This window comes from Dromiciops gliroides, chromosome 6 (assembly GCF_019393635.1).
Source record: "Dromiciops gliroides isolate mDroGli1 chromosome 6, mDroGli1.pri, whole genome shotgun sequence".
NCBI lineage: Eukaryota > Metazoa > Chordata > Mammalia > Microbiotheria > Microbiotheriidae > Dromiciops > Dromiciops gliroides.
The window spans coordinates 57,759,914-57,832,002 of record NC_057866.1 but is presented as its reverse complement, the minus strand read 5'-3'; the positions used below and the strand labels follow the sequence as shown (position 1 = coordinate 57,832,002).

Here is a 72,089-nt window from a genome sequence, read left to right as displayed (position 1 = left end):
TGAGAGCAGGGAATGGCTCCACTTTTCTATGTCTATCCTCATTGCTTAATGAATGCTTTTTCATTGATTCCTTCACTAATTTATGTGAAAAATTCACACTAAATATCCATTAAAAGTCTGACATCTAAAATTAACACAGATCTGTAAGGTTAAGAACTACTTTCCAATCTGGAACTATGCCTAAGGAGCTATAGAACTGTGTATACCCTTTGATCCAGCAATACCACTGCCAGGTTTATGTCCCAAAGTCATCCCAAAAAAAGAGAAAAAGACCTATTCTTATGAAAATATTTCCAGCAGCTCTTTTTGTGGTGACTAAGAATTGGAAATGAAAGGAATATACATCAATTGGGGAATGGCTAAACAAGCTGTGGTATATGATGGTGATGGAATATTATTGTTCTATAAGAAATGACAAGCAGGATGATTTCAGAAAGGCCTGGAAAGACTTGTATGAACTGATGTATAATGAAGTGAGCAGAAACAAGAGAACATTGTGTTCAGTGACAGCAATATTGTTTGATAAAGAACTGTGAATGATTTAACTATTCTCAGCAATACAATGATCCAAGACAATCCCAAAGGACTAATGATGAAGCTTTCTATCCACCTCCAAAGAAAGAACTGATATTGATTGATCACAGACTGAAGCATTTTATTTATCACTTTCATTTTTTTCTTTTATTCATTTTCTTATAGAAAATGACTAAAATGGTAATGTTTTACATAATTGCACATTATAACACATCTGATTGCTTATCACATCAGGGAGAGGTAAGAGAGGGAGGGAAGGAGGGATAACATTTGAAACTCAAAACTTTAAATAAATTTTTTTTTGTTTTAAAAGAACTTCTTTCCAGAGGCAGCTAGGTTGCACAGTGGATGGAGCACTGGCCCTGGAGTCAGGAGGACCTGAATTTAAATCCGGCCTCAGACACTTGACACTTACTGGCTGTGTAACCTTGGGCAAGTCACTTAATCCCAACTGCCTCACCAAAAAAACAAAAAACAAAAACAAACAAAAAAGCACTGTTTTCCAACTGATCATAGAATTTGAATAAATAGCTTTCAAAAAAAGAAATATAAATCATAAACATCTTTTAAAAGGGCTCAAAATTTCTAAAAACCAGAGAAATGCAAATTAAAGCAGTTCTGAGATCTAATTTAACATCCATCAAATTATTAAAAATGGAAAAGATGGACAAATTCACCTTCGGCATGGCTGAGGTCACTAGTAAATGTTATGGAGTTATGAATTGGCCTAACCACACTATAAACAATTTGCAATTACGCAACAAATATTACAAAATGATTGTTACCATTTGACCAAGTGACCCTAATATTGGATTCATGTCTTAAAGTTATAATTGATGATAAGAAAATACCGGATTGAAAATATTCATAGACTCATTTGTAATAGCAAAAGAATAGAAACAATCCACATGTCCAGGGAATGAGTAAGTACTGCTATGTCAATATAAAGGAATATTAAAGAATTATAAGAAAGAAGAAATATCAAGAATTTAAAGAGACACACGAAGATTTTATAGTAAACAAAGTCAGAACTGAAAAAAGAAAACAATCTATCAAACTATTCAATAGTGAAGTTTAAACATAAACAAGTATGAATCAAAAATACTGCCCAATATAAATACCAGCCTATAATGTATACATAATCTTTTGTATTGTGCAAATGAAATTTATCAAATAGAATTTTAGTCAGAAATATTCTCAGTAGTCATATAATCCAACATATACCTTGAAAAATGATCTTCAATATATCCAACAATATTTCCAAGTGGTCATACAACCGTTGGTTAAAAATTATTTTTTGATGCAGAACTCATTGATCCCTCAGAGATCCCTCCTTCTGTCTTTTGGAACATTCAAATTATCAGGAGAATGCTGTCTCTTCTATCTCCTCTCCCTCCATATCAAGCCTACATTTGTCTCCTTCCAACTTTCATCCATTTTCCCTAGTTCTGCCTTCACGAACCAAGTAAAATAATCACTCTTCTTCCAATCCCTTGTCAACATGACAGAGCTTCAAATGCTTGAAGATAGTTTGAAAGTTATTCAAGTGTAAGGTCCCACATACTATCAGTCATAATTCCATTTTAAAAGCTATTTTACCAGGTTTCAGAATTGTACATTGGAGATTCCATTGTGATTATGCTGCAGTTTTACATGACTTGCCAAAATTAAATGTATAAATTTTTAAAAGTCTGAGAAGGCTGAGAAGGCATTGTGGAAAGCTTCTGGGATTATTGTCATGAATACCTAAGTTCTAGTACCAACCCTGATACTGGCTGCATCACCATGGGCCAAGAAATTTGCATGCCATGACTCAGGCATCTCCCTAGGTCTTATCCAAGGAGTCAAGATCCACACAGGTTACACATTATTTTTCCTCACATTGAATCACAAATCCTTCATGTATTTGTTTATTAAAGTATCTGAATCCATTGAATGGGTAGGAGTGGGGCACATGTTCTGCAGAAAAGGTCTGTCATATTAAAAATAAAATGCCCAAATACAAGGAGATAATTGCTGCCATTGACACCCTTGGGAGAACTTGAATGGACTTTCCCTTTCCTTCCATATTGCTTTTCCTTGAACATGTACAATGTTTTAGATGAACTCATAGTACACAGCCCTATTGGGCATGATTAACTAAATAAAGCTTAAAGCAGAAGGAACAATTTGCCAAAACAACTGCTTAAAAGCTATTCTCTGGACTAAATGGAGAATAGTCCCCTAGCTCTTTGTCTTGACAGGATGACAAATTTACTGAACAGAATGCCATTTTTAAGCCTGCAATGTTTTCTCTCCCCCCTTAGAATCCCAGAGGTATACATACAGACTTGCTATTAATTTGCAAAAAAGACAGTAGAATTCCTGTATTCCTTTATACATTTGTTGAGCGTTGAACTCGCATGCTGTGCACTGATTGATCCCACGGCCTAGGAAACAAATGCTTCTCCAGAGAAAAGTCTAAGTCGAGCTTCTTCTTTCAATTTCATAAAAAAAGAAAGATACTATTCAACATTAGATTTTTATCTTGAGCCCTGGTAATAGAATACGATTCATATTCCTTAAGTTCATAGGGCTAGTGACCCTCACTCTCCTGTGACTGAGTGTTATGTCTCCTTAGGGGAAATGGAATAGCAATTGTCATGACCATTAAAATTTGTTCTCCTGACTACAGTGAACAATCTCAGGTGCTGAGAACTGATAAGGAAACATCTGTGTCCTTACGATGGAGAGGTGGCAACTTCAGATGTAAAATGAAGTCACACTGTCAGACAGAGTTGCTAGATCACTTGGCATTGCTTAAATGTTTCCTTCCTTCCATCTTTTTTCTTTCTTTCTTCCTTCCTTCCTTCCTTCCTTCCTTCCTTCCTTCCTTCCTTCCTTCCTTCCTTCCTTCCTTCCTTCCTTCCTTTCTTTCTTCCTTCCTTCCTTCCTTTCTTCCTTCCTTTCTTTCTTCCTTTCTTTCTTCCTTCCTTTCTTTCTTCCTTTCTTTCTCTTTCTTCCTTTATTCCTTTCTTTCTTTCTTTCTCTTTCTTCCCAAAGAAGGATTTAACATTGAGGGGGAAGGAATAAAGTGAAAATAAGGGTGTCAAAATAAAACTACAGAACTGGCAGGAAAAAGTTCTATAGTTCTAAGAAAATCTGTTTGTTGGTCATTTCTGAAACCTTATTCACTGCCATCATACCAAATTGCAAAATAATAGAAATATTAAAGGGAAAAGGTAGAGGAAACAACTAGTATTTGTGCTTCTATTTGTATGTATGAACCACTTGTCATAGGTTAAGTTTGAATATATTCTATTGTTTGCAGTAGGAATAAAATTAGCAAATTTCTAGATCAGACTAATAGCCACATTTCTCTTGAACCTAAGAAAACAAGGGAAAATAAATCATGTGATTTCAGGAAAGACTCCCTAGACAAAAGTTATAATTCCCATATGTTCACTTAAACTTCTTTTAACTCAAAAAAAGCCTTTCATTCCAAGATGAGATAAAAGTGATAGATCCAAATAGCCTGGAAGAGGTAACAGTGACAAATTCACATCGAAGATTTGGATGACAGATACCATCAAGATTACTGAAGAGGGTGCCTCAGAACAGGGGAAGCCTGTGGCAGTCAAATCTGAATTTCACCTACAGTTCTGCCTCTGGTTCTCTATGTACCTGACTATATTTAAAGAAAGGATAATTCTTTTCAAGCTTCAGGAAGATGCCATACCTTGATCAAAGATATAGTCACATAAAAATGCTTACTGTTAATATGTTTAAGGATTGAATGAATTTCTAACAACTAATCTTAACCAATTCACCAACAGAAACCTTGGCAAAGTCCCAACTCAGATGAAATCCCCTACTGCCAATGTTTTTCTATTCAGTGTCTCTTGCAAGGAATTCAAACTAGAGTAGGGGAAATGGGATGCAGAAGTCATTCCCAGCAAGAACAGTCAGCTGACATTCCACCTTTGAGTCTTTCTCTTTGAGACTGTCAGTTCCTATTTACAAAAGTCAATTACATGCCCTTATGCTGTCAGTTTTAGGGTATTATGGATAGGATTGACTAGAGGCACAAAGCTATGGTCCTAAGTTGGGATATAATCATTTAGTCACAGTGACATATGTAATATATGAAAATATATAAAATATAGAGACAGACTCCAAAATTTTAAAGGCCCGTGATCACTAAGAACTATGATGTAGATGATACTCCTTAAAACAAAGAAATGGTTAAACATGAAATTAAAAACAGTGACAGCACCATGTTTAATATATTCACCCATTATTCTACCTTACTGTGGCTATTAGCAAGTTTTATTAACATAAAACATGAGAGGTATGTGTAGTGGCACACATATTATTCTTCCTTTACTGATTTTCACATAACAGTAGCAGCAAATATAGATGATTAACAAGTTCAAGGACTAGATTTCTGTCCATCTTTCTACTGTTCAGGATAATTATTTAGTTTAACTAAGATAATCCACCTTTATTATAAAAGTAATAAAGTCATTGAGTTCCACAACACATTTTCTTTCATACAACTTACATTTAACCTGTGAAGGTTCAGTTCTAGTTAAGATTCTAATGTGCTGAAGCTTATAGTTACAACACAAGATCTGAAGGTTGTGATTAATTATCTTTGTCAATGGAAGTGATCCTGACTTATGTGTAATGGGTGTGCCTGAGCACATAATCCATACTCTCTTTGGAACTTTAGTTCTCAGAAATTTATACATGAGTTTGTAGTGTGATTAGCATTCAAGCATAGGAGACTTGGAAAATCACTAGAGGAAAACTCTGAGATTGGAAAAGCATGAGGACTATCTAAGGGACAAGAAGAAAACGGTAGCTGGTTGTTAAGTACTGGCTCCCAGTTCAAACCTTGATGATCATTCTAAGAACCGTAGGCCAGGATTTAATTGACTGTGAATTCCCTACAATGAGAAATCAACATTCTCAAGTGTCAAGGAATTTCTTCGATCATTTGGATCCTATGCATAGAAGTCTAGTGTTCCCTAGGCTGTGGTTCCTATTCTAAGAAATCTAGCATTCTCTATAACTGTGGTAGATTTCCCTAGTGCCTTTCTGGGAATGACTGTTCTATCTTTCTCTTGCTGAATTGGAGAGACAGAGTAGTTAATTGGAAACCAACATAGCATTTCCAAGATATACATTGGGGTTTGGTAGCTATTTGAGAACTGGTGCTTAGTGTATTAATGACTTGTTCAATTCCCTGTTACTGCTTTTTGTTATTTTCTTTCACTAGTTGTCTTAGCTTGAATTTATGGCTATCTGATTTGGTACTGTAAAAGATGCTTTGGTAGGGACTCAACAGTTATAGACATTAATAGGCAAATACCCTAATAGCACCATTGGCCTGGATTTAAGTCAAAAGTGAGGACACACTATGGAGACCCATGTGCCCTCCATAATTTACCATCCACACGATTTAGCATTTTGTGTTTATCAATGTGGGCTTCAGACAGATATACAAAGATATAGATGAACATGCATATAAGACTGGATGATTACTAGGATTCTTTCTATTTTAATTCTAGGATAGTACTTATATATAGCTGTTAGGGTTGTATTAGTTGCATCTAATCTGAGTATTAAAATGTTTTTGTGTAGACATCTATATAGTAAATGAGGAAATAGGTTTGCATTACAAGAAAAGAACATTTTTCATCTGAAATCAGTTTTGTTAGAAGAATCTCTGTGAGATTATCAAGTGAAACTATTATGGAAGACCTAGAGAAATGAACATAAGAAAACTTAAACCAGTACATGAAGAGGGTAAGAAGATAAGTGATGTTTTGAGATTTTAGTGATAAATGGTACCTAAAGAAACATAGGTAAGAATTAGGAAGAGGGAGTAAAAAAGAATTTGTTCTAGGGTAGTATGTGATTGTATCAGAGGTTTGGTCTTGATTTATTTGTTTTTTGTCTGTTTCTCTCTCTCTCTCTCTCACACACACACACATTTGTGCATGTGTGTTTTCCTGGAAGAAATAATGATCCATTGACATTTACTAAATAGAAGAATAACATGGTCAGACACAGCTTAAGAAGATCAATTTGACAGCTAAATAGAGGATGTACTACAATAGAGAAAGAGATAGTTGGAAGCATATATGTGAATTCAAAATCACTTATAAGTGGTCATATAAATGTCTCTCCACTTTAAAAAAAACTTCAGTTTTCCATTTTGCTTAGATATACCTGTGGTCTTGTTGATGTGGTTGCTCTCCACCAGTACATATCACAATCCATCCATGCCTTGTAATATTCTTGCCAGTGGAGGGGAAAGGGGGAAGAAAGGAATAGTAGGGGAGATAGACACTTGTGATTTCATTTCTACATTGAAGACCCAGTGAGAAAACTCCATCTACTTATGCAGGTCACTCATTTTCTGCAACTCACTGTCTTAGAAAGTTTCTTGAGATACTGGACGTTAGATGACTTATCCCTTTCACTTGGGAGGTTTATGCCAGAAGTGAGTCTTGACATCCAGTCTTCCTTTTCTCTTATATTGTCTCTCCATCCACTGTGTCACATAGTCTCTCATGTCCGTGTCTTCCCATGAGTTCTCCAAAGGGGTTTGACTAAATTTCTCTAGATCCCTTGTCTTTATATGGAAAACAGTGAAACACAAAGACTATTCACTGGTTGTCTCTTGCTCTCACTACATAGTTGGTTCTGTTCCTACATTTTCCTGATAACATCCTTTACACTTGGTAGTATCAAACTCAAACAGTAACATATATCTGATGACCACATACGGACTTAGAAAACCACAAATTAACATTATCTATGTTGTGTTGTATTTTAATTTATCTTATTAAACATTTCCCAAATTAAATTTTAATCTTTCTGGGATTCTGTGAGCTGTTTGTGACATGTGACCCAGAGTGTGACACCTCTAATTTACACTATTTCTCCCTTACAATTCCACATTCCTGGTATATTTTAGAATATCAAGGCCAGTATTACTTTTAGAGGATATCTAAATTTGTAACTTTTATTTTGGTGAGGCAATTGGGGTTAAGTGACTTGCCCAGGGTTACACAGCATAAGTGTCTGAGGCAGATTTGAACTCAGGTCCTCTTGAATCCAGGGCCAGTGCTCTATCCACTGTGCCACCTAGCTGCCCCCTGTAAATGTGTTTTTAAGCCAAAAAGTTCTTTTTTTTACAAGTTAATTTTCCTTCATTAAGTGGCAGGCGTAAGGGGAAGTCAAATTTCATTCAGATAGTTGGTTGTGCTAAATTCCTCTGTGCTTTCCTTTTATTTCTAGTGTTTATATGACATTTAAAGCACCTTTGCTTTGTTGATAGATATTGAACATCAGTAATTGCTCTACCTAAGCTAATTAGGCAACTACAGTGTGTTTACCATGCCTATCAATTTTCTGTCTAGCAGAATCTCTTAAAACCAGTTCCAGGGAAAAGCAATGTGAAATGCTTGGTTAATTGTTCATCCAATATACTTAAAAGCTCACCAGTGACACCAATTAATATATTCAGTTTAGCAATGTTCATCCCCGTGTAAGTTACCATTGTTTAGAAGTCAGTTTCCAAAAACCAATTTTTAATTACCTCAAAATGGGATACACACACACAAGCTGAAAAAGGATTGAACAAATTATTTTGGAATTACGCCAATATGAACTTAAATTATACCTAACTATGACCATGTGGACAAAAACATTTTTTACAAGGTTATTATTCTGTCCAAAGGGCTATAAGAACAGTTAACAGGGGAATTAAGGCCAATAGAGGGTGCTAAGAATCATAAAATTTGTAGACTATCTGTCATGAATTGTTTATACATTGCTCAAAGACTGACTTGGTATATTCCTGGAGGAACCAAATCATATAAGTATTGTCTTTTTCACTAAAAATGAATCTAGGTGGGGCAGCTAGGTGGCGCAGTGGATGGACCTCAGATACTTGACAGTTAACTAGCTGTGTGACCCTAGGCAAGTCACTTAACCCCAATTGCCTCACCAAAAAAAAAAAAAAAGAATCTAGGAGACATGAGAAACATAGGACCAAAAGAAAGTATGGTGCATAAGTTCTCCTAGAAAGGAAAATAATTAAAATGGGAAATATTATTTTACTATTTGTCTAAAAACAATAAGAAAAATCAATTGATGTGTTTAGTTCACCTCATGTAACCATGCTAATGACAGTATAAGGAAAAGTCAATCTATAATGATAATAATTCCTTGAATTCCAACAATTATTGCATGGAAGAAAAGTTCAGGAAATTCTATGAAGAATTTTACATGATATTTGGAAAAAATATTTTGGTAGTTGCATACATCGAGTAATTCTAAACTTGACATATACATGAAAGACAGTTTACTGGAGACTTTATTGTCAAATGCTTCTTTGCTGATCAGAAATAAATGCAAAAACATTGTGTTCATTAAAACAATAACTTATTTTCTTTTCCAAAATGATCATTTTTGGTCACCTGCATAACTATCAAGTTATAATGAATAAAGGTGCTACAATTATCAAAATCACATAAACTTTGTTCTTGTTGCATACCACAAAAAAAAGAGACTATACATTCCTACTAAGACTTCCTAAACTGTTTTGTGTGAATAAACTTTGGCTTGGTAACCTGGTAAAATCCTTGATTGTGCTAGCAAGGTTAGGGAGTATTTCCTTTTTGTTTTATATTCTAATGCCAAGCATATATTGGGTGCTAAATAAATGCTTGTTGAGTTGCTAAATCGAATTCAGCTCCTTCTGTGTTCTCTTTCTACTGACATTCTTTGCCAAAGGCCTCTAGCTTTGAAGCAGATTTTGACCTTGGTAGTATCCAGCTGACAGCTACTGGGCTGATAGCTATAGTAGGTGGTAGCTACTGCAGCAAGCTGGAGCCTGGGCTGGAGTTCTGAAACCAATTTTATACATGATGTACAACTTAAAATAATTTGACTATGACTTTAGAATTTCTCTTGGTCTGGCCTATTGTCTGGAAGAGAAAAGGACACTGTCATCCCATGGCCTGGGTAGAATTTTATTTAATTGCAAAGAAGCTATTTCTCTTACTGTATTTCTTTATCACCTCATTCAGAAGACTAAACAAAGATGGAGCATAGCATTAAAATAAGCGTGGATAAAAATGGCTACCTCTAGCCAACCACATCAAGTAAGTTATGGGAAAATATAGAAAACATATACAACTTAATCAGTCTTTCTTATTCACTGGAGTGTATGGTGTATCCTTCTTACAAAAAAAATTTTAGAAACCCATACAGGGTATTCAACCATCATTTACTAAATAAACTTCCTAGCTCCAGTTATAATGAGGAGAAATAGCCATGCCACATATGCACTCTAGAGAGAGACTAAAATATTCTACTAATGTCATTATCATATCTGAAGAAACCCAATTTCATTTTTATTACCACTTTCAACATGCCAAAAAGGCTACAAAAATAACGCAGTGTAATTAAATGATGGCAAAACCCTTTCACTTATTTACAGAGACCAAAATAAGACATCTCCACAGAAGATTTAACCATGAGAAAAGATAAGAAAAACAGAAAAAGTCCTAATTTCTTCTTTGTCTCAGTGATAGCAGGGAAAGGGGGAGGGGGCTAGAGAAGGAATGATTGTCAGAAGTCAGAAAGCTGTTCTAAAACAATTCTACTTATATGCCCAAGTTATTATTTTGTTTTTGCTTTTTCCTTGCAATGAGACTGTACTTCCACACAGGAGAGATGCAAAGACAGTTCCTTTCTATTAATCCAGTATAAGAATTTTTTTTTCTTTTAATTCAGCCAGAACTCATGCAGCCTCAATATGTCCTGAACTATTTCTTTTGGTGGTTCTATGAAATGCTTGTATGAAAGATGAAGGATCTACTTCAGTCTATTGTAGAAAACTACTTCTGTTCATACCTTTAGATCTGGCTATTTTTTTCTTACTAAGTAGTGATGAGACAAATCTAAAATATTCAGAATAGCTTATTATAGTACAAGGATTCTGGGATATGCCACCTTGTTATGCAGCTGAATATAGCAGAATTAAATGAGATAGCAAAAAGTGCTCTGAAAATCACTTCCCTATTTTATGGTATGTATTTTTAATCTTAATACCTTAACAGTATTGATCCTGGATTCAGGAGTACCTGAGTTCAAATCCAGCCTCAGACACTTGACACTTACTAGCTGTGTGACCCTGGGCAAGTCACTTAACCCCCATTGCCCTGCCAAAAAACAAAAAAACAAAAACAAAAACTAAATGCACTCCATTAAGAGTCAGAGTGTCCAGAAATAATGAGATGATAGACTCTGCTCAGAACATAATCTGAAGTAATGTTTTCATTTATGGGCACACATTTTAATATTCAAGGACACCTAACCAAGATGGTGAAGAGCCTTGAATTGATTCTATCTCAGGATTACAACAGACCTTTCCTACCAACCTTCTAAGTTGTCTTTGGAAAATTATTTCACCCTGTCTTTTTGTGGGTTCTGCTGCTAAAGAAATTGTCTTATGGCATTATTTAAAGGTATTTGGAGGAGTCTCAGGGAGAACTCAGGCAAGTCACTGCCTTTCCCATTTGGGTCCACTCCCCCCCAAGATTAGTTGAAAGAAATGTAAATGTCTAACCTCATAAAGAGTAGATTGCAGAGAAAGGACATTTTAAGTATTTTATAGTGTGTCATTTGGAAGACTAATAGCAGGTGGCAGCTAGGTGGAGCATTGGATAGAGCACTGGCCCTGGATTCAGGAGGACCTGAGTTCAAATTTGACCTCAGACACTTGACACTTACTAGCTGTGTGACCCTGGGCGAGTCACTTGACCCTCATTGCCCTGCAAAAAAAAAAAAAAAAAAGAGAAGACTAGTTACACTTGTTCCTTTTTACCAGAGAGGGCAGGAGTAGAAACAAGAGAATGAAGTAAAAAAAAAAAAAGTTAATTTGGGGCTTGTTGAGAAAAATGTCTTAAGAGTTACTTTCATCCTATACATGAATAGACTATTATATATATATATATATATATATATATATATATATATATATATTTTTTGGTGGGGTGATGAGAGTTAAGTAACTTGCCCAGGGTCACATAGCTAGTAAGTGTCCTGTCTGAGGCTGGATTTGAACTCAGGTCCTCCTGAATCTAGAGCCAGTGCTCTATCCGATGCACCACCTAGCTGCCTTATACATGAATACACTATGAATGGAGATGATAATGCAGACCATAATGCTGGATAAAACTGTAGTGGAGCTGACAATTAGTTTATGTATTCTGGAAAGCAATTTGGAACTGCCTCTCACAAGTCATTAAATTATATTTACCCTTTGGACATTTGATAACTCTACTAGGCTTATTCCCCAAAAGAGATCAAAGAAAAAGGAAAAGGGAAACAAAAATATTTATATCAACTCTTTCTGTAGTGGCAAAGAACTGAAAACTTAAGGGATTGTCCATCAGTTGCAGAATGGGTGAACAACTTACTGTATATGAAAGAATAGAATATTATTGTACTGCAAGAAATAACTAAAGTGAAAGTTTCAGAGAAATCTGGAAAGACTTGTATGAACTGATGGAGATGAGTAAACAGGAGCAAGAGAACAACTTATACAATAACATACAAAAATTAACAATTTAAAAATTTAGAGAATACTAATCAATGCAATGACCAATTCCTATTCCAGAAGATTGATAATAAAGTATCCTACTTACATCCTGACAGAGAGGTAATGGACTCAAAATATAGAATGAGACATACATTTCTAGACATTGCCATTTGGGGGATTTATTTTCCTTGATTTTTTTTTTCTACTGGGGCAGAGGAAAGTCAAGGGAAAATCAATGTAGAAAGAAGGAAGGAAGGAAGGAAGGAAAGAATTGTCCATTCAAAATTAACTAGTGGGGGGGGGGCAGCTAGGTGGCACAGTGAATAAATCACCAGCCCTGGATTCAGTAAGACCTGAGTTCAAATCTAGCCTCAGACACTTGACACTTAACTAGCTCTGTGACCCTGGGCAAATCGCTGAACCCCCATTGGCCCATAAAAAAACAAAAACAAAAGCAAAAAACTAATTATTGCCATCCCAAAGAGGAATAGCCTACCTTAGAAAGTACTGGTTTCTGGGAGCAGCTAGGTGGTGCAGTAGACAAAGCACCAGCCCTGGATTCAGGAGTACCTGAGTTCAAATCCAGCCTCAGACACTTGACACTTACTAGCTGTGTGACCATGGGCAAGTCACTTAACCCCCATTGCCCCACAAAAAAAAAATACTGGTTTCTCCCTCAATCCAAGTATTCAAGCAAACCTAAAGGACCACTTACAGAACAGGTGATAGTGGGGATTCTTTTTTTTAATGTAGGAATTGACATGTATAGGTGTTGAGGTCTTCTTTACTCTGTGGTTCTGATAGGGAAAGACTGTGCTTCTTTCAGTTCACAAACTATTTCCAAAAAAATAAAGCTTTTATTCAAACCACCAGAGTTCCATTTTAGTATACTCAGTTCTTTGGTCAGAAAAGGGAGAGATTCTGGTGCATTATAAATATTTTGTATGACTTTCCTCGTAGTTTACATTGACTTCTGTGTGTACACATGGTTTCCCCAGTAAAATTCAGGATCCTTAAACCTACCTGGAATAAAGAAATCATTTAATAAAAGCTTGATGAATTGATAATAAATATTAATCTCTTCTTGAAAGACTTCATATTAGAATCCAATGATAAAGAAAATCAAAACAAAATAATCCTGATTCTTTGGGTTACTAGATGTGAAAATTCCATCACTCTCCTTGAAAAACAAGTGCTATTTTGACAAAAAGTCCATTTCCTTTAGAAGTTTTTATTTCCTACTGATTTGCCCAATTGGTTATTTTTCCCTATCCCTCACCCACTTGAGGAACAAAACTCACTTCTGAAATATCACCCAGTTGAACAATTAGACACTAATATTAATAAAATATTTTCCTTCTAATGTTATTCATTGCTGAATGAATTCCTTGAGAACCATTCCATTCATCACTGAAAGAGTTGTTGATAGTGTGTTTCATAACTTTCAAATTAAATTTCAATTTCACATTTTCATGGAGGGAATCTGATGAATGGGTACTTTCCAGTCCAGGGTTTCTTTTGGATGGAAACTAGAGGGAAATATTGATGAGACTATGTTTACAGTAAATCTAGTCATGAATTAAAGACATTTGTCTTCATTTAAAGAATAATGATGAAAGTAAAGCAACAATTGTCAGTTATCAGGATTACTTCAAGTTCTCCCTTGGAGATCCATACCTCTGTCAAATATCCTATGCTAAGTATGAGGATGAAAAACTAAAGACAAATCTTTTAAAAGACAGTTAAGAAGAATTTGAAAAAATACATCAAACAGAACTCTCTGATATATAGGTTTGTTTTAATCATTAAAAGCCTTTTGCAAACTAACCTTTGAAAAGCTGCAACCATCTCAAACAGGCAATTCACATATACTTCTAGAAGAAAAAAGATGTGTTCTTGATAAAAATCCTTTCATCCAACGACTTAAATTAGCCTAGGAATTTGTTCAGCAAAGTTGACTCCCAAGGTCTCTGAATCAGAAGTTGTGTAGAGGTGATGAAGAAAAAATGCCATTACTAAGTTGCTCACCTACTCTGATTTGTGATTCCTGTTTGTCAAAACAGGAAATTAAAAATTGGGAACTTATGAGTTTTTCCCATGATAAAAACCCTAGATGGCAGTGTATTCTGACAGGAAAGCATGAGTTGCATGTTAAGGAGTTTCCCATTTCTGCCAAAAGGAGTCTATTTTTTTTTTTATAAAAATGTGCTACCTCCCCCAGAACCTACCTCAATGTACCACACACAATAGGTAATTAGAAAAGAACCAGTCAGCAAAAACAGGAGTTACTTCTTCAGAGCCCATGGTAAAAGATAAGGGTGTGATTAAACATGTGGCATGGTTTTCAGGTATAGCATAAAGATGATGAGAGTGCAACACATGCCTTCAATATTCTTAGTATATTAGAACTTGAAAACCCCTGGTGATGGAGAGGGCTTTGGGAGCTTGAGAGAGAAAAAGGTTTGGAATGAGTGCTGTTGGGATGATGGTAGACAGTCAGTCATGAAGGGCGAGAAGGATTACTGTACAACAGTGAGGACTCAGTAAAGATTAATTAGCAAATCTGTAATGCCCCCAATTGTCATGGTTGCATGACCTCCACAAGCAATGTTCAGCAGCTTGGGCTGAAGAGCAAAGAAGTCCAATTATGGGAAAGGGATAAAGTTGAATCTGAATAAGGAGAGAACAGGGGATGGACCAAAAGGTTTCAAGGTTGGATGACTATGCATATAGAACTAGATAAGCATCAAATCAAGATTGTGAAGGAAGGAAACTAATACCAGAAGAGAAGTGATGAAATGAGAGAACAAGGAAGGATAGAAACAACTTCAGAGACAAAGACCAGGTTTAGGAGAATTGAAGTAGAAGGTTGTTGTTGTTGTTGCTGCTGCTGCTGTTGTTATTGCTGCTGTTGCTATTGTTGCTGTTGTTGGTCCTTTGTTCTGGAAGAGGATTATGGCATTGGGGTGATGTCATGACTTGCTCTTAAGTGGATTTAAGTAAGGGAGGGCTATGTAAGGTCACCAACCTCAATCTCACCTCTGGAGCCATAGAGATGGGATAGGATGGAAGTTGCCAAATCATATGGATTCTATCTCCACAACATACTTCCTGTCTTTTTGCTTTCTATTCATGTGACCACCACTTTAGTGCAGACCCTCCTTACCTTTTTTTCACTAGACTATTTCAATAGCCTTATAATTATTCTCCCTGCCTCAAGTCTCTCCCCTTCTTTATCCATTCTCAATTGACTTGTCAAAGTGTTCTTTCTAATCGATAGATCAGACTATGTCAGACACCTGTTCAGGAAATTGGAGTCATTTTGTATTGCCTCTAGAACCAAAAAGAAACTTCTCATTTTGGTATTTAAAACTTTTCACAATTTTATCCTACCTTTCCAGTCTTCAATGATACTGCCCTTCACTCACTCTGCAGTTCAGTTAAAATGACCTTTTGTTGTTCCACTTGAATAGCACTTCCTTCCAGCAACATGTCTTTGCTCTAATTGTCCCCAGCCTCACCATGGCTGGGAATACACTGTCTCAATCATTTTTCCTTTTCAAATCTTTAGTCTCCTTCAAAGCACATTCAAGTGTCTCTCATTACATGGAATCTTTCCTGATTCCCCAACCCACCTACTAATACCTCCCCTAAGAATCACCATTTTTTAAAACATATTTTACATGTGCTTACATACTTAATTAATATACATTCTATAATTTATATACATTACTTTCATTTGAAATATTTCTTCTCCCATCTGATAGCTATTACTGAAATCTGGCTTCCCTCTGATGACATAGCCTCCCTGGTCATCTTTTCTAGCATTGGGTGCTCCTTCATTCATTTCCCTTGGCTCAGTGGCAAGGGAGTTGAAATATTCTTTGTTTCCCACTGCCTCTTCCAGGTTCTCCCCTACTTATATCACTCAGTAACCTTTTCTCCTTGAGGTATATATTATTCATATCTCCCACCCAGTCAAAGTCATGATAACTCTTGTCTATAGAGGGCAACTAGGTGGTACAGTGGATAGAACACTGGCCCTGTATTCAGGAGGGCCTGAGTTCAAATCCAGCCTCAAACATTTGACACTTACTACCTGTGTGACCCTGGGCAAGTCAGTTAACACACATTGCCACCCCCCCCACACACACACACACAAAAAGATAGCTCTTGTCTATAGACCTTCAGGTCATTCCTTCCTCTATGAGTTCAATACATAACTCATAATTTTTCTCTCCTCTCCATCTCCTATCCTCATACTATGGGTCTTCCACTTATATATTCTCATTCTTTAATATTCTCTCTCTCTCTCTCTCTCTCTCTCTCTCTCTCTCTCCCTCCCTCCCCCCCTCTCTCTCTCTCTCTGAAAGACCCTATTCACTCAGTTCCTCAACCTACTCACTTCTCATGATCAACTCCTCAAACGTACCTCAGTCATGCAAAAAATTGATCATATATTTGATCTTCCCAGCACCAATAAATATTCTACCTCCTTGTATAAGAATTGCTACATCTCCTTATTCCACCATAAGCTATTACTTTTTCACCTCTCTCTTTGCCTTCTATTACAAAAACCTACTCTTTGTCCACATTAGAACCCCCAATATATTGACTCCTCAATTCTCTTCCAGGCCATCTTTCTGTCATTATCCACTCTCTCCTCTTTCTCCCAGCTTGGCTCTTTGGTAAAGCAATTAATCTCTACACTGTCCTCAATTCTTGAATCCCTAACCCATTTACCATTTTGCCAGTTACACCCTGACAATCCTTGGCCTTGGATCCCTCTCACCATTCAACACTTTTGTTTCTACATATATGCTGTTAACAAAGGTAAAATAAATCATGCAACTGTTCTAACTGGGTCTATTACAAATTTATGTTACATAAGCTCAACTGGGATCTTACTGCTACTGGGCAATCCATATATACCTGCCTTATCAACTCACTGCTGAACTCTCCACTTCATCTCTTCCAAACCTTTTCACATACACCCTGAATTTCTGGTAGCTTCCCCTCCCTCCCACCCCTTTGGCTAAGAATTATTCCTCATGTTTTACAGAAAAAAATGAGGCCATTCACTATGTGCTCCGTCTCCTCCCTCTTCCTTTTCTCATATTCATATACCTCCTGCTATTACCTCCTTCTTCAACCCCATCTCAGATGATGAGATGACCTTATCCCTAAATAAATCAAATCCCTCTACATGCTAAGTAACCCCACTCATTCCTATCTTTTCCAACGGATTTTCCCTTCTGTCACCCCCATCACTTATTTTCAAACTCTCCTTGTCTATTGCCTCATTTCGTACTGCTTTTAAACATGCTTGTTTTTCCCACATTGAAAAAAAAAATCTTCACTTTATCCTTCCATCCCTACTATTGTTCAAAAACTTTTATGTCCCTAGTCCTTAGCACAGTGCTTGGAATATATTAGGTGATTAATAAATGTTTGTTTATTAATTGATCGATTATACATATGCACATTGTCTCCCCTGATTGAATATAAATGTTTTGAGAGAAAACACTTTAGTATTCATCTTTTTTTTTTCTAGTACCTATGACAGTGCCTAGTATATAATACGAGATTAATAAATTATTCTTGTTTGGTTGATTCAATGATTGATTATGATCAGAGAGAGAGAGAGAGAGAGAGAGAGAGAGAGAGAGAGAGAGAGAGAGAGAGAGACAGAGAGAGAGACCGTCTATATTTTGTTGTTCAGTTACTTCCATAATAATTTCCAACTTTTTGTGACACCATTAGGTATTTTCTTGGCAAAGACACCAGAGTAGTTTGTCATTTCCTTCTCCAACTGATTTTACAGATGAGGAAACTAAGGCTAACAGGGTTAAGTGACTTGCCCAAGGTCACACAGTTAATAAGTATAATAAGTACCTGAAGCTAGACTTGAACTCAAGTCCCCCTTACTCCAAGATTGGGATGCTATATCCACTGTGCCACTTAGTTCCCCCATCATCTATATACATATATGTATACAGACACTATCTATGGCCAAGTCATTTAACACTGTTAGCCTTAGTTTCTTCATCTATAAAATGAACTAGAGAAGGAAATAGCAAACTACTCTAAGTATCTTTGCCAAGAAAACCCCAAATAGAGTCACAAAGCATCAGACACAACTGGAAAATGACTGAACTGAAATATATAATCAATACATACTGATTTGTATGTATTGATTATATAGTATATTATTTTATACACACAAATATATATATATGATCATATATTATATATTATGATGTATATACATGTATATATATAAATATATACATATGTATATTTACTTAAATAAAAGCCTGACCTCAGGGGATTACAGTATGAGTACAGAAAAGGAACTGCATACTAGATATGAGGAGGAAGAATTGAGAGTTGATTAGATGTGTATGGGTTGAATGAGCAGGGAAAAGCCAAGATGAGTCAGAAGGTACAAGCCTAGGGGACTGAAAGAATATTGGTACCACTAATGGAAATGGGAAAATTATAAGAAGTTCAATTTTAGCCATATTAAGTGTGAAGGTGCTAGCAGGGCGTACTGATAGAAATCATCAAATGAAAATATCCCTCAGAATTACAGGAGCTCTGAGTAAGATTTCATATTGAAATAAACATATGGGTTCAATTTTAGACATCTTTATGTATTATGTGTTAGGCTAAGGGGAGCCTCTGAAGCTAACAGGTGGTAGGAGTGGAGTGATCATAATGGTCCATTAGGGAACTGAATGGTAACAGTGTGAAGAGTGGAAAGGAGAATATTTATATCAACACTTTTTGTAAGAGCAAAGACTAGAAACAAAGTAGATGTCTATACATTGGTATATGATGAAACAAATTGTGCTGCATGAGTATAATGAAACATTATTGAGCTGTAAGTATTGATGGATATGAAGAATACAAATAGATCAATACAAATGAGAAAACATCTGAACTATTGCAAAGTGAAATAAAGGAAACTGGGAAAACACTATACCTAATGTTACAATGATTTAAGTGGAAATAACAATACCTCTGTCTTCCCGACACCCATACCCACCCCCAAATGAAACTGAATGCTGTACACTTATAGGATGGCTAAACTTAGACTTAAACCTAACAAGGCAGAAATAAATCCTCCCTCTCTTTTTCACAAAGGTGAGGAAATATGAACATGTAATACCATACATACTGTTGCATTTGATCAAAATGTTAGTTTTGCTGGATTGTTGCTTTGATTTTTATTTTGCTTTATTTTTGTTTTTGTTGTAAGAAATGTTTTTTAAATATGGAAGAAGGAAGTGATATATTAGGAAATGAATGTGATATAAAAACAATATGTATATAAAAATTAAATAAAAAGAATAGAAAAATATCATAAGTTCATACATTTGGAACTGAAAAAGAAAGTTAGTAATTTTCCCTCTCTGCTGCTTACACTTTGCCTGTCCTTTTCATCCCTCTCCCACTGGTACTTAGGACTATGCCCCTGGAATGCTGGGCTTTGATAGATGAGCTTTTGCCTTATCTGATCTAGTACCAGACCTCCATAACACTTCCAGGCCACTTCTTTACCATGCCACCAGGTGCTACCCCTTTGTGGTCTTCCCATTATAAGCTCCTTGAGATTGGACACCAACTTGCTTGTTTGAGTGTACACCCCTAGTGCCTAGCACATTGTAAGCACTTAAATTCCTTATCATGATCACAAGCAACATTACATCACCATCACTATCATTCATCTAGTCCAAATTTCTCACTTAACACATGAGGAAAATCAAGGCCAGAGAATATGAGACTTTTCTAAATCGACCAATTAATCAATAAGTCCAGTCATTCAATAAACTTGTATTAATCCCCTGCTATGTGCCAGGAACTATGCCAAGCCCTGGGGAAACAAATGACAAAAAGATAGTCCATGCTCTCTAAGAACTCACAGTCTAATGGGGAAAACAAGATACAATCAAATTCACAAACTATATATAGGATAAATTGGGGATGCAATAAAATAATGGAATTTGGCAGATGCCCAGGGGTCCCACCTGACTGATCTAGCATTGTTTGAGAAACCAACTATGTACCTACTTGAGATGATATTCAACAGAGCAAAGGCATTAGAATCAAGGGGGCTTGCAAAAGACTGCTTGTAGAAGATGGGATTTTAGCTGAAACTTGAAGGATGCTAGAAAGTACAGATGAGGAGAAACAGAGTTCCAGACATGGGGGACAGCCAGAGGAAGTGATAGAATCAGATGAACATCTTATTTGAAGAATAGCAAGAGAGCTACTGCTGTTGGATCACAGAGTATGTGGGAGCAGGAGTGGATAAGGTATAAGACAACTAGAAAGGTAGGAAGGAAGGAAGGAAGGAAGGAAGGAAGGAAGGAAGGAAGGAAGGAAGGAAGGAAGGAAGGAAGGAAGGAAGGAAGGAAGGAAGGAAGGAAGGAAGGAAGGAAGGAAGGAAGAAAGGAAGGAAAGAAGGAAGGAAAGAAGAGCTAACAGCAGGTTGAAATCAGGCAAAACAATTCTGGGAGAAAGCAGAACACACCTTTCCCATACACTCCCCACACACATACACACACTGAATAATAGGGAAACACTCCATATAGACTTATTTGCACTGGTAGTGCCTTAGGCTCTGTGGGCACTTACTAAATATTTACTACTCCCATTATTCATTTGATTATAGTAATAAAATTCTATAATAGGATTCAAATATGTAATAATAGTAAATTGAAGAGCATTGATCTTTAAAGGGAAAAGAGTATATGACACATATCTTGCTCTATTTATTTTGCATGAAGAATATTTACTGTAATTACAAGGCTGTACAACTGAGTTCAGCTTGCCCATATTTTCAGGAGTGCATAAGTTTGGACACAGAGGAAGAAGGGGTGAAGTATCATAAACCACAGTGTCATCCATGATAATTTTTGCACCCTCCACAAAAGTCCTACTCTGATTCCTCATCCTGTTGCCAAGGGAACTCTTGGTTCTCAAAGGATGTGCCAGTAGGGTCTAAGCTTTGGCAGAGTGTATCAAGGTGAGATGCTTTATGTCCAAGAAGACATCAACAATCCATATGTCTACCTTCTTATCTTCATAAATTCTTTATGAAAATGCTCTGTGTTTGGCAGGGATAGGATTCTTTCTCCCCCTGTTCTACTCGCTTAGCCAAGAGAATTGCTCAGCTGGACTTCCCCTAACTGAAAAGCTGTCAGAAAGCAGCCTCAGGTAATTAAAATAATATTCATTCAATTGGGCTCAAAATAGTTTAGTAAGCTTATAAGACAAGTAGGGAGAAACAACAGTGCTGTATCAAACTTTTAGGCTTATAAGAAGTGCTAATGAGGGTAGGAAACCCACTGGAGGAAAGAGAAAAATAGACTATGAAACTGTTCTGTCCTAACAGGGAATGTTTATCAAATTTATAGATGATCCAATACCATGGGGAATAACTTATAAGGTTATATGAAAGGATCAAGATCTCAATCAATCTCAGGAGGCTAGATAGAACTAAGATGAAATTTACTTACGGTGAACATAAAGTCTTATAACTGCTTTCAAAAAAACAACTTCATAAGTAAAAAAAAATGAGAGGCATGATTAGGTATAAGTTTATCCCCAAAAAAAGATGGGGGGGCAGTGTCTTAGTGGACTATAATGTCAGTAGGAGTCGGAGGAGGAGAAAAAGGAGGAGGTAGAGGAGCAAAAGGAAAAGGAGAAGATGATCTTAGGTTTCATTAAAAGAAGCATAGAGCTCAGGACGAGAGATATGATAGTTCTACTTTGCTCTTCCCAGAGCATCTTTCAATGTAGCACTTGGGGCGCGCACACACACACACACACACACACACACACACACACACACACACACACACACGGAGAGTTTAGGGAGGTTCAAGGCACTCTGTTGATTCATAATGATCCCTCATGGGTCCCCACTAACATGTTTCATTTTCTCTAGTCAGTCAGAGAGCACAATTATTTCAACACAAAGGCATTTAATCCAATAGCATGGTAAGAAGATTTACAATGGAATATTAGCTCCCATAAACTTAGAGCACTCTTTCACTGCCCACCCTATCAGGAGGGAGAAGGAGAACACAAAGGAATCATTCACAAGGGACCTGCACACACATGGGCAGTATATGTGTAGCAAAAACTCACACCTTCAGTGCTTCAAGACTGCTGATGTCTTTTAGTATTGTTTTCACTCTCCTTGTCACAGTGTTTCTGCTGAACACATTGGTCCATTGGACTCTGTTGGTCCATGTTAACCTTCTTGACACTGATGTGTAGTCTCCCTCTGCTCTTATAGCATCCGCTATGAACCTAGTTTTCACTGATGCATTGCTGCTCTTCCCTGCTCTTTTCTGCTGATTGGTCCTCTGGTAGCAGCTAGGTACATGGACTTTGCTGGGCACTATTCTCTGCTATTACTTTCTGAACTTTGTTCTTCAGAATCGGCCAACCTGACTCTGTTTCACCCTTCTAGGGCATAGGCTGGCAAACTATAAACCAAATCCAGCCTACCTCCTGTTTTTGCATGGCCCATGAACTAAGAATGGTTTTTTAAATAATTTAACATTATTTGAGGGAGCCAAGATGGCAGAGAAAAGCCAGGAAGTTGCCAGAGCTCTCCTGCATTTTCCCTCAAAATGAGCATTAAATCAAGCCTCTAAACAGATTCTGAAACTACAGAACCTACAAAAAGACAGAGAGACACCATCTTCCAACTTGAGATATTTTAGAAGACTTCAGGAAATGTCGGTCTCACTCAGACAAAAGGGGAGAGCAGCACAGCTCAGCATAATGCAGTGCACCACAGAGGGGTTCTGGGCAAGTCAGCAGGAGTCTAATTGCCACAGCAGAGCAACTGAGGCCCCTTGATCCTGGCTTAGCAAGCTGGTGGCATGGTGGGTCAGTTGTGAGATCCACTAGAACCAGCTGAGAGGACAAGCTGCCAGCTGAAGGGCCACCCAGGTGACAGGCACAACTGGGCCAGGCCAGGCCAGCACCAGGAGCAAGCTCAGGGAGCAAGCCCCGGGCAGTATGGAATCCATAAGCCACAGAAGCCTCAGAGAAGAAAGCCAGTGACACAACCCCTATCCTCCAGCCCAAGAAGCTTGAAACAGTGACCCTTGTACCCCAGGAGCAGACCTCAACTTAAAAAAATAAACACACTATGAGTAAGAAACAGAAAAGGCGGGCAGCTAGGTGGCGCAGTGGATAGAGCCCTGGTATCAGAAGTACCTCAGTTCAAATCTTGGCCTCAGAAACTTAACACTTACTAGCTGTGTGACCCTGGGCAAGTCACTTAACCCCAATTGCCTCTCTAAAAAAAAAAAAAAGAAAGAAACAGAAAAGGACTTTTCCCATTGAGAGCTTCTGTGTCAACACAAACACAAACTCAGATGAGGACAATACTCTCAAATTGCCTACATGTGAAGCCACAAGAGGGAAGATGAATTGGTCTCAAGAAAAACTAGAACACTAATGCATTATTGGTAGAGCTGTGAACTGATCCAACCATTCTGGAGAGCAGTTTGGAACTATGCCCAAAGGGCTATAAAAATGCGCATACCCTTTAACCCAGCAATACCACTATTAAGTCTTTTTCCCAGAGATCATAAAAAAGGGAAAAGGACCCACATTTACAAAAATATTTATAGCTACTCTTTTTTTGTGGTGGCAAAGAATTGGAGATTGGGAGGATTCCCATCAACTGGGGAATAGCTGAATGGATTGTGGTGTATGAATGTAATGGAATACTATTGTGCTGTAAGAAGCAATGGGCAGGCAAATTTCATAGAAACCTGGAAGGACTTACATGAACTGATGCTGAGTGAGATGAGCAGAACTAAGAGAACATTGCACACAATATCAACAACATTGTGTTTTAATCAACTGTGATAGACTTGACTTTTTTCAACAACACAATGGTCCATGATAGTTCCAGGGCGCTCATGATGGAAAATGCTCTCCAAAGCCAGAGGAAGGAACTGTGGAATCTGGATGTGGATTGAACTACTTTTTTGTTTTTCTTTTATCAGATTTTTCCTTTTTGTTCTGATTCTTCTTTCACAGCATAATTCAGAAATATGTTTAATGTGATTGTACATATGTAACCTATATCAGATTGCTTGCTGTCTTGGGAAGGGAAGAGGAAGGGGAGGAAGGGAGAATAATTTGGAACTGGAAATATTATAAAAACAAATGTCAAAAACTATCTTTACATGTAACTAGAAAATTTAAAAAATACTTTTATGATTTAAAAAATTATTCTAACATTTAAAGTTTTAGCAATTAAATGTTAAAAATGTAAAAAAAACATTCTAAACTCCCAGCCTACAAAACAGGCTTGGCTGTATAGTCCTAGAATCTGTGGACCACTGGTCTAAGGCATAGTGGCTAAAACATCATCCTGCTAAAGTCAGGATAGCAGAAAGTCAATAAACATTTATTAAGTGCTTCCTATTTGCCTGACATTGCTAAATACTATAGATACAAAGAAAGATAAAGGCAAGGTCCCTGCTCCAAAAGAGCTTGAATTGTGATGGACAATACAATAGCCAAATAACCGAACATACATGATATCTGCAGAGTAAAAGCGAATCACTGATGGGGCAGCTAGGTGGCACAGTGGACAGTTACTAGCTGTGTGAACCTGGACAAGTCACTTAACCGTCATTGCCCCTCCAAAAAAAAAAATAAGTGAATCACTGAGGTAAGGCCTTAGTATTGGAAGGAACCAGGAAGGGCTTCTTAGTAAAAAAAGGTCAGATTTGAACTGTCTTAAAGGAGGCCAGGGAAGTTCTTCAGTCACAGCCCTGACAGCCAAGAAAAAAAGGCAAGCAGAGTGCTAGACAGCATAGATTAGGGTGTGTCTTTTTCTGAAATCAATGTGTTCTCTCAGAGGTAACCATCTAATTTGGGTTTCCATGCTCTTAGATACTTCCAAGATATTCTGCTTCAACTACAAATGAGTTAGAGGCAGACCTAAGGTTTTTGGTGTTTTATGATCATCTAGCCCACCCTGGAGCCTTTATTTTGCATATCTATCAACAGCAAAGTCAGATTGGTTGGATGCTATGTCTTGGCAAGATTAAAACATCTGTCTCTCTAAATGACAAGGGACATGAGATGACTGGAGAGATTCCAGAAGAGGCTAAGGGATGATAAAGGGTTTTGAGATTGAACCATGCACAGAATGACTAGAAGAAATATTTGAAAATGGAGAAAGAAGACTGGGAAAAGGTACAAATGTGATAGCTATCCTCAAGGATTTGAAAGTCTGCCATTTAGAAAAGAAATTAGATTTGTTCTACTTGACTCCCAGAGGGCAGAATTAGGGCTTGTTGATTTTTAGGCTTGACTTCCTAACAAAGAAAACTATGCAAGAACTGAATTGGGCTGCTTTGATAATAACAGTTTCTCCTTCAATGGAAGTCTTCAAAAGAAAAAAAGGTTAGATGAACATGTAAATGAATTGCACATTTAGGTAGAGATGTGGTTACATGGCCTTGGGAGTCTATTCCAACTCAGATTCAGTGCCTTTTGTAGGAAGACTTCCAGGTGAAGACACCCTTGTCTGGCACCACTCGACCTATATATGGAGACAACCAGTTTCCTGGCATAACAGGCAAACTCTGAAATATTATTCAATGCATTGCAGAGACAGTTCAGATAGTAAGGCTTTCCTTAGAGACAAAAAGGCAGGGTGGTGGTCTCTCAGAGACTAGTACATCATCTAATAGATACCTAGGTGCTGTAGTAGATGGAACACTGGGTCTGAAATAAGGAAAACAAGTTTAAATCTAACCTCTGATAATTAACTGGTTGCATGTTCCTGGACAAATAACTTAACCTTTGTCTGTCTCAGTTTCCCGACCTGTAAAATAATGATAATTATAGAAACTATCTCCCAAGGTTGCTATGAGAATCAGATGAAATAATAGAAAGTATTTAAAAAACTTTAAAGCACTACAAAAATGGTATTATTATTTTAGTATTAATATTTATTATAGTAGTATTATTATTTGGGCAATATTATTATTATTACTAAAAAGGTCAAGATTAGGAAGAAAGGAGAGGATATAAAAGATGGGGTAATGGCCTGGTAATGGACTGAGGGGTAGAGTGATTGGAGGTCATACAGAGGATAAGATACAAAATAGGTTTAGGAATACTGAGGCATAGGAAAAGAAAGAATGATAGATTATGATCAGGTAAAGAAATTTCAGAGTCCTTGAAAATGAAATTGGAATAGGGGTATGATGGCAACCTCAAGGATATGACCATCTTTCTGTCTTAAATAGAATAGTGGAATAGATGATAGAAATTGAGTAGATTGATCAACTGGGAAGTCAGGACATTTAAGGAAACATTAACATGCATGCTAAAATCCTCTAATATTCAATCAAGAGTTGGAATAGAGAGAACTGAAACAAGGAGAAAAAATGTCCTTGGAGCTTATAGAAAATAAACACCAGGATCCAGATTAGGTGACAACTTTGAATGATGGGAACTTTAAGTGAGTGATGTCGGTAGGAGAGTCTAGAAGTAACAATGGGGAGGAAGGAGTATTATGGCTCCCCAATCCCTCCATTGTGTAAGACAAGATACAACCAGTATTAGAAAGGACAGTCAGGGATACAATGCCATCCAGAAAGAACCAGAATTTAATAACAGAAAATGGAAGGAACATGAAAAGAAGTCTAAAATGAAAAGACATTTGTTGATTACAGCATGGAATTTCCAGAAGGTAAAATAGAAGAAATAATCAGATATAGAGTTAGACAATGGGATGGGAGGACTAAGGTTGAAGTGGATAGGAAAGAGAGAACAGATAGTAAATGTTAGGAGGGGAGGGATTCATTCTTCACTGGTCATGGTTCATTGCACTAAAATGAAGAAAGTAAGAGGTAGTAGGTGTGTGCTTAGCAGGAGGGGAATGAGAACAGGGAGAGTATCAGTGGATGAGACAGAACATCTATCACATGAACAAGGCAAGGATAGGTTCAATAACCATCAATGTACAGAGTGTTTGCCCTGATGAGATCATGGATTCATCATATTACCTACTGAATAAATTACAAATAGAGATTAAATGATCTTAAAAATACAAAGGTAAATTGAACTCCAAAAGTTATCATTTATATAGTATAGTTTGCCATAAATTATATCCATTGAATGACTTTTTATTATTATTTCTAATATTCATGTTAATTACCTTGTAGTTCTCAAAGTAGTTTAAAAACATTTAATAATTAAACTTCAGGATACCCCTTTGACACAGTATGTTGAACCTTAATTTTTTTATATTCACCTTTATTTTCATGAGTATTGATAGCTTTAGCTAAATTAATTCTCTGATTATTTATTCTATAAAACACTTGCTCGACACATACTCTAATCTAAACTTGTTATCAAGCACACCTAGAAAAGTAGTTTAAAAACAAGATCAAGCAGAAAAGAATTGCTAACTAAATAATAAAGAGGTAATGTAAGTCTCTTTTGTCAATTTAATAGAAATGTAGAAGTAAGAGTATTTTTTCACAACTGCAGAAGAGGTGAGTTGTTAATTTAATCCCAATACACTAATTCCTCTTTCTTGACTCATTCATCACTTCTATGGGAAAGTGTTCCTCATTCTTCCTCCCACCCTCCACCTCACACAGAGAAGAAACCCTCTAGCCATTATATGTGAACACTATATGAGCAATATAGTCCCAGACAAAGTTAATAGGCATTGATGAAGCAACTATAATGTTTTAGCAATGTTTTAAGTACTATGAGAGTAACAAAAGCCATTGAGGACATGCTCCCTATTCTTAAGGGATTTATAGTTTTCTTAGGAATTTAAGACCTCATATCAAAATAGAGGCAGTATGACATAAAAGAAGGGGAACTGAATTGGTACACAAGAAACCTGAATGTCAGTGTCATTTACTTTCTCTGGCAGCTAGAAAGGCAGTGAGGTATAGTAGATAGAGAGCTGTCCTTGAAGCCAAGAGAATTTGGATTCCAGTATTTCCTCTGATACACAATGGTTATGTAACTGGGGCAAGTCATAACTTTGTTAATGTGCTCAGTTGTAGAGAAGGTACTGACCTGACTTTGTAGAGGCAATCTCCTCATCCTGGGGTTCCCTATAACAATGAAATTAAAGGGCCAGCCCTTATCCCGTCTACTTTACTTGCTGTTTGACAACAGAAATGTCAATAACTAATCACAGAACTGGCCAGGGAAGTCAATCACTTCCTTTATTCTGGAAACTAAGCCTCTGGCAATGGAGACAACAATCAAACTACTTTTTTTTCTGCCATGTAACTTTGTTTAATCATTTTGAGGCTGCAGACCACCAAAAACCTTAGATGTTTTTCACACAAACTTTCTTTGTCTCCCCCTTCAGGTACTTATATAACTTAAAATTCGAAGCTTTAAACTTATTCACATTAAATTCTGTCTTATTAGATTCAGTATAGCATTCCAGCCTATCTAGATCAAGAAAATGGATGCAGGATATTTGTTAGTCATTTAGTTTTCTGTCATCTGTCCATTTTATAAGTGTGTCATTTATGCCTTCATCTGAGTCAATGATAGAAAATATAAAGCAAGACAGTATCAAAGATAGGTCCCATAGAAACCTCCCTCCAAGCTGATAATATTACTCTTAGGTTGTCATTCAACCACTTTTGATTCTTCCAAGATTACAAGTGCAGTCTTATAAACGTTGTCTTTGGAAATCAGTGGCTAGAAATGATTCCAAATAGCAAATGTATGTTATAAAGAAAAGTGTTAAGAGAAAATTGGACAAAATTTGCTAGAAATATTAGAATAGCTCTTCATTAATATCATTCCTCATTCTGCAAATCAATCAGATATCAGAAGAAGAGGGCATAAAGAAAATGTTATGTACCTACTACTCTCTCCTCCAGTCCTACTTAAATCCTACTTCAAGATCCTGCTCAAATTCTAATTCCTCCATGAAGATTTCAGAATATCCCCTTAATCTTTGTAGACCTGGGAGGCTGAGAAAGATAATCTTAAAGCTTTCCTACAGCTCTTTGTTTCTATGATTTTCAAGAGAGTTTGACAAATATATTGTAATTACTTGTGGAATAGTAAAAATTAGGGCAGCTAGGTAGCACAGTGTATAGAGAGGTGGACCTGAAGTAAGGAAAACTCAACTTCATGAGTTCAAATCTGACCTCAGATACTAGCTGTGTCACTTGGCAAGTCACTTAATCCTGTTTACTTCAGTTTCCTCATTTGCAAAGTGAGTTGGAGAAGGAAATAAATGGCAACCTACTTTAATATTTTTGCCAAGAAAATTCCAAATGGGGTTATAGAGTGTCAGACACATCTGAAATGACCGAACAATTTAAAATTAGTGGAGAAGCATGAAGAGATCATTTTAGGCAGGAAAAAAATATCCTGAGCAAAAGTATAAGGCAAAAAAGGATCATATGATACACAAGAGAATATGGTTCATTGATAAGAACAGAAAACATGTAATAGAATGTTATTGTGCACTTCTCTGGTTCTCTTAAAGTTTGAAGCAGTCTAGGGAATTTCCTTCATTATTCACAAGAAGAATTCAGGTCAGGGTTAAAGAAGGGTTTTCCTTTTTCCTATATTTATCTACAAGAGCTTATGGATAACTATGATATACTCTACATTCGTCCTCCACCTCTTTCTTCCATTCTCTTGCAGGTTCTTTCTCTACCTCCAAATGAATGGGGAAGAAAAAAAAATAATACCATTTTCATTGTTTTTCTACTGAAAAGTACTCTTGGTATGCAACTATAAAAACATGAGAGAACTAAAAATGCCAGTCAGATCTCTCTCTTTGGGGTCCAATTCCAATAAAAATGACTTATTCACAGCTGTTCATTTATAGACATGGACCTTAATAGCTTTGCTGCTGTACTCCCATAATTCAGTAGTCCATTCTGATGTTTAAAGTTGGCATGCCATAGCTATAGTATGATTATATGTGGCATCAATTCCTCCTTTTCCTATACTCCCTTTTTACAAGCTGTAAGACTCATAAACTTGGAGAATTTTATTACAAAGTCAAGGTGGCAGAGTTTTGAAAATGACTTAGAAATGAGGCTTTCCTGCCCGCAACAATGTTGATTTACTCTTGATTCAAAACACACTCCACTGAGTCATACTATGCCCCTGGGAGAAGGGTAACTAATTAGCTCAATGAGTTATCCGCCCACATGATATGCTAATCTTGACCCATTAAAACATTTTATTAGTACTGCAAGGTCAGAAAAGTTTTTAGTGTGTGTGTGTGTGTGTGTGTGTGTGTGTGTGTGTGTGTGTGTGTGTGTGTTATTTCCAAATCCTTAATAGCAAAAGCCTGATATGAGTTCATGTGTCTCTTGGGAGAAGGGTTTTAAGATGAATAAACCTATTTCTTGGCATTCTTTATATAGAGATGTTACAGCTCAAAACAAAAGTGAGGCTGGCTTACATAAGACATATCTATTGACAAATTAACAAATTAGGGTCATTAATTATGGCTCTACTGACAATTAAAATAATATGTTTAGAATGCACTCACTATAGTGAGTAAATAATAATAACATTGTATATATTGCAATGATTACTGTCATTTATAACACTGTATGAATTTCATGGGGTTTTGTTGTTCTTGTTTTTACATTTCCTAGCAGGGGCTTCCCTTCCATCAATATTTTCACAGGATAACATTTCCCAAGAAGTTACTGTGTCTTATTTAAACTAATGTTATTATCTTTCACAATAGAATTACAAGTAGGTCTCCAATTAATGAATCGGTTAATAGCATCCCATTTATAGATAATGTTGGCCCAAATTGAGTCTTTACCCATATACTATAATTAAGGGCTTCTTCTCTTCCGAAATTTTCTTTGTCAAAACCAAAACCAAATGTTTATTAGGCTTTTTCCTGTGCTGCAGGGAAAGTTTTCCTGGTTACACATTGTTGCTTTAGCCTTGTATGTCCCAAGGTAACTTCAGTGTCATCTTTGAATATAAAGGCTAACAATATTGATTGCTTTGCAGTTAACTACCTCCCTGCTAATCACTTTAAAACACCTCATAAATTTGATTAGCTTTTATGTGGTAAAAGGTAATAAAGCAATGTTGTTGTAGCAAAAATTCAACAAGGTAGAGAATGAACCCAAATACCACTCATCAAGAAAGAGCACAGAGAATGGTCAGTAGAAATAGGCTAATTTCAAATACAGCACAAAGGCTTTAATTTATCTATAACAAAAGAGATTTAGCAACAGTGTTGGTCCTCCAGTGTGAGGAGAACAAACATGGATGCCTCAGGAGTAGTATGTCCTGAGCAGGGAAGGAAGGTAACCTCAAAAGTGAAGGTATGTTGGAAGAGATGCAACAGAATGTCAGGGAGTATGAGATACATGCCTTAAAATGGTATACCACAGGGAAGGTCTCATAGCAGCCCAAGGAGTATGACAGAAAGTATAACCTCACCTGGTATTGCATTGAGGGGAGGAACTTTGGTAGTTGCTGCAAGTCAGGTCATAGTAAGGTCATCGCAGAGCTAAAAATGATTACCAAGAGACAACAGAGAAGCGTTTGATGGGTGTGGGTAAGCTGTAATATTTTAAATAAAAAAATTTTAAGGAAAAAATTAAGAAAAGGATATAATCAAATAAATATGCAAATAATTGAAGATGGGATGGTGACATTCTGAGAGTGAGGAATAACTGAACATCAGCCCAAATGCTCCATTGGCATCCTCTTGATGTAAAAGAAAAAGTGAGTAAAGTCCCAAGAATATTGGGTGGACTCTGTATGGCAAAATTTAGAGATAACATGGATAGGAATCATATAGGATGGGAAAACATGAATGGTTCACAATTCACATCCTTGGAGGGAATACACACATTGATGAGATCACAGATCCTTTTGGATTTTAAGTGTGATTCATGAGAAGCTTTGTCTGCTTCCATCTGGACCAGGTACCATTCCTCTGTTCAGGTCTGGTTAAAATATCTACTAGACAATCTAGCCAGCAATCGATTTAAATAACCAGTACTTCAGCTTGAATTTTAAATATGTGAGACTAAAATCTTCAGCAATGCCAATGTCAATAATTGTATATTTCAAATTTTAGGGTTTTTGTCTTATTTTGGTTTTAGTACAGGCTATCCTATTCACTGGTTTGTTGTGTTTATTTTTTAAAACATAGGGGGATTGGGAAAGACTTGTTATAGAAGGTAGAATTTTAGCCAAAACTTGAATGAAGCCAAGGGGTGGAGATGAGGAGGGAATCCAACAATCTATTCAAATAACTGACTGCAACATGAATTCCAATGCCAATGACAACATCTATATCTTTTGAATTTTAGTAATAGGGGAGGGGAAGTGAGAGTATAAAGGGAATCTGTCCAGTTGTTTGTTGTGGTCATTTAAAATGAGCAAGACAAGTAATAGTTATTTTTTAGTTTCTATTTCATACACTATACTTTTTAATGAAAGTGTCTCTTTTTTACATAAATCTATTGAAATAAGGAAAAACTTACAAGAGCAGAAATTTATTATACTGCAAATAATTATATCATTCATTTGACTGAATTACAGGTCAAAGCCTGCTTGTAACCAACATTATGGAACAATGCAAGAGTAAAGGCATAGTGTGACTTTAGCATATTTTAGCCCATGTCACCCAATGTCATCATTTTAAAGATTATTCCAATAAATTTCTTTACTTTAGGGCTGTGGCTAAAAATCACATCTTTGAAATGGTTTATAAATTAATAAAAGAAAAATGGTGGAATTTTGGTGGTTAAAAAGGTCATCTAAGTACACAAAGAGATAGTCTTAATGGATTTTTTGTTTTGTTTTGTTTTTTACATGCAAATTTAACATAACCTAATTCTATAACCATTCTAAACCATTGTCTAGAATTGCATGTTGCAAGAGAATTCAAAATTCAGAAGGGAGGGAGAAAGGGAGGGAGGGAGGAAAAGAAGGGAGAGGAGCAATGGAGGAAACATGGTAAAAATTATGGGTAGCCTCCAAGTCGAGTTCTGAGGCTAATCAACCCTACCTATGAACTTACAATATTTGGTTTCAAGATGACCACTGTTAGGGAAGTAGGATAGATGGTTTCAGGACAGCGGACAGGGGAGGAGGATACTTCAATTCTGATTATAGTCACTCTGGGGGGAAATTCACATCATCCCCTTTTCCTCTGACAGTTTGTACTCACCTTTCACGGAAACCCATTTTCCTCTTCTAAATGGGATTCGGAACACTGGAGGACCCTGGGTCATCATGGTGAGGAATTTCATCCTCCTGGATATTGACACCTAAGAAAAAAAGCTTGATTATCCCACCACAATCATGTTTTTATGGTTCTAGATGAAGCATAGCTATATAAAATTCTGGTTATTTCCTGGGAGTTTGGGGGGGGGTCATTTCCCCCCTTAAAAGGTACTACACTGCAATTGAAGACATTGTAGGAAAGGGAAAATGGTGTGTTCCACTTGGAGTAACAATTCTACTACATCTCTATTAAGCCTGCAGTGTCTTGTTAGTCTCAATTCTCTTCTTGCTCATTTTACTTATTGAACTAAAGTTGTACAGCACATAGACACTGTTAATATCAATTGTACCCCTGGAATTTACTGTGTTTCTTGGGCCATTATGAGGAGTTATTTTTTCAGCAAATATGAAGAAAAATGTAAGACTTCTTTCTATTCAGTTATATTACAAAGATTGAGGAAGACATTACATTTTGCAATCCCAATATGACTTAAAACAAAGTAAGACCAGGATATGATCTATGATCAAATTCACTTTCATACCATACTTTGTCCTGAAATAGCACCTCAGTTTTCAAGAGGCTTTACAGGTAGGAGAAATAATAAAATAAAAGGGAAAAGAGGGACTTTTAGGTAAGGAATAATCTGACTAGGAGATGTAGGCTCCTAATAGAATGAAAAACAACAAAGTAGTAAGTTGAAGCCCTGATCCCCAAGTCTGTCCAGGATGTCTTCTTTATATCAGTCAATGATAGAGAGGGAAACAGTGCTACACTACTTTCCCAAACAGTACTTCTATGGTAGAGAGTTGTTTTGTTTTTTTTCCAACTTGGAAAACATCAGACTTCTTTACACCTAGAGTAGCATTTTTGAGGAACATGAAAAGACCATGAAGCTGTTATTCTTTTTTTTCCTTTGTTGGATTTAATTTTATTGCATTATTGTCCACAAAGTATGCATTTAATATTTTAGCTTTTCAGCATTTATTTGTTTTTGTTTTAAACAGAATTTTATTTTCCAAAATATATGTAAAAACAAAATTTTAACATCAATTTTTAAAAAACTTTGTGTTCGAACTTCTCTTCCCCACCCTCCATTCACACCCCCCACACACACATACACAAGAACTCAAGCAATTCAAAATAAGTTATACATGAGTAGTCATGGAAAAATTCCCATATTAGTTAGTTGTGAGAGTAAGCAGTCAAAAAAAGCCAAAACTTCAGATTAAGAAATTGTCAAAGAGGAAAAGAAAAAAAAATTAAAATGTGTTTCCATCTGTTTTCAGATACTACCAGTTCTTTCTCTGCAGATGGGCTGCAATCTTCATAAGTCCTTCAGGGTTATATTGGATCATTGCCTTGCTGAAAATAACCACATGCTTCCCAGCAGATCATCCCCCACTATTGCTGTTATTTTGTATACAGTACATTTCACTCTGCTTCAGTTCATGTAGGTCTTTCCAGGTTTTTCTGATAGTATCCTGTTCATCATAACCTGTACATAGTACCTTAAGCTTGACAGAGAATTTTCTTCATAAAAGCCCAGCAAAGTAGGTACCATATATTTTGCTATTATAATCAATCATCATAACTATTTCCCTCCATCCCAATCCCTTCCCATGACATTTACTCTCTCTTCTTTTTACCTATTCCTCCTCAGAAGTGTTTTACTTCTCCCTCACTCTGTACTCCCTTTTTTCACCCTTCCTTCCTTATCTTCTTCCCCTCCTATTTTCCTGCAGGGTTAAATAGATTGCTCCTCCCAATTGGGTATGAAAGCTATCCCCTCCATGAGCCCACTCCAATGAGATCAGGGTCCCTGAGCTAATTCTTTGTTCTAAATGGTTCTTCCTCCCTCCCTCCTCAACCCTCCTTATGAAATCAAGCAATTCAATAAGTCATACTGGTGCAGTAATGCAGAGCATTTTCATCTTCCTTGAAAGTGGTTTGCTTTTTACTGCTCTCTCTCCCAATCTGCCCTTTCCTCCTTCCCTTCTTTCCCTCTCCCCTTTTTTCCCTCCCCCCTCCCCTCAGGGCAAAAATATATTACTATACCTACTTGAGTATGTATTTTAGTCCTTCTTTGAGCCCGTTATTCTTCCTGGCTTAAACTAGATTAACCACTTGCATTTCCTGAGTCACAGAAAGAAAAAAATGGAGAAATCATTTGACTCCATCTCTTTTTTCCTTGCCTTTGCACTGACTGTACTTTATGCCTGAACTGCTCTCTCTCCTCACCTCCACTTCTTAACTTCCCTGATTTCTTCAACTCAGCTCAAATGGCATCTTCTTTTTTGTTTTTTAAGTGAGGTAATTGGGGTTAAGTGACTTGCCCAGAGTCACACAGCTAGTAAGTGTTAAATGTCTGAGGCCGGATTTGAACTCAAGTACTCCTGACTCCAGGGTCGGTGCTCTATCCACTGTGCCACCTAGCTGCCCCTGAATGGCATCTTCTGATAAGGTCTTCCAGGTACCCTTAGCCCCTTAAGCCTTCCTTTCTAAGATTGCTTGCCTTCTACTCTATGTATTGTATATATTTGTTTATTTACATGTCTCCCATTAGTATGTAAGTTTCTCAAAGTCAGGGATCATCTTTGTGTGGACTTGATTAAATGGAACTGGGATATAGCTATAGCTAGTTAGTCAGAAAAAAAAAGAAAGAGAGAGAATATTATGGGGGCTGGTAAGCAGGCATCAGTATGCTCAGTTGATATGATCCCCCAGATGGAAGAGGCGGAACAGCCCACTTTGAAGAGATATGGAATTATGATGATATATAATGAAACTGAAGAAATGTGGATAATGTGTAAATATTCTGTAACTGGTTCCAGTCTGCTAGCTACACAGTGAAAAGGATTCTTTTTGATTGGCTGCAACAGTAAGTACTGGGGTATGGTCAAAGGAACTAGTTATCCAGACCCAGTCCTTTTTGGTCCAACTTCTTCCTGCCTGGCCTCATTCCAGTAAGAGATGCTGCTATAATAAGAGATGCCTTGAACCCTCCCCATCCCAGGCTGCCATGTGGTCCATGAATAAAGACGTAGAACTAAAGCTTCAGTTCTTTGCCTCAGCATTTCTATTTTTCCTGTTCCAGGTAATGGTATAAGAGATAGTTATGGCATTGTGAGCTTTGAAAGATTGGAAGGGTGTGTCAGCAGGAAGTCCAAGAGCAGAGTCCCTGTGAGGTTTCATGGCTATCTACTCCAGCATTGTAGACAGGAGGATTGAAGAACCTCAGGACTCAGTGCAGTAGAACTCATCCAGTGGCTAGTCCTCCCTCATCTGGATGTGAATTTGGTAGAACCAAAAGCATGGAAAAATTGTGGTAAATCTGAGGTAACTCTTCCAACAGACCAAAATGCTGTTGGGGGTACTTTTTTTCTTAATGTACCTTTAAAGTATTCTACTTAGTACTAAAGGCCCCCTTGTTAAAAGCCGATGTCAGGTTAAATGTAGCTGTGGCTTTAATCACTAGGAGTTTGGGAAAGCACAGTAGATGGATAGCATTAGAGAAAAGACATCCCAAACCCTTAGGGATATACCTAGAACTCTGAGAGGGATATATAGCCTTATTTGTTCTGGAAGATTAAGTACAGAGTACAAATGTGGTTTTACCCTTTTTTTGTATCCCCGCACTTGGCACAGTTTCTGGTTGATAATAGACACTTAATAAATACATTTTGCTTGTTGGTCATCATTTCTCCACTATGTTCAAGCCTTTGCACATCCCAATTAATAGTGTTGGGTGAGGGAGAGGTGATACATAACAAGGATACAATAATGACTTACCTGGGTTCACAACCACTCTGTCTAATAATGAGTCTAAACACCTTTAAATTAAAGGAAGAATCAAACTTAAATGCAAGTTAGGTCTTGAAATGAGTACATCAGCAAAATCAACCCAACTAGCCTAAGAAGGGAAGAATTCAAGTAAGAAAAGCAATCTTTATATCAAATTCAACTCATAAGGATCTGCTGTCCAAAGTACGTAGGCAACTAATACAAATATATAAAATCAAGAGCCATTTTTCAATGGATAAATGGTCAAGGAATATGATGAAATGGTTCTTAAAAGAGTTGTAAACTATTAACAACCGTTACTCCAAATTATCTAATAGTAAAAGAAATCCAAATCAATACAATTATGAGGTTTCTCCTCATAGTTGAGTAGAATGACAACTTCTCAAAATGACAAAAATTGCAAAAAAAGGAATAGTTAATGTTGGAAGGATTCTGGAAAGAAAGGCACACTAACTCATTGTTGTAACTAACTCAGGATTGGTGTAACAATTCCTAAATTGTGGAATTATGTTTAAAAAGTGATTAAAGAATCTATTCCTTGTGCAGAGATCCCACTGCTAGAAATATAATCCAGAGGGGGAGGGGGTCAAAGATAAAAAGGTCCTACAGGCACCAAAATATACAGGCACTTCTGTAATATCAAAATAGTAGAATCAATTCACATCAATTAGAGAATGGCTAAACAGATTGTGACACATGAATGTGATAGTATATTACTGCATTGTAAAAGTAAAAGATAACACATATGAAAAATGCAAAGAAATATGGGAAGACATTCATGAACTGATGTAGAATGAAGCAAGTAGAACCAGGAAAACAATATACATAATGACTATAGAAATGTAGACAGAAAAAAATGAAACACAATGTAATTTTAATGACCAATCTTGACCCTGAAAAAAGAGATATGAGAATTCCCTTCCCTTCTTTCTTTGAAGAGGTGAGGGACAATAAGTATGGAACACTGAAAATGCTGTCATAATCTGTTAATGTGTTGATGACTTTTGCTGAAATAACCCTTTTATTTTCTTTTATTCTTTGTGAAGTGATAGTTCTCTGTGTTGGAAAGGGGGAATTAACATATTAGGAAAAGAAAGTGACATAAAACCAAAATATATCATTTTTTAAAATAAGTGTATCACTAGACAGATTCGTAATGTAGCTGTGCATTCGGGTGGTAACACACTTTAGTGAACACAAATGTTACTATGAATTTCAGTACTTTACGTCTCAATACTACATATGGCTCCTTTGTTCACCCCCACACCCAAACAGAACCATCTCAAAAATGATTTCATTCCTTTTTCTTCAGATGATTTGACAAAATATGACATTTTGAATATCTATTATATTCAGAGTCTAATATCAGTCAGTAAGTTCCCAAGGCAGTGGAAAATATACTAGACTTTAATTTAGATCTTATAATTCCAAGTCCTGATCCAATTCTTCCTAACAAGGTGTTACTAGCTTTGCAAGTCACTTAAACCCAATAAGGTCTGTTTTCTGATCTGTGAAATGGGTTCAATAACATTGCATTTTCTTAATCTAGTAGGGAAGGCATTTTGTAAATGCAAATGGCCATATAATAATAAAATGAACCATTTTCTTTTAGGTACTATGTTGAGGCGGAAGAAATAAAAGACATGCCATTTGTTCTTAGGGAGCTTAAGAAAGGATCCAACCCAAATGTGTTAAACATGGGAAATGATTCAATTGAGGGAAGGGGACTTATATAGAGAGATTTCTTTGCATTCATATAACAATAATAATTGATGATAATAATAATGAAGAGGAGGAAGAAGAGGAAGATAACTACAACAGTGCACGTAATTTTTTTTTTCTTTGAGCAGCGAGCCAGCTTTATTGTGGGCCCCATTGGCCTTCTCGTGGAGCTGCTCCTCCTAGTCGTGCTTCAGGCTCAGCCCGGGCTGGGGGTCAGCCTGCAACGTGGCGCAGGGTGGTCAGGTGGTCGCCCAGCCAGTGGCTCTCCAGGAAGTCACAGAGGTGTGGATCCCCTTGGCTGGAGCCCAGGGCGTGCAGCTTCAGGAGGGCCTCCTTCTCCTGGCTCAGGGCAACCTTCATGGCATGAAGCTGCGGCCCCACTCTTCTTGGGCAGGTTTCTGCACAGCCTGGAGGAGGACCTGACCCCCATGTTGGAGCCGCATAAGGCGCTCGGCGCCCTCGCGTTTGTCCTTCTCCAGGTCATGGGAAAAATGCGACACCCTTGGCGGAGTGACATCATCACGGTCCGTCGAAATAGAAACCCAGGGACAGGTACGAGTAGGAGGCCTGCAGGTAGAGCTTGGCCAGGCGGATGACTCAGCCTCAGAGGAGAAATTCTGGTGGATCTGAGAGGTGGAGCTCATGGCATCCATGGCAACAGGAGGAGGCGGCTGGTCTGGAAAGCTGGGGTCGGGTGGTCCCAGGGGCTGGCAGACTGCAGAAGGATGATGATCTAGTGCGAGAGGAGCTGGGGGAAACCCCGGGTCTGTTCCGTGCAAACACTGTTGAAGCAAGAACCAGAGTCAGGAAACGAGGTCTCAATGCACTTTTAATTTTCTGTTGCTAAAAGTTTCGTTGGTGCAATTTTTAACCAGAATTATTTTGTAATACTGTTCAGGAAAAAAAAAAATCTCTTCCTCTCTCCCCTAACAATAGAATCTTTCTTTAAAATGATGAAAAAATAGTTAATCCAAATTTATTTACAGTGATTAATTTATTGTCTATCAATAAGAGAGAAAAATACACCTCAGTAGAAAATGTTAAGGTTGAAAAATCAATTTCTTCACAGCAATTCTGTGAGTTAGATACTATAAGCACTATCTCATTTTGCAAAGGAGGAAATGGGGATTAAGAAATCTTAAATGAGTTGCCCTGGGGTATCAAGCTATTATGGGGCAACTAGGTGACACAGTGGATAGACATCCCCTCCTGTAGTCAGGAAGACTCATCTTCCTGTGTTCAAATCTTTCCTCTGACATTAGCTGTGTGACCCTGGGCAAGACAATTAACCCTGTTTGCCTCAGTTCTTCATCTGTAAAATGAGCTGGAGAAAGAAATGGCAAACCACTCTAGTATCTTTGCTGAGAAAACCCCAAATGTAGTCAGCAAGAGTCAGACATGATTTAAACAACTAAATGACAACAGCATGAAGCTATTATAACTCAGAGCTGGAACTATTACCCAGGTTTTCTGATTCTATGATCAGTAATCCATCTACTAGGAGACATTTTCCAAGTGGAGAGACAGCAGAAAACATACAGAGAACATTAAGTCCTTTTTTTTTTTTAACCAGTGAACACAATGAGATGAGAGAAGTAAGAGTTTTACCTAAAGTTATGCAGCAAATTAATGGCAAAGTTGCAGACTCCTAAATCCTAATTGCCCCCATAATGACACTATTCTATTTCCCTCCATTTCTAGTAAAGATCAATTTATTCTAAATTGGTCCAGGGCAAGTGAAGCTTTCCTAGATTATTGTTTAAGAACTCAGATTTTACAGAGATCATTCTCATATTCCATCTTGGAGTGCATCTACCTAGTTATTCCTCCTACAGGCAAAATTGATGCTAGATTTATGGAACTTTCAACTCCTCCTGGTTACTCAATGGAAATTAAAATTTAGGGAAGAAAGTGCAGTTCCTTGTACTGTCCCAAGATTTTTCTCCCAAAGCCTCCTCCTAAACCATGATAATGGATTATAGATGATAATAAATGTATCCCTTCTAGTTGCAGATCCCCAGAAAACTGCTAGTAGGAGGCTCCAGCAGATATCATCCAAGGTGGGTGATTGGTGTTTTTAATTTTGCTTTTCTTACTGCTCGCTTGCAATCATCTACAATATACAGAAATTGAATTAGGCTACCTTTCCAGGAAGGAGTGAACGACACTAATTTATATCCTGCATACCAGTAGTAATGTAAGAATGATGCAAATGAAAATAATGTAAATCAGGCTAGGGAATAAGTTCCTCTGGGAAAATGTGGAAGATAAATTACTTTTGTCCTATCAAACCAGAGTGGACAAACCACTAGAAAATTTAATGCAGAATATATGAATTCAACACAACAGAATTCAACTAAATTTCTGTGATTATCCCTAGTTTGGCCACAGATAAAATATAATATTAAAAATGCTAGGGGCGGCTAAATGGCGCAGTGGATAAAGCACCAGCCCTGGATTCAGGAGTACCTGAGTTCAAATCCAGCCTCAGACACTTGACACTTACTAACTGTGTGACCCTGGGCAAGTCACTTAACCCCCATTGCCCCACAAAATTAAAAAAAAATTTTAAAAAATGCTATATTTCTAAGTTTGGTACTTGTTACATCATTCATCATAACAATATAAAAAAATAATCAGAAGCACAAATGATCTATGCTAATTTTATCCCTTAAATCCATTAGAAATATTCAAAAAAGCAGAAACAATAGTCATTGCTATCTAATAAACTATGGAGGAGTTTGGGGTAGGAAGAAAACTTTCAGGAGAATTTCATAAACAAATAGCATAAAAGGAAAATGAAATATTTAACATTGACATTCTAAAATAAATGGAAACTGATATGTCTACTTATAACAAGTAAGATGAAATACATTTTCATTTAAAAATTAAGGGGATCATTCTAAGAGGAGGGGGAAAGCAAATGAAATCATTGGGAATATACCCCAGTGAAATTAATGTAAGGAAGAAATGTATGGTAACAGGTGCGTGCTGAAGCCAGCTTGTACCAGTTGGACAATTGTTAAATTTTCAGTGTGAGTGTTTAGATTCAGAAATCAGCAAATGCCATAAATCAGATCTTGATTTATTATTGACATCCAGACTTGGAAAAGCAATGGAGGCTCTCAGCCCTTCTTACAAGCATGGTGCCAGAATTTTCTGATGCAACTGCATCCCTGAAAAAAAAAAGATGGTGAAAGTCAGAGTCAATGTATTAGGCTATATTGGGAGCTTGGTGACTAGGGCAGCATTCACCCCAGGCAGAGTGGATGTTGTGGCCATCTATGACCTTTTCATTGATCTCAACTTCATGGTTTCTATATTCCAATATGATCTGACCCTTAGAAATCCACTGGTATTCATAAGGTCAATAATGGAAAGGGGGTGATCAATGGAAAAGTCGTTTTTAATATCATCCAGGAGTATGATCCCACCAATATTAAATGGGGAGATGCTGGACCTAAGTATAGAGTCCACTGGTATCCTTTACCATCATGCGAAGACCTATATTTACTTGAAGGATGGAACTAAGCAAGTCATTATCTTTGCTCCTTCTGTTGGTGCCCTTCTTGATAGGAGGGACCCGAGATATATGATAATTTCCTTAAAATTATCAGTAATGCCTCCTTCACCACCAACTGTGTGGCCTGCCCTAGCCAAGGTCATTCATGGCAGTTTTGACATTGTGGAAGGACTAATGACCACAGTCCATACCATTATTGCTACCCAGCAGATGACAGATGGTTCCTCAAGTTGTAGAGTGATAGGCATGACATTGCTCAATACATTATCCCTTCTTCCTCTGGTGCTGCTAAGGCTGTAGGCAAGGTCAGACTTGAGCTGAATGGGAAGCCTATAGGCATGGCCTTCAACATTCCTGCTCCCAATGCAACTGTTATGGATTCAATTTGTCACCTAGAGAAACTTACCAAATATGATATCAAGAAAGTGGTGAAGCAAGCATCAAAGGTCATCTTGTCCTACACAGTGGGCCCTGTTGTATTGTGTGACTTTCAGAACAACATCTGTTCTTCGACCTTCAATGCCGGCACTGGTATTTTCCTCAATGACCATTTTGTCAAACTCATTTTCTGATGTGACATTGAGTATGGTTATAGCAATCATGTAGTAGACCTCCAGATCTACATGGGCTCCAAGGAATAAAGCTATGTATTTTCATTGCCAGCCAAAAAAAAAGTTACACTATTAGGAATCCCATATCCCTAACCTATATCCCTATCCTGGGGATCTCATGTCCCATTCACATTCCTTGTACCCCTAGAGTAGTGGCAAGAACCCATAAAGTCCTATTATCAATCAAATCACCATATTTGGTACAAAAAAGGGAAAGTGATGGAGAAAATGTTTAAAATACACATTAAGTTTAGAAGTGCACTTTGTATACATTGGTTTTAGGGGAGGTAATTATTTAAAAATTATCAGTATATCCCTGTCCTTATGCATAGAATATTTTTAATTATGCCCACTGTGGTAACAAAAGATGGAATCTAAATGACTGGACTTTGATTGGGGTAATGGTTGAACAATATTTACTATATTAAAAGGATGGAATTTTATTGTACAATGATGATTAACATCAGAAATTCATAGAAACTTGGGGTGGCCTTTATGAAGAAATTCAGAGTGAACAAAACAGAATCAAAGAAATAATCTACACAATGCCTAAAATTATAAAAATGGAAACAACACTAAAGGGAAGTACAACTCTAATTAATTGCAATATTCTATCTTGGTCCAGGAGCAGAGGCTTTCACAGACATCTTTCCTCAATAAATAGGTAGGGGACTACGTGCATGGGGAGAGCCTGCCCAAGCTGCATAGGCTTTGAGTATAGGCCTGGGAATGGACTTGGAGTTTATTGTTCAAAATCCAACATGATTGAGAAAAGAATTACCAGGACAAAGTTAGCCACCAGGAAATGGCCTTTGACAAAGGTACTGAAGGGCTGTGGTCTGTGCCACTAGAAGGAAAAACCAAGAGTTTCTAAAGTGAAATTGGTCTAGTGTAAAGAACACTTTACATCAGTAGGGTTGATAAGATAATGTATTTTCAGCTTAGTAGATTGGGCAGTTATTTATGATACTTAGTGGTTTCATTTAATTACAAGGAAGAGTATAACAGAGGAGAGAAGATTATTTAGGAGAATGATCTGTACAGTTTCACAAAACCAGTAAGTGAAATGACCACCTATATAATGGGGGAGGGGAGAGAATGACACCCATTTTTTAATTAAAAAAAAAAATTAAAGTCTGAATTCCATTATGGGTGAACTCTTAGGTGAACCAAAAACTAAAAACCATAAACCTTCTATTTCAATCTAATAAATTAGTGAGATCTATTCTCCCGTTTTAGCTCCTTTTACTATTAGATATTCTCTACCTTCAGGAATTTGACTGCCCTAAGGAAGAATACCACAAGACTCAATGAATCATGGTCTTAGAGTTTTGACTTTAGTTGCTATGACTAAGCCAGTAGGGCTACCCAACTTGACAACAACAAATTTATCTCCATGAAGAACAAGTTGTATTAATAACCAATTAATTAATCATGAAACTTTCTCTAAATCAAGTTCCTTTCCCCCTTCACTTCTGTATTGGCCCTTGGATTTTGATCTATTTTGCCCACGCAAAATGGTATGCTTTAGCCACATATGGTATATATTCAGAAAATGGTGGAGTCAGGAAAAAAGAAAATAGTTTTTACCCAATGAAGCCCCCCCAGCAGGGTGAATGCAAACACCTTGGCTTTTTTGCAGGCCTTTACCCATATTTGTTTCCTTTATGTTCAGTGAAAGAACAAGGGATGAAAGTACAACAATTTTTTTAATCTTATAAAATTCAGGATCTTTGTTCCAGAGGTAGATGGTACCTTAGAGATTATCATTTCTAGCCTCCTCATTTAACAGATGAGGAAATTGAAGTCCAAAGAGGTAAATGATTTGCTCAGAAGCACATAGCTATTAAGTATCTGAGATAAGACTGGATCACAGGTCTTCCTGACTCCAAGTCCAGTGTGCTATCCACTAGCCTAGACTGCCTCTATATGAAGTTAATAATTTCTTTTTCTTTTTAAAATGGTGTATGCTTAAGTATCAACACTAACTATTGCATTCCTTACCAAATAAATGAAGTAGAAATTGAAAATATATAAAAGAAATTGTAGCATAATTGACAACTAATTAGAGTAATTTAAAACATTTGCATTATGACCCTGGTAATGCCTGAGGAGCAGGGAGGGGGGGAAGGTTTCACTTGGCTATTTGAATAACCATATTATTCACTTGCTTCTTCATATAAGTCTGCATAACTGTTTTGGAAATGTGTTTATAATACCCAATTTCTAATTCAATTGTTTCTTCCATTTTTTTTTCTATGGTCAGTCAGTTTAGCTCAGTAAAATTGAATTAAGTGGAGAAAGACAATTCAATCAAGTCATTTTCCCTCCAGCTCTCTATTCCTCCCATCATGCAATGCTAAATTGAAAGATGAAGGTTTTTTCCCATTTTAGGTGATAAATTGTATAATAAAAAAGAAGCTCCATTTGGAATGTGATTTCATGTATGTCTCTTTTATATTCTACAATATAGATAGTCCTTACTGCATTGTTTGTGTTCAATAATTAATTAATTTGTGGTAACACTTAAAATGCTAGAAGTTTGATTTCTAATCCTCAATCACACTAGGGTGGGGAAAGGGGAAAAAAAAGGAATGGAATTCAATAAGATCCCTATTACATTTCTAGAAATTAATGCACACCAGGCAATTTTAAATACTTCCCTTCATCAAATTCTCTACTAAAAAAATAAACTAGGCTATGGATTAGTAGATGTATGACCACAGACATTCCATTTAACTTTTCTTGACCATAGTTTTAACATTTATAAAACATGGAGATTGGACTAAATAACACTAGCTTACATTTATAAAGCACTAGAGCAATTATAGCCTCCTATCTGCTCTTCCTAATGTCTAGTTTCTCCTCTCTACAATCCATCCTACATGTTCCTGCCAAAATATTCATATAGCTCAGGTCTGACCAAACCTGATTCATACTGCTGTAATTTCAAGGGCTCCCTAACTTTAGGAGCAAATACAATAATCTCTGTTGTTTATTTAAAGCCCTTTGCCTCCCAGTTTCACCCTACCTGCCCAGATTCATTGCAAATTACTCCTCTTCATATACTATATACTTAATATACTATATATTCTAGACAAATCCTATCTCTCCTCTACACATCTTTGCATAGGCTTTCTCCAATGTTTGCAGTGTACTCCCATCCTTATGTCAAACCCATAGACTCTAGAGGTTCCTTCAAGGGTCATCCTAAGACCTTGCTCTCATTTGAATGTTTTCCTTTTCCAGTTTCCACCCTACCAGTCCAACTCTTTATTCCCGTTGTCTTAATTTTCTTGACTCCTTGTCCTGTATTAACACTTTTACCTTGTCAGACCCTAATCCTGGATCACTCTTATCATTTCCTTCCCCCTCTCCTATTCATATGCTGAGAAGTGAAGTTTAAGGAAACCAGGAAATAAAATCAACTGAGTTCACCACAAATTTAGATTATTTAATCTCAACTGGGTCTTCACTTCAATAATTCTTTTATTCTTCCCTAATTACTTTTAAAAAAACATATTTTCATGTTTTTTAAATTGTACCCTTTTTTTTGTTTGTTTTTGTTTTTCTAGTGAGGCAATTGGGGTTAAGTGACTTGCCCAGGGTCACACAGCTAATAAGTGTTAAGTGTCTGAGGCCGGATTTGAACTCAGGTACTCCTGACTCCAGGGCCGGTGCTCTATCCACTTCGCCACCTAGCTGCCCCTTAAATTGTCCTCTTAACAAAAAGCAAAATAACGAGCATTTCTGAATGCAAAAAAAGTAGAAGAGAAAAAGATTTAAAAATATATAAATTTAATGTGCTATTTTCAACCCTATCTGACTTTCATTTTTTTTTTACATTTCTGAAGTGATTTTTTAAAAAAGATAATGGGAATTAAAGGCCAAAATTAAACTCTAATCTAGGTTGTGATGGTGAATGAGCACAGGGGCAGGATTAATTCATACTAAACAGCAAAAATTAATATTTAAACTAAAATACTACCTTGCTCTTTAGCTCCATATTAAAATAAATACTCATACTGCAGTCCGCTAGAACTTCTTATAAGTTAAATGTGGGCCTTTTGGGTCAATGCCAAGTATGACATAACTTCCTTGAGGGAAAATTCTATTTTGATTTTGTCCTGGCATCCTAATGCTTAGCACAATGCCTGCCACATAATAGGCACTTAAAAAACTCTGGTTGAATTGGCATTGGAAAGCAGTGTGGTACAGTGGGAAAAATTCTTGGGCCTTGCAGTCATAGAAAATGGTTCAAACCTTACCTCTGCCACTTACTGAAATAACGAATTCTAAATAATTTTAAATTAGTTATACCTAGCACTTATGTATTGTGTTAGCTTGCAAAGCACTTGACATAATTTGTCATTAGATCATCGTAACTTTTTTTTTCTTTTTTTTTTTGCAGGGCAATGGGGATTAAGTGACTTGCCCAGGGTCACATAGCTAGTAAGTGTCAAGTGTCTGACGCCTGATTTGAACTCAGGTCCTCCTGAATCCAGGGCTGGTGCTTTATCCACTGCTCCACCTAGCTTTCCCCGATCATCATAACTTTTACTACCTGTGTGACCCTGGGCAAGTCACTTAACCTCATTAGGTCTGTTTCCTCATCTGTCAAATCAGGCGGTTGGACTGAATGGTCTATGAGCTCTTTCAGCTCTGGATTCCTGAGCCTATGAATCTAATTAAATGCCAAGATTCTAGACAAGGATTTTCTTGCCTCCAGATTTAGGAGAGATAATAGAAGTCAGGGGAAAAACAACACATTTGGGGAAGCCATTGTAAGATGAAATGTTCACATGGAAATACACTATTGTTCTTTCTCATTCAGATATATGAGTATGACTCAGGAATGTGATAAGCTTAAATGAAGTACTGGCCTTGTAGTCAGGAAGATGAGTTTCAATCCTGCCCCAAACACTTACCAACTATATAAACCTGGACAAGTCACTGAAACTCTAAGATTCCCTCATCTAAAAAAAAAAGGAAAAAATAGGGCTCTCTACTTTGCAGATTGTAAGGAACAAATGAGATAACATGTTAAGTGTTTTGTAAACTTTAAAGTGTTGTATATGATTGCTAGCTACTATTAATATTTTAGAATGGCAGTCTGGTGCTCGCTTCGGCAGCACATATACTAAAAATTGGAACGATACAGAGAAGATGAGCATGGCCCCTGCGCAAGGATGACACGCAAATTCGTGAAGCGTTCCAAAAAAAAAAAAAAAAGAATGGCAGCCTGGATTTTATTTCATTTTTCCTCCTAAGCAGTGAATGTCCTCCTACCTCACTGTATCTATGTAAATCTTAGTCACCCATCAAGGCTTTACTCAAATTCCACTGCCACAGAGAAGCTTTCACCAGATGTTCCAGCCCACCTTGATTCCTAGGTCCCTAAATTTCTATTACACTTAGCACCTTTCATTACATACTATTTGTATCATTCAGTAATGGCTTCATGTGTGTGCCATATGTCTACAATAAGATTATAAAGTTACCAGCTCTAGTGATATGTTTTGTTTTTTTAAATAACAATTCTAAGCTTGGCCTCTGTGACAAGATGGGGACTAGGAATCCACTCAGAACAGTCATACAAAACTTCCCTTTCCTCTTTTTTATACCCCTGTGCTGCCCCTTCATTCAGCCAATGGGATAACATTGCATAACCTCCCCAAAGCTCTACAGAATGTAAGCTCCTTGAGAGCAGTAACTAACTTGTGTTTTTTTTTATCTTGTGTCTCTAGTGGCCAGCACAGTGTCTTATACGTTGGAAGTACTTAGGGAAATGTTTGTTAAATTCAAAATTAATTTGATTTAAAATATGCAGCAACAATTTGGCTCTGATTTCTAACCTCATTGAAGGGAATATTTTTTTGGTCTTTGTATCACCATAGTCTTGTGCCTTGCCCACAGTACTATAGACATTTAATAAATGCCCTGTCCCTTGCAAAACCGTGGGAAGTATAAGGTAAATGGTAGGTGCTTAATGAATATTTATTGGTTGGATATCTCAGTTTCACTGGTGATTAAAATGGATATGGAGTGGAAACTACCTATAAAGAATATAAGAAAATGTTCAAGCACATTTGGATGGATAACATGAAAAAAGCAGGTAAAATGACTCTCAAGTACCTCAGTACAAAAGACTATACATGTATCCCCTTCCAACCTGATCTGTCTAGATTTAAAATGACATTTCTAGACAAGGATATCTTTGCCTTGATGTCTAGAAGAGCATGTGATATTGCTGGTTCCACCAAAGATGTCCAAGTCTTCCTCAATGGAAGTAGGCTGCCTACAAAAGTGTTCTGTAGCTCTGTGGATATGTATGTGAAAGACAAATTGAATGAAATGGGCAACCCACTGAAAATTATCCGTGAAGAAGTAAACTGGTGGGAAAAAGGCTTCCAGCAAATTAGCATTGCCATTTCCAAGGGTGGTAGACATGTTGATTATGTAACTGATCAAATTATAAGTAGACTTATTGATGTTGTGAAGACAAAGAACAAGTGGGGTGTTGCATTAAAGGCATGTCAGGTGAAAAACCGTGTGTGGATTTTTGTGAATGCCTTAATCGAAAACCAAACCTTTGACTCCAAGACTAAGGAAAATACGAATCTGTAGGCCAAGAGCTTTTGTTCAAAATGTGACTTGAGTGAAAAATTCATCAAAGCTGCAGTTGACTGTGGAATTGTAGAAAGCATACAAAATGGGGTAAAGTTTAAGGTCCAAGTCCACTTGAACTAAAAGTGTTCAGCTGTTAAACTCAATAGAATCAAGGGAAGTCCTAAACTTGATGTTGCTAATCAGGCAAGCAGTAAGAAATCTGCAGTTTGTCCACTTATCTTGACTGAGGGAGACAGTCAAAACTTTAGCTATTTCTGGCCTTGGTGTGATTGGGAGAGACAAGCATGGCATTATCCCCCTTTGATGAAAAATGTTCTATGTACAAGAAGCCTCTCATAAACAAAGCATGGAAATTGCCAAAACCCTTTTTTTTGGCAGGTATTAAAATATCTATTAGTGCAAACCTCACCACCACCAACACACACACATACACATATTCAAAGAATATCCCCTGGAATAATACTTTGGTAAATTTTCATCTCCTAAAGAGATCTAATTCTCCCAAAGTTATCTCATCAATTTCAACCTTGATTTTTTTTAAAGATACAATCATATTTCCACACAGCATTCTGGACTACTTTTTATGGATCAGTGCTTTGATTATTCTGGTTTCTTTTAGTGCCCAATCAGATAGTTGTAACAGCAACAGCAGCATGACCCAAAAATCTAACATATGCATCCCTTTTTTTAATGTTTTCTTTTGACACCTTCCCACAAGCATAACCTATATTCCATATATCTATATGAATGACATATGATTTATATGAATGATATATTCATATATATGCCATAGACATATATGAATAACATATCACACATATGCATGTTAAAGCAAGAGGCGATAATTATGGAGGAGAATTGAAACATTTAAAATACCACCAAAAATGCTATATGTAAAAGGCCGATAATAACATAGCTGCTCGTTACGTGGATTTAGACATGTGAAAATGAGTCCTTTAAAAATATCTCACTCAGGGGCAGCTAGATGGCACAGTGGATAGAGCACCGGCCCTGGAGTCAGGAGGACCTGAGTTCAAATCTGGTCTCAGACACTTAACACTTACTAGCTGTGTGACCCTGGGCAAGTCACTTAACCCCAATTGCCTCACTTAAAAGTAAAAAAAAAATTAAAAAAAAAAATATCTCACTTGGGGGCGGCTAGGTGGCACAGTGGATAAAGCACCGGCCCTGGATTCAGGAGGACCAGGGTTCAAATCCAGCCTTAGACACTTGACACTTACTAGCTGTGTGACCCTGGGCAAGTCACTTAACCCCCATTGCCCCGCAAAAAAAAAAAAAAAAGAAAAAGAAAAAAAAATCTCACTCAATCATTTGTGTACTGAGTGTCTATTTTGCCTCTTACTATTAGAAAGGACTTCCACTGGAAAGATATTTCAAGTCATCCAAGCATTTCCTGGAGAGGGCTCATTCTAATGAGAAGAAAACGGGCCTGAGACTGAAGACTGAATTTCTAGTTATGATGCTTCAAAGTTTTTAATCATGTAACCTGGCACAAGTCACAGATTCCATCTTAGCTTCAGTTTCTCCATCTAAAATGACTCTCAAAAAAGTATGAAATCAAATTCTGGAAAAGAATTCCAAAAGCAAGACCAAAGATAAGAAGAGTAGGAAGTAAAATACACTATTAAAAGGGGCTAGAAAGAAAAATCAAAGGAGGCCTGCTGAATTCTTTACCAAAGGGAGGAAAACAGGTAAGTTAGAGTTATAACTGAGGTGAGGAAATTGAAGCTTTCCCTCAGGATACTCAAATACGAGAATCATGCATCTGACACACAGTGGGGTTCTCTAGTTTGCTGTCTCCTGATCTCAGGATTTTTCTCTTGTCACACTGCAATATCCCTGAGGGTCTCACTTCTCACTGGGGCCAGATTCCCCTAAAAATTTGCTATCAGTCTCCCTATTCTATTTCCTCATGCAGAATTTTAGAATCTGCTGCACTATGAAGACCAGAAACATTCTTCTCTGGAGAACATATTTCTCTCTCTATCCAGGAAATTCTACTTGACACAAGTAGACTGTGCTTTGCATCCCTCTTCTTCCTACTCAACTAAATTTACCATCAGAATTCCTAGTTCTGGGTAAATACAAATACCTCTTGACTTTTCTATCTATTGACACATTTTTCTTGACTCCAAGTAAGAAAAAATCAAGCATTTATAGGAAACTATTGTATTTTTGGGAAGATATTAGGAATACTAAAGGAAATTGGGCATGGAGTACTTGTTAATTCATACTTGGCATTTTATTTGGAAAAAAAAAAGGCTTAGAATATGAACCATAAGAAAAAAAGGACTGCTTACACCAAATCTTTTTGTGTATCTCTTGCCCATCATTTTCATATCATTTAAACTATGTTCTTTGAATTTTCAGTGCTCATAGCTGTGCAATGCAAATAAAATAAAAATGATAATGCTACAAATGTTAATTTATGGTTTTAATATTATACTAATAAATTATCAAATGGAAACTATGAGATGACAATAAAATAACAAAATCAATTGAAAAAAATAAAAAATATTGTTTTTGGTTTTTTTGTTTTGTTTTTAGTGAGGCAATTGGGGTTAAGTGACTTGCCCAGGGTCACACAGCTAGTAAGTGTTAAGTGTTTGAGGCCGTATTTGAACTCAGGTATTCCTGACTCCAGGGCTGGTGCTTTATCCACTGCACCACCTAGCCACCCCAAAAAATAAAAAATATTAAGGAGAAAAAGTAGAGATGAAAGAGAATAGTGTTTCCAGACCTCAAACTACAGTATAAAGCAGCAGTCATCAAAACCATTTGGTAGTGGTTAAAAAATAGAAGTAGATCAATAGAACAGAGAAGATAAGGAAAAATCAGAAACAATGGAACTCAATAACTCAGCATTCAATTAAGCATAAAACATAAATTACTGAAATAACTTATTTTACAAAAACTGTTGGGAAAATTGGAAAGTAAAAATTAGGCAGAAATAAGGCCTAGACTAACATCAAATACCATAGTGCATTCTAAGTAAACATATGACCTTAATACTAAAGGTCATACCACAAAAAAATTAGAAGAGAAACCGTTCATATGCCTCTCATAGATATAGGCAGGAGATGTCTTCTTAACCAAACCAGGGATAGAGAATATTACAAAAGATAAAATAGATAACTATGATTATATGAAACAGAAAAATCTGCAAAAAACAAAATTAATACAACTAAGCAAAGAAGTGAAAGAATTAAATGGGAAAAAATATTTGAATCAAATTTATCCAGTGACAGTTTATTATCCAAGACACCAAATTAACAGATACATATATGTATGTACATATACATATATATGAGAGATATACATTGTACATATATACACACGTATACATATGTATATATACAAAAGCCATTCTCCAACAGTGTTCAAAAGAAATGAGCAACTTTCAAAAGAAGAATCACAAACTATTAACAACCATATAAGATAATGCTCCAGATCTCCAATAATAAGATAAATGCAAATCAACACAACACTGATGTTTCATTTCACATCCCACAAATTGGCAAAAATGTCAAAAGATGGTGGTAGTCAATATCGGAGGAGTCAAGGGAAGATAGTATGAGATTTAAAATTGGATATAAGAGCATTGAACTCCCCCTTTAACTTTTCCCTTATATATCTCCCAGACCACTAAGAAAAAGAAACCTCTGAGCTTTAATCAGTGAGGGATTAGCTTTTATTGTTCGAGACTTAATTAGATAACAAAAAGGTGATACCGATTAGGGAAATAGGAAAGTAGACATACAAATAAATAATCTTAGATCTAAGCTTAGTCTATATTTCATTATAAAACTCACCAAATCCCAAAACTGCCTGCCAGGCCGAGAACCAGAGCCGACCACCAAATGTGTGTGCCACCACCGCTAATCTGAGAAGCCAGAGTGAGAGAGAACTTCCGTTCCACGTTCAGTTTTAAGTTGGCATCCCGGAAGTATGGTGTGCTTGGCCACGCTCTCCGGGCAGCAGGTGCACGGCCGTCATAGCGGTCTCCTCCCCAAAAGGGAGGTCTTTCAAAAGCCGCTTAAGTAGCATGCGCTCAACTCTCAAATGATTAAGCTAAAACTTCCGTTTTTTTTTTTACCACATTCCACCCTTTGTTTCATTTGAAAAAAGAATGAGTTTGCTCAATGAAACAGCCAAAAATAATATCCTATCCTAGCTAATATTATGTTAATATCAATATAGAAAAAGGGAGAGAGAAAAGTTTTGTCCAGAGGGGCAGTTCTTCATGAATATGACGCTTTGACATTGGTCTTGCAGAGGGAGGGCCTCTGCAGAAAGTACATGTTACAGATGGTATATAATAACAGAAGGAGATAACAAAAACTAACAAAACAAAACTGTTCATATAAAGTCTCAGTTCTCTTGTCTTCTTGAAGTGGTAAGATGTCATCAGGAGGAAGCTGGATTCTAGTCGGGAAAACTGGGCTCTGGACTCTGGACTCTGGACTCTGATCTGGAAAACTGGATTCTGGACTCTGGTCTGGAAAGCTGGATTCTCTTCTTTAATTGTTTGAATTGCTGGATTTTTACTAAACCTTAGCATAGCATTGCCAATGATCAAATTAATAAATTCCATTACATCCCTCCTTTATATAATAGAGGGTTGAGGTAGTTATGCAATCTATAACACTTCTTACCAACATTTGTCTGGATCAAAGCCAAGTTTAGTATGTGTTCATGACACCTGAAAAATGTTATGGAAAGATTATCATACCATATCTCATGGTTTCGAGACAATCAGTGATTGTGTTAGGCCACAGGTGATTAGACTGAGTGAGACAAAAAGAAAACAAGTTCAGTTAAATTAGGTTATATTAGGAGGGAGAGAGGACAAAACTGGACTGTGTCTAGTAATTGTGCTCTACATAGTCGCCATCATAAGCAAACCATAGACTTATGTATACCTGTCTCTCCTTTTGTTGCACATATATTCTCTCCAGGGCCTGCATTAAAGTTCACAGTAAGTCTCTGAAATGATAAGTTTCTATACTTCTTAAATATCATATTAATTTCACCAAAGAGAGTATGATGGTAAAAATGTGTGCTATGCTACATAACTGAGGATATACTAGTGATATATACAACAATTCCAAACCATACCCAGAGTATAATGACATATAAATCATAAATGAATGTAAATAACTGATTATATTAGACATTATTACATAATCTTCTTTTAGCAAGTAAACCACATCATCTTATACATGAATTCTCTAGTATAACAGTAGCAGATACTTAAAGTGGTGATTAATTTATCAAAAAGGAATAAGGCTTCAATCAGCAAGATTCAGTATTCAATATGTTCATTGATAGATCAAGCAATAAGGTTCAATAACCCTCTTTTTTAAACAGAATCCCATAAAAGAGAAAAAAAAAAACTCAGAACTCATGGTTCTCTCAAAAAGAAGGAAGGGGAAAAAAAAGAATTCTGGTAGCTTCTGAGGCCCAATGGCCCCACCCACAGCATATACTTAAAATGTCTTTGAAAAGTCACTTAATTTACAAAATTGAGTTTAAAAAAAGCAAAAAGAAACAAAAGTCAAAACACAAAGAAAAGCCAAAAACAAAAAGCAAAAGATTTGCTAAGCATTCTTTTGTGCTAATGCCAAAACAAAAAACAAAAAGGATTAAAGGATAGGTACAGGTAGGGGAAAGGGTGGGGGAGATTTAGGTAGGCCAGAAAACTAGGCCATGTGCTTCAGTGGTTTGCCTGTAGAAGGAAATGCTTGTTAAATTTTAAGATATTTAAGCTGCTAGAATTTGGGGTATGCCACATTGTTTTAACTGGTTCCCCAATTCTCTGCATGCCAAAGTGGCAGGGGTTTCTGAATTGTCATTGATTTTTCTAATGCTGTCATAATGTTTTCTGTGGTAGAAAATGTGGAGTTCTCTAGCATCAGCTTTGTCTGTGCCACTGATTTTCAATAGGGGCTGATTCAACTGATGAACTATAACATTCAGCTGATGCTGTCTAGCAAACACTACAATAATATAATTTCCTCCCCACTTTCCAAGTTTCTTTAATTCGTTAACATATTCTTCAAAAGGGGAGTCATTTATTCTAAAAGACTCAAAATCAGTTCTATGGTTAATCATTTAAGAAGCAGATTCTTGTCTGTGTCTGAGATGATTCCTATAGTGACCTTCTAGCTGATCTGCTAAGGCCCTAAAGAGGCAATTTCCATCTCCCAATACTTTATGAAGACTGAGTCCCAAAGCATGTAACTGATCAGTGGGACTATCAAATGGGAACTGCTTATTGCCCCCGGGCTCTCTTTGCTCTTTAACAGTTGCTATTGTTAGGGTTTTTTGCTCTTTCTACTAGAGTTTTATCTGAAATCTCTTTACCTATGAATGGTACAGGCTATACATGAGAGCAATGAATCTAAGAGTCTTTTTCACCAATTTTAATGGCAGTAGGAGTTGTCAATAATACCTGAAAAAGTCCCTCCCTAGCGGGCTGGGTTCCACTGGTTCTCAGAAAATTCTTTACATATATTTTATCTCCTGGATTTAAATTATGCAATGAAAAGTCTAAAGGTCCCACCTGGACCACAGCTCCTGCCTCATGGAGTTCACGTAGCCTAGTCTGTAATTCCTGTATATAGGAGGCAAAAGAAGTATCACCTCCCACCAGTGATGTATAAACTGGGGGAAAAGTTTTAGCTTGGATAGTATTGCAGGTGGGACTGTGAATCAGTATAACCATTTTGTAAAACAATTAAGAATTATGCAAATAAAGTGATTAAAATGTCCATACCCATTGACCCAGATGTTCCATTACTAGACTTATACTCCAAGGAGTTTATGGATAAGAAGAAAGTACTTCTATACAACAAAAAATTTATAGCAACACTTTTTTGCGTGCAAAGAATTGGAAATAAGTGAACATGAACTGATGTCTAATGATGTATACAGAACCAAGAAAACAATATACACAATGACTACAACAATGTAAATAGAAAAAACAGGGAAAAAATTAAAAATTAATGTTGGAAAAGTATAAAGAACAAGCGTGGCTCAGAAAAAAGATGATGAGAAGACACTATCATTCTACACCTTTGCAGTGCTAGTAATTCCAGAAATGTTGTACATTGCACATATTTTCAGATTTTAAAATATATTCATCAATTATTCTGATTTATTTCCTCTCTTTTTTCTTTTTTATTATCTTTAAAAATACTGTTTGTGATATGAGATGACTTTATGTGAGAAGAAAGTAGAACAGAGAGAGAGAAATTATAGTGATTTTTTAAAAAGCGAAACAAAAACTTATTTGAAACAATTTTTTACATGCCCTTTGTCCTTACCAAAGACATTTTAGCACATTTGGGATAAGGTATAGTAGTAATTAAAGTTTTCAAATACCCTCTGATCTAATTAAATACATGCCATTTTTTCTGATATGGGTTAACAAAATCTGTATCAAGAGGTAAAAACTTATTCTTAAGAAATAATATAATATGGGGGATTTTTTAAAGTATTTTAAAATTTTTTATACTAAGCAACAAAACATTTTATTTTTATCAATTTTAGCATAGACAATTAACATTAATAATGGACAATTTTGAGAAAAGCCTACCAACATTTTTTTATAAATAAAGCTTAATCATTTTTGGAGCTCTAGGACAAAACAAGACTGGGGATGGGTAGGAGGAAAGGGTAGGCATAGATGTAAAAAAGAAAAAAGAAACAGCAGGACCATAGAAAATTTTGTTCCTAGGGAATAGGGGAGGGCATTCATTCAAAACAGGTGGCATTTAGTCTAAAAGAAAACAGATATGGGATTCAAACTTACTACATTCCCTATACGAGGTAAGTCAAAGAGTCCTTGGAATAACAATATCTCCCAGACTTGCTTCCAACCTTTCTTTGTGCCATCATCAAGGAGAGCAATGCTCCTGGAGCAACCCTGGCTGCCAGTCCTTCCACGACCAATACCAACTGTCCCCAACAGGCAGGTGAGACTAAGAACCCAAAGAAGAGAAATATCCTCAACATCTTTACCCCTCTTCCATCTCAGGAAGCCCCAGTAGAGTACCACTCTTGGGAAATAACCTGCCATTGCTATCACTACTTATACCAACTCCTGAAATTACCCCCCCCCAAGTAGAGCAAGCAAGCCAACCTGGGTAAAACAGCAACGCACCCTAAATGAAAGATAGGAAGTATCATCTTTCAGGCAGATCAAAATACCTCAACTGTCAGTCACATCCTCTCAGATTCTGGCAATGATGTTTCCTAGTCTCATGACTATAGACAAATCCCTTCACCTCTATAAACCTCAGTTTTCTCATCTCTACAATGGTATCAGTCTCATAAGATGATTACGAGACTCAAGTAAAATGATGTATACAGGTGCTCTGTAAATTTTAAAGCATCATATCAATGTTAGTCATCCTATTTTTGGCTCCTACTAGCTCCCCATATTGTTCCAATTGTCAGTAACCAGAGCCAGCTCCCTCACTCCATCCATTTGTTCTCCAATGGATATAAGGTGCATCAGTGCCTAGCACTAGAGGTTATGAAACATCTACCTCAGTGCGGTAGAGTGAAGCATATCTTCAAACTACTTATTTCAGAAAGATGAACGAAGCCAGTTCTATATTGCGGAAAATATCATTAGTACATTTTTAGGCAGCATAATGAGGGCAGTGTTGGAGAGACTGCAGACTTCTCTCCCCTGAGAATGGTTAATGAGACTAGGAAAGAAGGTATATTTAATAAACACTTGGCCTACATGCTTTGCCAGTTACTTCTCAAATTTTTTAAGGCCCAGTTCTCCCTTTTCTTGAGATATATTTAGTCATTGATGACAGAATGTATAGTGGGTTTAATTCCACTCAAAAAGCATAAAATTTTATAAGAGAGATGGGTATTTAATAAGAAATATCAAGCATGAGGACCATCAGGGAAATTTCTGGCTTAATAAGAAATGCACAAACCCATTATGCTTTGAGACTAAAACCTTAGCAATAACTCTAAAGATACGAGACTCACAAACAACCCTAGAAATAAGGTGGAAATTCACTGCTAAGTGATATGTATTCTAGGAAAAGTAGTATTTCCCACTCCTGTTTCCATTCTTACAAAGAAGGAAAAGGTAGAGATAATATAGAATAGAGGATAAGGCACTCTTTTTTGGAGTCAGGAAAACTTGAGTTCAAATATAATTTCAGATATTTCCTAGTTCTGTGATGATGGTTAAGTACTTTAATGTCTGTGCCTCAGTTTCCTCATCTGTAATATGGCTTGAATTTGGATTCTAAGACTTATTCCAGCTCTAAATTTATGATACTATGAAAGGAACTTTGAAGAGAAAAGAATAACACTATGCCACTGCCTGCAGGAGTAAAAGAAATTTTCAAAAAAGGTTCTTCAAAAGAGGTATGTTTTTAAACTCTACCTTCTCCTTCTGGTTTGGTGATAGGTAGTCATTTTCCTCCTTGATAAGATCTAGGCTCACTTAACTCTACACCCTGAAGGTTAGAATGGATGTCATACCTTCTACAATATAGAAGCAGCAGCCGCCAGGTGGTACAGTAGATATAGAGCAGGGTCTAGAGTCAAAGAAATCTAAATTCAAAATCTAGGTTCAGGCGTTTATTAGCTGTGTGACCCTGGGCAAGTCACTTAGCCTTTCAGCTTGTTTCCTTAACTGTGGAATGGGGGTAATAACAGCACCTACATACTGTACCTCACAGAGTCGTGTCTTACACGAGCTTATATTTGTAAAAAGCACTTGGTGCACAACATGGCATGTGGGCAGTATAGAAATGCTTATTCCTTTCCCATTTTCTACCCCCTTTCAAAGCTCTGCTGGCCATTAGTTCTGAAAGTTACTGGATATATTGTTATTCTTTTTCAAGACATATTAGTTTTAGGGGCAGCCAGGTGGTGCAATGGATAAAGCACTGGTCCTGGATTCAATAGGACCTGAGTTCAAATGTTGCCTCAGACACTTGACACTTACTAGCTGTGTGACCCTGGACAAGTCACTTAACCCTCATTGCCCTGAGAGAGAGAGAGAGAGAGACAGAGAGAGACAGAGAGAGACAGAGAGAGACAGAGAGAGAGACAGAGAGAGAGACAGAGAGAGAGACAGAGAGAGAGAGAGATTAGTTTTGATCGAGAAATGGCCTAACCTGTTAAAAAACAGAATACTCCCCCACTCTTCCCACCCAACCAATATGATTTCTTAGGGCCTATTATTGTTCTGCCTGAAGCCATGTGGTAATGTAAGATTATATCATCATGATCCTCCAATCAAAAACAGCTCTTTAGTCAATCAGTTACAGCTGATCATTACAGTGTTGCCTAAGGATCATTAACCGGGCTGGACCTAAACATGGGTCACATAGGATTATAGATAGAGAGTTGGAAGGAAACTTACTCATCTATGTCTAACATCCTCATTTTAAAGATGAAGAAACTGAGGCACATAGAAATTAAGTGACCAATATCCCCCAGGTATTAAGTGGTAGAGCTTGTATTCACACCAAGAATCTTTCAGGTAGCATCATAGGTAAATAATGTCTCTGGAAAATGAAGATTCATCCCAATTATTGCCTTCCTTTTGTATGTTTATGTACTTATTTTATAATCATATTTAAATAAACATTTCATTATACATGCTTTTAAATATTAGGTATGTTTATATAATATTTTATAGCTACAAAGTGTTTACTTGATCCTCAAAAAAAATCGGCATTAGGCAAAAACAGCAACAATAGCAATAACTCATTCTCCTACAATGCTCTAAGCTTTAGAAAAGAGGGAAGAGCATAACCCAATGGAACCTGAGAGAAGGGCACATAATTCAGAGATGCTGAGAATAATGAAGATGAGTGGCTCATATTGCTACCAACTTGTGTTGTTAGATGTTGGAACACTTGAGTCTTAGAAACCAGCTAGTACGGCATGTAAGTATGCTATTGGCTTCAGAAAGAGGAGGACCTTAGGAGCATATACTGGGAGCTAACAGGGACCTCAGATATCATGTAATACTCTCCCTTAATCTTGCAGACTAGCAAACTAAGGCTAAGATGAGTTCAGAGATTTGCCCAATATCATAGGTGCTAATTAAGAGAGCCAGATTGAACTCCTGGTCCTTTGACTCCATCCACATCTCGCATTTTTCCCATTACATCATGACACTAGGGAGGATCCAGTCATTTTGTAAGCTCAAGAATGCCTAACCACAGCTCTTTGAAAAATGGCACATTTATACATGATTATCTATTGTCAGTATGTGCCAATAGTGTATAGAGAATTGGGCTTACAGTAAGGAAGTTCTATGCAAGTGTCTCTGAGAATAGGTTTCCTCATATATAAAACAGACCTCATAGTACCTACCTCCTAGTGGTTTTGTGAGTCTTAAATGAGGTAATGTATACAAAGTCCTTTGAAAACTTTATACTTCTGTATGTTTTAGTTATTACACTGGCCTCTAAAGACAAGCTTAAAAATTTCTGCACATATAAACAAATGCCTCAGAGTGAGAAAAATTGAACCAAAGAAACCCAAAGGTTGGAAATGAAGCCATCGATTTAATACCTGTCCTAGAGCCAAACTCATAGCACAGGCTACCTCTTATATTTCCTGTCTGAAACTGGACATTTTCTCTATGGAAGACTAGAAGTGATGTCTGTGATGTTAACTTAGCTGAGTAGCCATGGACAAAGAGAAATAACCTCCTTAATCTGTTTCTTCATCTGTAAATAACAGCTGTAAAAATCTCCCTCCCAGGGTCGTTATAAGTGTTGCATGAGATTATTTAAATTTTTTTAAATCTTTGCAAACTTTAAAGTACCATATAGACAAATATCTGAATTAGAACAAAAACTATAATAACAGTAACTCAATAGGGCATCATAATGCACAAGAGGTCCAAGTTGCTCTGTGATTTCCCAGGAGATTTCGTTCTCTCCTAGCTGAGTAACTAAGATGGAGCCAATTTCTGGACAAGCAAACTAAAATGGAACCTTAGCAATTACCCAGTGCATTGAGGCTGCACATCAAATTGTTTATAGAATATGAAGCTCAACCATCAAAAAGCTCTTTTAATTTGAAAAAAAAAGACTTCCTATTTCTTGAGAGACCTAAGAATAGCAAGTGGATGGCTCTCCATGTGAGATTGCTGATAGGGATAAATTAAAGTTTGCCAAGGCTACAGAACTGATCATGACCTGGAGACTCAAGCAGTTAATTGCTAGGAACAAGGAAGTATTTTCTATTTGTGTGTCCTTCTGAGAAGTTGTCTTGGAAACGACTAGAAAAACTATTCTGCTTTTCCTGGTTAAAAAAAAATAAAAATAATTTAACCCAGAAGTTCCTCATGAACTGACTGGAAAGAAAATTGTTTGTGCAGAGACACAAAGATGTACATTTAGACTTTAAGGCTAGAATTTTTATTCCAGTCTTGGCTATTAGTCCCTTTCATAGTGGCATGCGGCAGTATAGCTAAATAATGTCCCTGAAAAATGACAGAAAGGAGAGATGAAATGACAGAACCTACCATATGTACAATAATAATTAAATTAAACAACAACAGACTTCATAATTTGTAGTTTTATAATTTACCAGTGCATAATATAGTTGTCATAGCTAATGTAACTAAAAGATAAGAAATAGGGATAGCAACTGTGATTTCATTGATATAGAGAACTCTATGATGAACAAATTCTCTTTACCAATTAATTCAGCTTGGAACCTTCTCTGTGACTTAGTTTTATTTATTTATTTATTTTGGTGAGGCAATTGGGGTTAAGTGACTTGCCCAGGGTCACACATCTAGTAAATGTTAAGTGTCTGAGGCCAAATTTGAACTCAGGTCCTCTAGAATCCAGGGCCAGTGCTCTATCCACTGAGCCACCTAGCTGCCCCTCTGTAACTTAGTTTTAAGGAGCTACCTGGAATAGTCAGAGATTGAGTGATTTGCCAAGAGTCATCCAGCCAGTATCTGTCAGAGGTGAGACTTGAACCCAGGTTTTCTTTGCTCCTAGGCTAGCTCTTTATCAACATCGCTATACTTTAAAAAAAAAAAACAACTATGTGTTAAATAACTATATTTTCTATAAACATAGAAGTGTAGACAATTATAAACCTAACATTTGGGGAAAATATGATTGTCATGCATGTGTTATTCAATCATTAAAAATGTAGAAATGGGGATTATCAAATTGGTCACTGTTTTTTGTTACCATTGATGCTTTTCAATTAAAATGGTGAAAATAGGAATTCTCAGAGAGCCTTCCATTTCTCAAAAATTATAAATCAGCCATTCAAAAGAAGGCTAATAAAGCTGAAAGAGGAAAAATGATGAAATCAACTATAATACAATATATCTTTATTCCTTTTATCTTTGTGTCCCCAGGAGCTAGCATCATGCTAGGTGCTCAAAAAATGTTTGAATTAATTTTCTAATTATGAAGATTGGCACCAAGCAAAGACATTTGGATACATTCCACTGTGTGTTACTAACCACCAAAAACTTGAAACCTTCACAGTACCTATGCATTTAGAATATGGAGGCTAGGGAGCTCCTTCTAGAACACAGATGACTTAATAATGTAAAGTTTAGGTTCCTTTCAGAATTGAAGGGATCAGTGTGCATCATTTACTAGATGCAACATGCTCCACTTACATAAGGCAAAAAATGGTTAAATGATTGCCTAGAGTCTCAAAGTATGAGATGAACCCAGGTATTCTTGATACCAAGTTCATTGATCTCATCATAATACTGTACAGCTTCTATCACTGTAACTGTTTACGTATTGCCAAATAAAAGCATATTGGCAAATAAATAACTTTGTGCCAAATAAACACTCAGAAGTGACAGTGTAATTTTCCAATTTCAAAAACGTGTTTATAAAATTTAATATTAAAAATGGTGGGGGCAGCTAGGTGGCGAAGTGGATAGAGCACCGGCCCTGGAGTCAGGAGTACCTGAGTTCAAATCCGGCCTCAGACACTTAACACACACTTACTAGCTGTGTGACCCTGGGCAAGTCACTTAACCCCAATTGCCTCACTAAAAAAAAAAAAAATGGCTCTTGTTTCATCCAAACAGTGGCCTATGTTACCTGTCTTACAAGAGTGATGTGAAGGTATGACGAGATATTAAATTTGAATGGATTTTTATAACTTAGAAAGCACAATATAGAGGTACAGGAAAGAAGAAGATGTAGAAACTCTCAAGGACCATGAACAGAGAGGATGCATAGTAGATAATCTAAAAAGCAGGAATGCATAACCTTTTCTGTGTCATGGACCTTTTTGGTAATCTGGTGAAACCTATCAACCTATCAACCCCTTCTTAGAAAAAAAAAGTTTAAAATGCATAAAATAAAAAGTCTAGAATTATAAAGGAAACCAGTATTGTTAAAATTCAGTATCAAACTATTACAAAGACAAATTCATGGATAAATCTTCACTGCAAGGGGCAGAAAAGATCATTTATGAATAAACATGGAACTTGAAAAACAGATATCAATATTTTCTGGATGTTCACTAATGGTCATAACATGAAAAGAAATTCCCATTCCCCTATATATTGCCCAGTGTTTCATGTCACATAGAGTTAACACATGATACTTTTTATTAATCTGAAGTTGTGAGGTTTTGTAATCTGTCACACACACAGATACCCCACTGCCCACATTCAGCCCATAACACTCCTGAGTGTATTGGAAGCAGATTAAAATATAATTGGGGGGGAGGGCAGCTAGGTGGTGCAGTGGATAAAGCACTGGCCCTGGATTCAGGAGGACCTGAGTTCAAATCTGGCCTCAGACTCTTGACACTTAACCCTTATTGCCTTGCAAAATATACATACATACATTCATCTATGTATATATATATATATATATATATATATATATATATATATATATATATATATATATAAAATTGGGAACTATTTAACAAAGTAAGTAAAAATAAAATTAAATATACTTAATGTTAGTATGTGGTTTTCTGAGTCAAGATGAGCATGCTGGAGATCTTTATGTACCAATTAGTGTCTCACATCCTTCTATTTTGTTGTACATAGCCTCCCAAAAATCCCAATCATTCAATTCTCCAAGCAACAATGACTGCTCTAATGATTAATTAGAAACTTGAAGTTCTAGATAAGAATCCATAAAGTGGAAGGGGGTGGGAATCTATATAAATAGAGGTAAAACAGATAAGCTCTCATTTTCTAATATGACATAGAGAATTGTGTCATATTTTCATTATAGGAAATTTTCTTCCCAATATAGATTGAGATTAATTTTCCTAATAAACCTGCCCTTCTACTTTTGCATAATGAAAAGGAAGCCATTAGTCTTCTATTGCTCAACAAGAAAACAGACACATTTTCCCATCATTCAGTCAAAAAGCATCTAAGTGTCTACTACATAACATTTGATGCTCTGTGGTAGGCAATGAGAATAAAGAGACAAAAGGAAAAACATTCCCTATGTCAGAGAGCTTATGTTCTGCCCTACTGGTACTCGTGTCCCCTACATTTGGATGCTAGCCTTTGCCAGGAATATGTGATCCTTCATCATTACGGGATGAACTTACTCTGTTTCGTGACATGAGCAAAGTGAATGTACAAACCCAAAATGAATGTACAGACCAAAATAAATCAAAGGAGAAAGGTGTAGGAAGGAAAAAACGCAGCAGGTAAAATGTTCATTTCAAATCCTCAGTGTTGTTCTCAGTGCATTTTCCATCCCTCACTGATTTCTATAATCTAAGTAAGGATCACAATAAATGCCTGCTTGCTAAACTGAATCACTTTTTTTTCTTTTATCGAGATAGCTTGATTTAATAGAAAGAACACTAGATTTGGATTCCAAACACCTCCGTTCAAATTCTTTCTCTGCCACTTGTTCATCATGTGCCCTTAGGAAAGTAACTTCTCTCTGGCTTTCAGTTTCCTTATCTGCTTGGATTTAATGTCTAAGAGCTTTAAAAAATGTTTTCTTATAACTTGAAAATCTACTTAATGAACACTGAGGGATAAAAACTGGCTATCATCCCCCATTTGGTGTTCTGTTCTCCCCGTACATATGGAAATGAGTATAATTTTTTTCCATGTAAGACAAAGAGAAGACTAAAATTATTATGCATCATAATTTCAAAAGAGCACCATTTGGTGCCTAGATTTCTTAATTAACAGCAATGTGTGCAGAGCAGAATGCCAGAAATAAAATTTGCTGCAATCCTGTTAGCACAGAGTGGGAGTATTCTTAAGCTTGGCCATCAAGAGTTAGCCATCTTTCAAGTTTCCCTCCTCAGTGAGAGGACCAAATTTTCTGATAGCAAAACTTAGCTTTCACCTTCCACAGAACATCTCAAGTTCTAATTCTCCCTTCTAAAGATATATATTAATGTACAGCCAATACCCAGGATATGAAAATTTGATACTCTTTGATAAGGACTTGGCTCTTCCCCTTATCTTCCTTTACCTCACAACTTCTGATCTAGTGAATGCGTTCTGTTGCTTAGGAGGGGGGGAAAGGCTTTAAAGATATGGGTAGATGGAAACACAAGCAACAGCAGAATGTTCTAAGAACTTCCTTAAATAGTTTGGACATTAAATCTTTCAAGCAGAGTCATAATAAAGGCATGGTGACTGGACTTTTGCTTGGGTGCTGAAACTTAGAGGTCACCCCCCAGACCATGAATTTCTTTAGTAGTTAGAAACAATTGAAGTTAAGACCTAATAACTCATAACACTAATAAACACTCATAACACTAATTAGTTAAAATAGGAAACTAGCAATGGAGATTGTTCTCTCTTTCCCCCAATGGTCCTACCACTATCTACAATTATTTGAACTTTCTGTTTCTGTATTCATTAACAATTCAGAAAATGCTATGCACATGGTGTGGTATGGTGGCAAATAGACTGACTTTGAAGCTGTGCCATTTGTTAACTGTGATCTCTTAACCCTTCTGAGTCTTTGCAATCACCCACTCAACCTTTTCTTTATATAGGTGAAGAAACCAATGCCAAGTGAAGTGATGTGACTTGCTGACTACAATGTTTTTTTGCTTTGTTTTGTTTTGGTTTTTTGCAGGGCAATGAGGGTTAACTGACTTGCCCAAGGTCACACAGCTAGTAAGTGTCAAGTGTCTGAGGCCGGATTTGAACTCAGGTCATCCTGAATCCAGGGCCAGTGCTTTATCCACTGGGCCACCTAGCTGCCCTGCTGACTACAATGAACAACTTTGTGTTAGTGGCACAGGGAAACCTCGAACCCTAGGTTTTAAATACAAACCTCTTTCCACCATACCACACTATTTCTCATTGTGGTATAACAAACAACTATGATTATAGCATTTTTCATATTTTGTTAGATAAAGCATTCATTGACATTTACTGAGTACCAGATACTGAACTGTTGGAAATACAAATGTAGTTAAATGGGCTTTTCTTTGCCTCATTTCTTATCTAACTTTAATCACTGAATGGGTGTTAACTCAGGCAAACTGATACCTGTGAAGGCCTTAGATTAAAAGGCTATGGTCTCTCACTGCATTCAGGACCATCTCCACTTGTCCTAAACTACATCTTGCCACTGGACCCAGATGGCTCTGGAGAAGAGAGGGAGGCTTTGACTTTGCGCAGCTCTGCCTCACTTAAATCTGATTCACTGCAAATCATTACGTTACCTCCCCAATCTCATGGTCATCTTTGAGAACAAAGGACAAGCAACAATAACCTTTCCAATCCTCTGCTTCCTTTAATCTTTAATCTCTATCTCAGGAGGCAGTTTTCAAAATTCTAACATGATAATAGATGTAAAATGGCATATAAACATGAAATGTTACTAAAAGGCCAGAAGTTTATTCTTTAAAAAAAAAGCATGACAAGGGGCTTTTTGCTTCTTTTTTGTTAAAAAATTTGGATGTGTTATAATAGCCAATATATTTTTTTTAAATAGAGGGAAAAAAGTCACCACTGCCAACATCAATTTTGTTGTAAGTAACTTACTCCTCCTGGGCTTTTCTGATTTTCTAGTCATTGATATAGTATTATCTCCAAATCTTGATTCACCTTGAATCCTTTTGTATCATAATAATATAATAACTTTGAGACTCTATGTTTCCAAGACCTTCTAATCATCAAAGCCAATGGACTACATTCAGTTCCTAGCCACCATGACCTCTCTGCTATTTTAAACTCAGTTGACCATTATGTCCAAATGAATGTTCTTTTCTTTAACTTCATTATCTCTCATTTCTCCTACCTCTGTCACCCATTCCTCCTCTATTGCTTTGACTGGTTCCTCATGCTCTTCCTAATTGTAAATGTGGGCATTCACCAAGACTGTGCCTGGGCCTTCTCTCTTTATATCTCCTACCTCAACAAGTTCATTCATTTCCATGGTTTCAATTGCAAATGACTTCTAACTTTTATGCCAATCTTACTCCCTATGTCTTTTCTGAGATGAAGACATGGATCTCAAGCTACTTTCAAGAGATTTTCATGAGGACATCCCCACTTTTGCCTTAAACAACATGCCCAAGAACAAATTTTTTCTCTTTCCCTCTTTACCTGCTACATCTTCTCACTTCACTCCTATTTGTCATATTAACATTCGCAGGAACAGTTTAGAGGTGAAAGAAGACTTAAAGGTGATTGAGTCCAGTCCTCTCTTTTTTATACAGAAGCAGAAACTGAATCACATAGAGGTTAAGTTCCTTGACCAAGGTCACATACCTGAAGCAGGATTTGAACCTGTAGTGTCTTCATTCCAAATCAGGTGGACTATGAACGATAACATACTAACTCCCTGCATTTCCATGTTCACAGCCTTGAGGTTATCTTTGACTCTACCTCCATCTTCTTCATCATCTTTACTGTATAATCAATTACCAAACTCCCTTGATTCTGCCTTTGATACATTTTTCATCATCATCGCCTCCTTTATAGATGCATTCTCATCATCATAGGTCAGGATCTAGTTATAATTTACCCAGACTATTGTGATAACCTCTTAACAGAGCTTTACTACTCTAATCTTTGATTCCTCTAATTTTTCCTCCTGCTAAAATAAGTTTTCTTACACACAAATTTTTTCGTACCACTACTTGGATCAAAAATCTGCAGTGGCTCCCTATTGAGAATCAGATTTCTTTTCCTGCTATTCAAGACTCTGGAATTTGATGCCATTGGCCTGTCCAATTTTATTTCACGTTCCTTATCCCCATCCAAACTGGATTACTCCATGTACCCTGAATATGCCAAACACCCCATAACCTCTTTATCTTTGCTAAATGTATTCCCTATATCTGAGATACTGTGCCATTGTACCTCTCAGCTGTTCAATAACCATCCTTCCTTAAAAGTCTAACTCAAATAACACTTTCTACATAAACTTTCCCTGATGTCCCTAATGAGTAATGATCTCTCTATTGTACTGGGTTTTTTTACTCCTCAGATGTTCTAGTCACATATTTTTATACAGGTACTAGAGATATCCATGTTTGAGTCTTATCACCCTCTAGTACTCTAACTTCTGTGAGGTCACAGGCAATGTCTTGTTTAACACTTATTCAGAATGAGATGATAACTATTGATTTATTTGGTTTTAACTTGAATTTGTGACACAATTTAACATTTAATTGTAAATGATTTTGTATTATTTGCTATAATTTCATATCCATTAGTCTTTTTTTTTTCCTACTACATTATAAGTAACTTAAAGGCAAGGACTACATAACAGTCTTCTTTGAAATCTCTCTCTAACCCTCACCATCCTTGCTATTTCTTACACATGACACTCTATCTCCCACCATGACTTTTGTAGCAGCTGTCACCCATAGTTGAACTGCCTCTATCTTCTTAAAATCCCTGACTTCTTTTAAGAATCCTATTCAAATGGGGGGCAGCCAGGTGGCACAGTGGGTAAAGCACCGGCCCTGGAGTCAGGAGTACCTGAGTTCAAATCTGGCCTCAGACACTTGACACTTACTAGCTGTGTGACCCTGGGCAAGTCACTTAACCCCCATTGCCCCGCAAAAAAAAAAAAAAAAAAGAATCCTATCAAACACTGCCTCCTGTAGGAGGCCTTCCATGATCCTCTCAGCTTTTAGCACCTTCCACTCTAATATTACCTTCAATCCATCCTACATTTATCTTGTATGTACCTATTTATTTCATGTTGTCTCCACCATTGCAATGTAAACTGCTTGAATGCATGAACTGTCTTTCCTTTCTTTGTACCTTCACTACCCAGTACAGTGCCTGGCATATAGTAAGTGCTTATAAATATGTGTTAAGTGATTATTAGTATCTTTTACATGGATGGTGCTGAAGAAATTATTTATTGAGTGCTTTTAAAATAAGTTCATTTAAACTAACAGTGAGTTGGGCCAATTAAAAATTCTGTAGATCAAGTCATAAATTTTAAATATTCTTTTCTTTATGGGTGGACTTGAGTTGACATTGTCTTAAGCTACAGTGAACATACATACATATGGACTTTGCTCTCAAGGGCCTTAGAGCCAGATAATGGAGATAATGAGGACAAAACTATTCTATAAAATATGAGCCTGGTTCTGGAAGTCACACAAGAGAGGACTCATTTCCTTGCAGGCATACTGTACATACTGTCAGAGCAAATTTGTTGGTGGGGGAAAGAGTTTATTTTGTAAGAATAGTAGACTAGCTCTATAATTTTGGTATTTATAGCTTGTTATATTAACAAGGAAACTTTATGTTATTGCTTAATATGAACTTGATTTCCCTGTTCAGGGAACCCAAATTAATATGCTTCTACATAAATCATGCATTTGAGTTCCCTGGTCAGCTAATCACCACCAGCATCATCATCGAATAACATTAAGTATAATAAGGGGACCGAGAGAGATCCTATTTGGAATAACGGAAGCAGATGGTCCTTAGCCTTCAGGGCCTAATGTTCTAAGAGTGTAGACTAAGGCACAGAGTGTCAAATGTGATATAATGATATGCTACAAAATATATTGTCAAGTGGAGATATATGAAGAAAAAGTAATTCATTCAGATTTATCCTTTATATATTGCTTTATCTGTTACATAACAGCATTGCTAATGTACTTTTCAGATCAAGAGCAAGAAAATGAATAAACCAAATATCAATCCTTTTTAAAAAGCTACCTTTTGTTTTATATTATATCCATTTCAGGATATATCATCTCCCTTTTCCTACCAAGCAGGCAATTCATTGTAACAAAGGATGAGAGAGAGAGAGAGAGAGAGAGAGAGAGAGAGAGAGAGAGAGAGAGAGAGAGAGAGAGATTGATCAAGGGAGGGAGGGATGGAGGGAGAAAGGCTGTTCAGAAAAACTAACATTTATAAAGTTTGACAACACATGCAATGGATTCCACATGCACAGTCCTACTTGCAAAGAAGGAAGGGGAGTGTATATATTCTCATCTCTCCTTTTGGGCCTACATTGGTCATTATAATTACATATCACTTAGTTTCAGTTTTTGTGCTGTTGTTCTTTTCATTTCCATTTTTCTAGTAATTATATATATATATAGTTTGCTTCGTTCTATTTACTTCCCTTACATCTGTCCATATAAGTTTTTCCATGCACTGTTGAATGCTTCATATTCATTGTTTCCTACATCACAGTTACATTCCATTCTATTCATGTGCCACCATTTATCTAGCTGTTCCCCAATTAGTAAGCATCTACTTTGTTCACAGATCCAGTCCTCTCGAATTATATCACAATTTCAGTCACTTGCTCTATATCCCCATCAAGATTCTTTATCCATTCATATTCATTTGCCTTTCCTCATAATTTACTAGAAATGGTTAAGCAGTGGCTAGATCACTGGACCCGGATTCAGAAAGACTTAGGTTCACATACAGCCCCGAACACTTCCTATGTATGTGAAGCTGACCAAATCACTTAACTTCTGTCTGCTTTCAGGTTCCTCATTCTGTAAAATGGTAATAATAATAATGCCTGCCTGTCAGGGTTATTGTGAGGATAAAATGAAATAATATTCAAAAAACACTTTGCAAACCTTAAAATGCTACATAAATGCTAGCTATTAGTATTATCATGGTGAATTCCATTCTTGTAGTTCATACAAATCAATTTCAAGAGGGAATAAATGTAAGTCATATGTGGGAGTTGAGTTATGCTCCCCCCCCCAGGGCAATGAGGGTTAAGTGATTTACCCAGGGTCATACAGCTAGTATCAAGTGTCTGAGGCTGCATTTGAACTCATGTCCTCCTGAATCTAGGACCAGTGCTGTATGCACTGCACCACCTAGCTGCCCCATGAGTTATGCTTTTAAAAAAGCTACATATTTCGTGAGTA

General features: G+C 36.8%; 1 non-coding gene and 2 pseudogenes across 1 annotated transcript; all 3 read left to right on the top strand.

Annotated features, from left to right (window-relative positions):
* Positions 1–39,552: 39,552 nt before the first annotated feature.
* Positions 39,553–43,124, top strand: LOC122731987 (annotated as a pseudogene).
* A 775-nt stretch (positions 43,125–43,899) lies between these two features.
* On the top strand, positions 43,900–50,109 carry LOC122731986 (annotated as a pseudogene).
* Positions 48,211–48,318, top strand: LOC122733065. Its single transcript, XR_006353673.1, has one exon. It is a non-coding gene; the product is annotated as a U6 spliceosomal RNA (small nuclear RNA).
* Positions 50,110–72,089: the final 21,980 nt, after the last annotated feature.